Source organism: Rhododendron vialii, chromosome 2a, assembly GCF_030253575.1.
Source record: "Rhododendron vialii isolate Sample 1 chromosome 2a, ASM3025357v1".
NCBI classification, from domain to species: domain Eukaryota; kingdom Viridiplantae; phylum Streptophyta; class Magnoliopsida; order Ericales; family Ericaceae; genus Rhododendron; species Rhododendron vialii.
Window position 1 is genome coordinate 34999433 of NC_080558.1, and position 71150 is coordinate 35070582.

At 38.6% G+C, this 71150-nt stretch overlaps 4 protein-coding genes, 1 long non-coding RNA gene and 1 other non-coding gene across 10 annotated transcripts; 1 reads left to right on the plus strand and 5 right to left on the minus strand.

Moving 5' to 3' along the window:
* Positions 1-1578: 1578 nt before the first annotated feature.
* On the minus strand, positions 1579-16302 carry LOC131312354 (probable methionine--tRNA ligase). Its single transcript, XM_058340056.1, has 17 exons — positions 16002-16302; positions 15117-15261; positions 13003-13156; positions 12682-12837; positions 12083-12313; positions 11790-11933; positions 11495-11585; positions 11274-11380; positions 11061-11175; positions 7833-7969; positions 7645-7710; positions 7412-7540; positions 7181-7324; positions 6963-7083; positions 4426-4661; positions 4216-4317; positions 1579-2097 (listed from the first exon to the last, which is right to left on the minus strand). The coding sequence occupies exons 1-17, from the start codon at positions 16132-16134 to the stop codon at positions 1867-1869; spliced, it is 2442 nt and encodes an 813-aa protein (XP_058196039.1). The 5' UTR covers positions 16135-16302; the 3' UTR covers positions 1579-1866.
* Positions 9267-10905, minus strand: LOC131312363 (uncharacterized). Its single transcript, XR_009195851.1, has 2 exons — positions 9393-10905; positions 9267-9306 (listed from the first exon to the last, which is right to left on the minus strand). It is a non-coding gene; the product is annotated as an uncharacterized LOC131312363 (long non-coding RNA).
* Positions 16303-20485: 4183 nt separating the features above from the next.
* Positions 20486-44796, plus strand: LOC131315551 (uncharacterized). 4 transcript variants are annotated; one of them, XR_009196815.1, is made up of 13 exons: positions 20488-20697; positions 20843-20929; positions 25742-25875; positions 33061-33119; positions 33194-33248; positions 33331-33381; positions 34966-35026; positions 36027-36067; positions 36140-36241; positions 37011-37058; positions 37376-37495; positions 38649-38822; positions 44437-44796. XR_009196815.1 is itself a non-coding variant. In XM_058344662.1 (12 exons), the coding sequence occupies exons 1-12, from the start codon at positions 20649-20651 to the stop codon at positions 38715-38717; spliced, it is 867 nt and encodes a 288-aa protein (XP_058200645.1). In that variant the 5' UTR covers positions 20486-20648; the 3' UTR covers positions 38718-39524. The 4 variants fall into 4 exon arrangements, 3 of the variants coding, with proteins under 3 accessions (XP_058200645.1, XP_058200646.1, XP_058200643.1); XM_058344662.1 differs by lacking the exon at positions 44437-44796 and having other exon boundaries at positions 20486-20697; positions 25751-25875; positions 38649-39524; XM_058344660.1 differs by lacking the exon at positions 44437-44796 and having other exon boundaries at positions 38649-39524.
* On the minus strand, positions 35335-35442 carry LOC131318273 (small nucleolar RNA snoR100). The gene has a single exon (XR_009197600.1). It is a non-coding gene; the product is annotated as a small nucleolar RNA snoR100 (small nucleolar RNA).
* LOC131315550 (sucrose-phosphate synthase 4) lies at positions 39138-49635 on the minus strand. 2 transcript variants are annotated; one of them, XM_058344658.1, is made up of 14 exons: positions 49111-49635; positions 46497-46586; positions 44417-44640; positions 43679-43742; positions 43278-43477; positions 42258-42738; positions 42049-42180; positions 41783-41914; positions 41515-41691; positions 41191-41244; positions 41033-41095; positions 39954-40796; positions 39688-39815; positions 39138-39523 (listed from the first exon to the last, which is right to left on the minus strand). In XM_058344658.1, the coding sequence occupies exons 1-14, from the start codon at positions 49429-49431 to the stop codon at positions 39250-39252; spliced, it is 3183 nt and encodes a 1060-aa protein (XP_058200641.1). In that variant the 5' UTR covers positions 49432-49635; the 3' UTR covers positions 39138-39249. The 2 variants fall into 2 exon arrangements, with proteins under 2 accessions (XP_058200641.1, XP_058200642.1); XM_058344659.1 differs by lacking the exons at positions 43278-43477; positions 43679-43742 and having other exon boundaries at positions 49111-49569.
* A 12916-nt stretch (positions 49636-62551) lies between these two features.
* LOC131315888 (mannan endo-1,4-beta-mannosidase 5-like) lies at positions 62552-65866 on the minus strand. The gene is made up of 5 exons (XM_058345112.1): positions 65439-65866; positions 64974-65168; positions 64225-64347; positions 63412-63614; positions 62552-62960 (listed from the first exon to the last, which is right to left on the minus strand). The coding sequence occupies exons 1-5, from the start codon at positions 65796-65798 to the stop codon at positions 62576-62578; spliced, it is 1266 nt and encodes a 421-aa protein (XP_058201095.1). The 5' UTR covers positions 65799-65866; the 3' UTR covers positions 62552-62575.
* Positions 65867-71150: the final 5284 nt, after the last annotated feature.

Sequence of the window (71150 nt, forward strand, 5' to 3'; positions counted from 1 at the left end):
GTCTCACTTCAATTTTGTGCGTAACAGAGCTTGTTTGCTATGGACACTGCATTTTCCGAAACAGACAACATTTTGATCACGGACATGGACTTCGAGATCAATATTTATAGATCGGAACCGTACGGATTTCCATACTTAAGATTATGAAAGTCAGTAAAATTTCAGGTCAATCGTACTTCATTTGATAATCCGATCATACTTATCGCTAGAAATCATCCGATTGCAACCACTATTTTTCGTTACCTGTATTCGGAATTTTACGTACATTTGTTTACTAGATCTTTTCTTAAATGTGAAATCGTACGATCATTTCCCCGATGATTTGGAGATACTTTTAAAAAACAGATGCTGCCACGACGTCGGAAACGCCTCAAAACCTTAGGAGGATCACCCTGAATGAATTTACATTAAGCTTCCCGACATGCGCACGAAAACCCTAATGTGGTTTGCATCGCTTGGTATGCAAGTATAGCTGCTCCTCACTTGAGACTCAGCTATGCTTGAAGCCCAAGTGGCCAATCCAGGCATATCGCGTGTCCCGAGGTCTATAAGTAGAAGTGTACCCCTCTCATTTCAAAACAACTTTCAACCACCCCTCTTCTATTCCGACTTCCTACACGACCCGAGCCAAAATCCTGGAGCTTACATGTGTGCCTCCAACGAAAACCGAACAGGACCCAACAGCAATAACTCGTCAACGCCTTACCTTTTCAAAATTGAACCCACTGTTAGACTGAATCTATGTTTGCATGCAAGCTGAGAAACGAAGCTCCGGCCGGCAAGTTTTGAGCCAAGCTTGTGTTAGAGGAGGGATCTTGGCAGAAACACAGCCAGAAAATATCCAGCAAGTCAAAGAACCGTAGACTCCCTCCAAAGCCGCCAATGAAAACTCACTTATCGAAGTGGTTAGAATTATCTGACTACATACTTGACCTGTTGCTATTGAAAAGTTCACTGTTTAGCTGAGGACTCGAGGTGGAGAATCTGTTTCTCGGTCTTTCCTTCGGTCAGGACATTGTTGCAGATTACAAGGTTCAACTCATGTATTTGTGCAGGTAACAAGGTGGACGAGGGTTCATTACGCTTACTTCCAAACCGAGAACTGAAAATTCCTGTTAGCCACTATAAAGACGAAAGCTTCTCTGACTTAAAGGAGCATTAACTTATATCCTAGAAAATTTTCTGGGAAAAAGGAACAGAACAGTCGAAACAAACTTGGTAATCTCAAGGTGGAGATGGTTAAATGCGTAGTACAAATTTAACCATTACACTCATGTAGTAACCTAACGCATATCCAGCCTAAGTGGGTTACATCGTCTGTTACTTCAGTAGGAAAGCAACCAAAAAACTATGTAGAATTGATTCCCATATTCCACATACTCAAATCACTGGTTATCAGCCTCTTCTGACCTCCAACAGAGAAATGGATAAACATTAAGTGAAGTGCCATTTAAGCGCCAAGAAAAAATAAACAGAATTATCAACCAAGTAACCCCAGATGGTGTAAATTGGCCAAAAGGGGGTACAAAGAATGCCAACCACGTAGAGATGACCATACAATTCCCACTTAAGAGCAAATGATCATAGAAAATTCTATATTTCAAGAAAAAATGAATGGTTCTGAGACAGTCGTACAAAATTTGCAATCCCAAATTCAAGCAATCGCGATTGCAAGTAACATTCAAGAGCTGGAAAAACTCTCAAACGGTCCTTATATTCACTCAATATTAAGGGGGCTTCTATTAAGTATTTCAGAGACATAACTACTGGGACACACGGAGAGGAGCAAAAGGTTAAAAACTCCTTGATAATTTCTTCTTTCCTTCCTGGAATCAGCTGAAATATGCAGATAGATCGGTCTGCCCCCTACCTTATTGTGCCGCCACAAATGGATGAAACCTTGCACACCCCTGCCGATGTACTGAATGGTACATCTTTGTAGCAAGCAACGAGCTCCTTGTCAGTGTGAAGATCCAATTGAACTGTTTCCCATACCTTCTTCTTTGGGTTTAAAACGTCATCAGGACTACCTTCAAACCCAGGAAATGTTACTCTCTCTCCAACATGTGCAGATTGGGGTGGCTCAACCAATTCAACCTGAAATTGCACCAGGCATCAAATGTGATTGAGACTTCCAAGCAATATCTTGAATTCCAAACCCTCATAATAATGATGATAAAGGCACACGAATTTTTTTCGAATGGCGGGAAAACATACAAATTAACAGCCACGTATCAGTACTAGGACACGAAGCCACAATGTTAGCCCAAAGCATTTTACAAGAAACCAAACAGAATCGTTATGTTGCAATTTGAATTAACATCGTAACCCTTGAAGAAAAAGATGCAAAAAAATTGTAACAAGCATGTTCTACTATGAAAACTGCAACATCAAAAGGAGTATTTATTTCCATGGTCATCTCTTTACTACTGTTCAAAAGTAGACGACACCATGCGAAGCAGCTTGACACATGCATAAACTCGTTTACAAGTTAGATGCAATCCATGTTGTTTACCATTTGGACATGCAATTACTGAGGATAGGTGCAGCTTTTTAGAACTAAACAAGCACCCAAAAGAGGTTCAGATCCAGGCATTGGTTGCAAGGATTCCCCGGCCAGGGTCTCCTGAGATACTTGCATCAGTCATCAAAACAGAGATTTTTACCAATGCCACGTACATGTTACAAATACTGCATCTGTTCTCAACACGGGGAAATGAAGACACCCTAGCTTCAAGGAAAGCATTCAAATTACACTAGTTTTACAACAGACAGATGAAACTACCTATTGGACTTTAATCGGGTCAGAAGAGTGGAAAGCACAGGCATGTCTAAGCCTATGAGCGCCACAGCCCATCTGTCCATTGTGGTTGTCATTGAGCTCACAAAGCTGTGGCTGCATTAAAGACGTGCACTTGTCTTCGAGTAAGCAGTGAACTTATTCATTTTAGTTAAATCAAAATCTATCGACCAGGCAGTGAAGGGAGACTTAGCCAAAAATCCCTAATATTTACATTTTTTGAGCTCAAGGACAAGCACCACACCTTTTGCAATCAAACACAAGGACAAGTGTGCTGCGTGATTACTAAAATACACTTTCTGCAAAACTAGTGAAAGTTCATAATAATTGAAAGTTAGTGAAAGTGCCTAAAACCCTAGGGTACCCTATGAAAATGCCTAAAATCCTAGGGTACCCAATGAAAGTGCCTAAAATCCTAGTGTACCCAATGAAAGTGCCTAAAACCCTAAATCCTATGAAAGTGCCTAAACCACTAAAACCCTATAAAAGGAAAATGCACTCTAAAATCCTATAAAAATGCCTAAACCTTAGGGTACCCTACCCTACCCTAGGGTAGTTTTTCCGTGAAAATATGTTTTTGTCCTTATGGCTCGACAACTCAAAAAGTTGAAGGACCTCTACTGAAAACTATTTTGATGGCATCCTTCCCCTAAATGAAAACTATTTTATCGTACTTATGGCTAATTTTCCCGGCAGTGAATAAGCCCTGCCCCATCATGGTTGGGTTTTAGGCTTTCAGCAATGGACATGGAAGGATCCCCAGATTTCAGCTCCTGGGGGGCCAACATAATGTATTGAATGGAACTTGATTTAGAACTAGATTAGCTATCTTTTCCTAATCACTGTTTTAAATTGATTGAGATTTGAGATACAATTTTGAAATAGGAGAGAAACTTCGCAACTGTACAAATCACTCTTTTTACTCATTATGCAAATTTGAAAGTAACATTTTTCATTTTCATATCATAAGTGTATAAAACATGAAAGGGTTGTCTTGTAAATTAAAACAATAATGGAACAAGGCATTTTTTTTTGTTAAAAATGTTAAAAAATGGAGCGTGGAATCTATTCTCCTCAAAATAACCTAATTTGGGATTTGATATTTAACGCTCTACTTTTAACATTTCATACTTTCATTGAGAAAGAAAAGTGCTAGTGGTGTCAATAACATGAAAGCCTTTATGGTATCAATATTGAATGTGGGAAATGCAACTTTGCAGGGGTGAAAAGTAAGTTACGTTTCAGATATTGATGTTGGTAGGGGGCATATGCATCAAACGGTAGTTAAGTTGCTTGCTTCCATCACTTAAAAACTTGACATAATATTCCTCCTTTTCTTTCCATTTCCGGTCTCTCTTCTTTTATCCCATGCATTTGAAGGCTAGGCAAGATAATAGTAGAACTGTATTACTTACTTTAGAGTGATCACTGCTGGTCGCAGCAAGGACCATTGCTTGCGATTTTATACCCCGCATGGTTGCTGGCTTCAAGTTGCAAAGAACACATACCTTCCGATTCTGACAGAAAGGCATCATTGTTAGCTAACTATCAAAACAACAGGCATCAAGTAACTAGATAAAAGAAACTTATAGAACAGGGATTTAGAAAATCAGATAATGCAAAACCTGCATGTCTTCGAGTGGAATATACTTCACAAGTCCGCTAACCACAGTTCGAGGTTGTCCTTCACCCACATCAATCTCTTCAACATATAGAGAGTCGGCATCAGGATGTTTCTGAGCTTTCGTTATAAGACCAACCCGAATATCAAGTCTACAAATGGAAATTTCTGCTTCAGCACTGGCCTTAGGTTTGGCTTCAGCAGCAGATTTAGTTGGCCGTTGCTTCTTAACCCGTCCATCTGAAAACAATGAGACACATGAAGTAAAGAGCAATTTGGATCATTCTATTTTTCTCACCAGTTAAATCAGTATATTTGCAGCACACAGGAACAAAGGCAAAATATACATAACGAAATAAAAAATTAAATTTACTTGTTTACTCACATGCATCAATTATCGCGAGAAAAATAAAACATTATATTCAAAACTAAAAAGAAATGGAGCCAATTATCAATTTATCATTAAATAAGTCAAGGACAACATAATGTCCAAGAAAAAAATACTCTGTATGAATCATTTGCCTTAAAATACAGATCTTAATCAGCCAGATCCAGATGCAGATCGAATTGGACCCTTTCCAGCCAAAAAAGGTGTGCGCCTGGTAACCAAGGTTAAGCACCATCATTGCAATCTTTCCAAAAAAGATATCCGCATGTGGGTCTGACACACCCCACTCCTGATACAGCTGATGGGACAACTGACAATCATTTCGGAGGCGCATGTACTTAATCTCCTGCAGACACCCCTTTTGGTACTGCCGACTTCACGTTGAACACATATAACCCCGTTCCAAGATTATAGATCTGCTCGCCAATGTCCGGAGCCCAAGATCCTTGACATGTACGTTTTGGCATAAATGATCTTCTGAGAGCTTAATCTCTCTTGGATGTTAAACCACGTCTGAGGTGGCTGTTGACCGAGTTAGTGGTCGGAATTGGAAACTATAGACTAAATTGAGATGAATAGTCAATTGACCTTGGCCACTCACCGTATCTGATCCGAGGTAAATGCTGACTTTCCTTGGATTTTGACTTCTCTTGATGAATTTGTCTTCATCTCAAATTCTCAATTGCGTTTACTTAATGCTTGTTAAATACTCATTACTTTCATCTCCCACACCTTAAATTCATATTCATAGTTTGGTTCAATTTTGATTCGGTATAAATTGCTTAACCAATCAGGGACAGTTTTGTTATTTTGAAGTTGCTGGAATTAGGGTCCGTGAATGGGTCGTGCTGCTTACCCATGGGCCTGATTATGCTTATGGATCTGATTTGGTAACATATATAGGTTTTGAAGGTAAACCATTTAATAGTTTGGTTAGCTACTTGTTTATCCTAGTCTTATAGACTCTTAGCTGGTTTAGGAAGTCTCCTAAGTGTATAGACAATTTTAGATTAAAAACAAGAAAATGTATATACAAATCAAAAGCTTTGAAGCTTTCTTGCAAGTTGTGCGATGCAATTCTAACCCTTGAACCAAGGTGTGGTGCCCAGTTTCTAGGCATGATTCCTAATGCTTTTCATCTTCCTTCTTTTCTATTCGAGTATATCCAGTAAATTTACTAGTCCAAATTACAGTTAAAAGCACAAAAACTGCCAGGAAATAGCCCCCAACTTCTGGGTTTTCACTCCTAAGTCCCTAAATCAGTTATCCTCAATTCCTCACAACCCCTGGATTGGTACCAGAGAAAGAAGTTCCAGGTTTGACGTTCTCATATTGCCAAGACTCAATTGAGGAGTTCTTAGCATGCGATGATAGGACAGATGAACGGAAAACAATATTTACTAGGATGAAACTAGTAGGTTTGGGAAAAAAATTGGTGGTATGGTGTTGAAGACAACATTAGAAGATTGGAATAGTGCCAACATGGCTATGGAAAGAGATGAAAAAGCTTGAAGATCAAGGCAGAGAAATTATATCAAACACACCACTGGAGCCTCGCTTCTTGGTTTTTCTTTTTCTAGTTATAGACATTGGTTGGTGGAGGGGCTGCATCTTGGTATTGTGGCACATAGGCTGATCAATCATAATGATTCTTTGAGGGCTAGATTGCAACTTCAATTCTACGGAGGAATATATTTAACATAGGTAGCTCTAACCATCATGAGGCGGTCCAAGCCTAAGGGGATTAGCCGCATATCATTCTCTTACAGTATGTAGAGAGAGTAGAGAAAGAGGAGGATCCCACCATCCTCCCTGGCAATGATCCCAACCCCCAATGGATATTGGATTGAAGTCATCATGGCATCGAAATTTTGAAAGGTGTCTCATTGTTGGCTCGCTACAAAGCCAGGAAAGAATGTATTCGTTATACCTAACTACCTCTATGGCTGGTTTTATTTGTGTTTTGATCATAAACATGATCAGGGATAATCTGACGGGTTGTCAAAAAGTTAATTCCATTGCACCTTTGGGCACACAATTCCCATAAGTTCTAGAAACTACCCCCAAAAGGAAAAGATTCAGACAAGAAGACAAAGCTGTTGGATTTGGCCTTTACCAGAACAAACTACTGACAAATAAAGAAAGCTTCTAACCTGAAACTTCTGTTTTTTGTAATTTCTCAACGAGCTCTTTGGCTTCAGCTTCGGCCTTAAGAATCCTATCAGCTTGACTTCCAGCAAACTTCTGTCTAAACAACTCTACTTCTTCGTCTGTCTAATCCCCCTCAATTAACACCAAATAAGTAAGTGCTCAACAAAATCTACAAAACAACAGCTAATGAAGGGTGAGTGCAAAATAATAACAAAATTACCAGTTCCTTGAACAATGGTTCTGGCGTTCCAATTTTATGACCAGCAGGTAAGAACTCCCAGGGTCTCCTTGCCCTCTCAATATCTCCTTTTTCGTCAGAAAGCAAAACTTGTGTTTCAGGAGGCAAATTCAGCTGCTTAAGTACCTGAAATAATAGTGGAGGCAACAGCATTTATGGAAGTTCCTTATTAATTCTGGAAATGCTATGGGGAAGGACAGCCTGTGAATTTACCTCAAGGGAAAAAGATGGCATAAAAGGTTCTAAGAGACATGCAAGGAGATATACTAGCCCCGCTGCAGTCTTCATAACTACCGAACAGGAATGATAGTCCTCCTTGTAAAGCTTCCAAAATTTGCTCTCCTGTGGAGATTATTGCGAATAATTTTCATCTTAAGAGGGAAGGAAGAATGATAGAACTAAAATAAAATTTCCAAGGAAATCAGGATACAGATAAACCGGCTTACTTGCAGATAACCATTTCCCTCACCCGAGATAGCCATTGCAATCTTCAATCCTAGCTTCAGTTTTACCTAAAACAAACAGAAGCAAAATTATCATGCAAACAAATAGTGAATAATATTCGAGGAATCAAAGGCAAATTAAAGCAACAACAAAATATATAGGTAGGTAGAGACCGTAGAGTATCAGTCACCTTCTCCATGGCTTCTAAATATTGTTGTACATAATCACCAACTGTTTCTCCAAATGTCTTCGTTAATGGATGTGATTCGGCTCCTGGGGCTTCAGGAATAACAGAACAATATCCAACACCTTTACCGTCTTCAAGAGCTGCCAATTCACATTGTTGTGGAAGTAAGGTTGAACAACACAATTAGAAGAGGAAACTAAAAGTAGTTATCATTCTACCAATAAAAAAGCCCTCTGAACACCATTATAATATACCAACTAAAAAAATCTTCCTGGAAGGAAATAAAAAACAATTAACAACAAATGCAACCTGCATTTAAAGAGAACCAAAAATGGAGTAAATTGAGTATCAGACAGATCCCAAGGAGGAATTTTCCGAATTTTCACCAAAGTGTGAAATATACTAGTACGATCCCAACTATCTGATATAGGAGTGGTAACTTGTGATACTACGGCATGTGTCATCATACCTGAATCTAAAGGGTCTTCTGAGGGATCAACTACCTAAGCAACATCCTCTTAAACAAACTCCTCCAACTCATGCTCAATGGTCAAAGTGCGTTATCGACACCCGGAGGTGTAGTAACCCTACAGTTACAATGGGAAAGCAGGATGGATGAGGTAGCGGAATGAGAACTAGAGAAGAGACTCTTCACCATCCATGTTGGGGAATCTAGGGCTAGGACTGTTGTTACTCCTAGATGTGAATCAGGCAATTGAGATAACCGACCCTGATTGTGTAAACCCACTCAAACTCCCATGAGTGACGAACTTGGAAGATTTTGGTTCTCCCAATGAGAAGCGAATCATCCCAGTGCAGCAAGCTTATGGTATTTTTCTATCTCAAATGCCTTTACAAAAGCATCCTCCAGGGTTTAGGGAGGGTTAATATTGACATCTCTTTTAATCACAGGTTTTAGTTCATTAATGAACTTCGCAAACATTACACATGGTGCCTCTCTAATTTCACATCACTGTAGAAGTCAAACTTCCTAAGGTAAACAGTCACACTCAAGGAGAATTGTCGCAAATTAAGTCAATGGTCAAGTAGTTGCCTTCTATGGTAGGTGGGGAGATGTTTTCTTGTAACTTCTGTCTCATCGTCAACCCATACAGTTATGGTTTGCTCTAGATTGGTTTTACACTCCTTGCCAATATCCCTCAATGAGTTAAATCTCAGCCAATTAACAAACATCACGATTATTACGCATGACGCATTGACGCCTCTCTAATTTCACATTGTTGGACAAGTTTCTCAAATTTACTTAGGTAATGAGTCCCACTTTTGGAGAACTGTAGCAAATAAATCAACTGGTCAAGTAGTTGCTCCTACGGTAGGTAGGGAGAGAGTTTCCTTTAAAGTTCTCCTTTATCTCAACCCATAACGTAATGGGTCCCTACCTCAAATGCTCCAGTTATTTTTTATTATTGCCAATGGCTTGGCGGAGCCAAACAAGTTTTATTTTGGAAAATCGAACCTGTTGGTTGTTAGAAATGCCATACCAGTCACACTAGCAGTCCATGTCACCAAGCCTATCTGAGAAAGTGTCCAGATCCAACCTACCATCAAAGCTAGGGGCTTCGACCACGAGCTTTTATGTCATGTACTATGAAGCACGGATACTCCGAAACTAGTTGCGTAGGGGTATCGGATAGTTCTCCAATACCGATATGCGCCCGATACACCTCAATACAGCAAATAAGTATCTTGTATTTGAATTAAAATGTTTTTAATGTCAGATACACGAGAGATACAGGATACGTCTGGATATTTTTCAGGATACGGCGGGGTCTAAAATGAAATTTTTGAAAGAATTAAGTAAAAACTTTAAGGGGGAAACTGTAATAATACTATAAATGTAGAATAGAAACCCTAGAAAATTAGATAAGATCATACAACTGAGATTGAAATCAACACCTGAGGGTCGAGGGCTGAACCAGTCGATACTTCCAAACCCAGAAACCCTAGTCTCTCTGTGTGTCGATTTACCTTATATACACTGATGTATACGATATATACACATAGTATTCGAAAGTGGAGGATATGTAAATATAGCCTAGAGGATATACCCCTTAGTAAATACACACTAATTGACACCTTTAGTTTTTTTAATATGTACAAGTTGTAATATTATGTACTAGTAATAGTATGTATATATATAGGATAATACAGTAGCATGCACAGTGTCACTGATGTGTTGGGGGCATAGGACTACATACTGATGAGTGATATGTTAATTTTTTTATCCAAAATTCTAATTTTTAGACTGACAGTTACAAGAATGTATTATTTACACAACCGTATCCCCAACGTATCTGTATCCTATTTTTCTAGGCTTTGCCATATCGCCATATCCGTATCCCGTAACTGTGCCTCATAGGTCATGTCTTTTTTTATCCACTAGGAGATACTAGGGCTGAGCATGAGGGTGTCTAGGTTTAGAGTGTAAATGGCGTCCTCTTGGTACATACCATATGGTCTAGTTGGTCTATAGAACTCGTTAAAGTCATCCCCTCCTTTGCCTCAAAGACGTCCACTAACCCTAACGGCTCATTTGGCGGACAGATTAACTAAGAAGGGTGAATTAATTAAGGAGGGATTAACTAAGAAGGGGTTTTGATTGGTAGTTGAAATGGATGGACAAGAGTGGATGAATGAAGTGATAAGGTGAGAGTTTACATAGTTTCCCCCTTGTTGGGAGAGCTGTGAGAGGCACGTCCTAATTATGCCCACCTGGATAAGCTAATGATGCAGGTGGGGTTGGTTTTGTTAAGACCCCTGCAGAGGTCTCAAGCTCTCAGCTTACCTGCCGGATAAGCAATCCGGGTGCAAAGGGGGAACCAAACACCAAATATGAGTGAACCTGAATTAGCTTATCCCCCTCCTGCCCCACCAAACGGGCCGTAAGGGATTCCTATAGTCGCCCTTTTGTATCAATTGGTCAGCTAGAACAACCCTACTTCCCACATTCCGGACTCGAGTTTCTCTATTAGGGGTTGAAAGCCAAGTGGCTCTTCTTTGTACTTTCATACGTTGGAAGAATTCCAAGATTTGGGCTATTGGAAGACTATCAGTTTGACGACTATCAGTTTGACGAACACGGAGTTTCTTACACTAAATTTTCAGATAAAGCAGGTAATTGGTAGGACCAGAACATTATAAAGGCAAAATCAGAAATATATAACATAGAAACCACTATAGTAATGAAGGTTCATTTCCAAAAGCAGTTACCTGGATCCTTGGCAATAAAGCTCAAGACTCTATTGATGAAATTGCCTAAATTATTAAGCAACTCGCTGTTTAGTTTTGCTTGCAAGTCCGCCCACGTAAACAATGTGTCTGACACCTAATTATTGCATACCCAAAAGAATTAGCAATGGCAAGGTTGATGGGGGGAGAGAGAGAGAGAGAGAGAGAGAACTGTGTCAACTAAAAGAGCACAACCTCTGGCCTATTAGTTAACAAGTAATATCTCCATACTTCCACAGGAATGTTGGTATCTTTTGCATCGTTTCCAAATACACCTATGCCCTTACTCTTTGAGAACTTTCCTGCAAAGAAAACCCCAAAAAACATTGCAACAATGAGCAAGCACAAATGGAGTCATCGAAGGTCTTATTCATTACTCAACCACCCAATCAAAAGCAGAGTTCCATTTTAATGACCAGCTTCATAGTTCAAATATTCAGTAACACTTATTGTCTTCAACATAGTCCAATTTTCACCAGTCCCAAGAAGCGTCGACGGAAACATCACCTGGAAACCAATAACAAGTTACCTCAGTAGAATTTTAGCAAGTCAAATAAATGCAAGAAAGCAATCATGCCAAGTCATTGTCAATGATCACAACTATGACAACTCAAACCATCATCGCTTCTTCCTTGGAAGGTTTCCTACTTGTGTATGGACATGTGTAAATCCCAAATAATTTGAAATGGAACAGTTGAACAATGTGCTTACAGTGTGGAACGGCACATTATCCTTGCCCATGAACTGATAGAGCTCAACATTTTCAGGATTCTTCCACCATTTCTCCCACTCAGATGTGTAGCATGATGTGATTGAGACATATCCAATAGGTGCATCAAACCAGACATAAAATACCTAACCATTAATATTCGGACAAAATTTAATCACTTGGGAAAACCTGAAAACAGCTAATAATAGTTCAAACACTTCCTGTATGACCAAAGGAGAAACACCAATCTACAGATGGGAAATATTTCAATCAAACAGCATCTTTCATAATTAACCTTATCCTTGAAGTTATCATGTGGAACTGGAACTCCCCACTTCAAATCTCGAGTAATACATCGAGGTCTCAACCCTTCTTTTAGCCATGCATTTGTTGATTGGATAGCATTCTGACTCCATGACCCAGCCACTGACACGTGGTTTATATACTCTTCCAGTTTGTCCTTTAACAAAGGCAGCTCAAGAAACAAGTGGTTTGTATCCCGGATGCGTGGTGTGTTTCGACAGACCTGTGTAAAAGGCAAGCTCAAATATTTAGTTAGAGGAAAACTGAACCTCTAAATGGGATTTTTTTTTTTTTAATCTGACAAGTATATAATATCAACCATCCTCCTGAATCCTGATAGACAGCCACACATGTCCTTAGCTTTCAAAAGAAGACAAGAAATCAAAATCAGGTTACACTTATTCAGTTCTTTCTTTTTACTGTAAAATTCCCACTTCATTAAGAATCATGCAGGAGGGTCTCAGTTTTGGGCTAGGCTATCAGAGCTTTCCAGGTAAGAAGTCTGGAATCTGGAATCTGGGCCCAAACAGATCTCTTTGTGAAAAATAAGTACAATTACAAAATCAAACAAAAATGAAGAGATAAAGGCACCTTGCATTTAGGATCTTGTAGTTCTGTCGGATTTAATAGCTTTCCACACTTTTCGCATTGATCTCCTCTTGCAGAATCATAATTACAACCTTGTGTTGGGCACACACCCTCGACAAGTCGGTCAGCTAGGAACCTTTGGCATGTATCACAGTATAACTGCATCATAAAGCTATTCCAGTCAAATTCATTAAACAGATGAGATGGTGAATATGATTTTAAGACAAATTAACATCCGCCAAATTACAACTGAAGGAAAAAATTAGGACGTCAAACGAGTCCACCGCCAGAATGACAAGCTAATGTCATCGTATGAGTTCGAACCTGCTGCATTGTGTTTTCAGATAGCCAGTTATTCTCCAACAGCTTCATAAAGATTGCTTGGCAGACTTCAGTCTGTTGCGGAGTTGATGTGCGTCCAAATTCATCGAAACTTATGTTGAACCAGTCGTAGACCTCCTTATGAATTGCATGGTACCTACAAAGGAAATAAAAACAAATGATGAGATACATATGTATAATACCACACATAGGGGCAGCAGTGTATCTTAGAAGAGAATGCCTAAGGGCCAGCAGTGTATCGTAAAAGAGGATGCTAAATCCCATTTAGCAGCCTTTTCCAAAAATTCCCTGGAAAGGTGTCCCAGGCATTGGAGGACCAGCGCCCCTAAACATGGGTCGTCTCAATCTTTACTTCAGAATTTTTTTATGTTGTACTATTACTAATCATTTTTCTCAAGCAAAGAGTAAAATATGGCACACCATTGAGAATAATAAGTGATTTCCTGCAACTGTGCCACGCACGTTGAGGTTTTTGCAAAAATTACTACCAAAAAAGGAAAAAAAAAATACAGATTCTAAGATGCTAGAATCATGAAAATAAGGGCCATCCAACTGATAGAAATGATACCTTGCTTTGCTGTACTTACATGTCAGAGAAAATAAACTGAACAGTAGCCCAGGGATGACTAGGCAACTATTGTTGTTATAGCAAGCCCTCGAGACAGTGCTCTAACTCTCAAGTCTGATACTGATTTTGGCGTAGACCGTAGAGATAAAAATATAATCAAGGTACAAAGGCCAAGCTGAAGGATTAGTACAAGGGCTAGTAAGTTCGACAAAATGAAGGTGGGTATTTGGGGCTCCCATTGTCGTACGCAGTGAATAAGAACTAAAAAAATAAGGTAGATGCCTGAACAGACTAAACCATTTCCCCATGACATTATTTAGACAGAACAAACGACGGAACATTCAGACTAAACCATTTCCCCATGACAGTATTTAGACAGAATGAACGACACTCTAATGTTCTGTCAGACAATTACTTCCTATGCGATACTTTTACTAACAAACACAATAAAGTGCTTCTAACAACAGAGAGAAATCATACAAACAACCCAGAGGGAATAAAATAAACGAATAAAATCTATTAATCCACATGGTCTCCCTTGCCCATGTGAGGAAACACTGGCTAGTATCCAGAAAATAACCCACATGGGGACACGTTATAGGAATTAGGGGGGAGGGGGGGAATAAAAAATGGGTCTTAGGTCCATTATGTGAATTTCATAAGCCCACAAGTCCACCTATTAGTTTTGTAAGGTGTCGAGTCCATTTTAAAAAGTTCATAGTAGGCCCAGTCCACTCCCTAGGGTAGGGTACCCTAGGGTTTAGGTTCTTTCCTAGAGTTTTAGATTGCACTTTCCTATTATAAAGTAGGGTACCCTATGGTTTAGGCACTTTCATAGGATTTTAGAGCACTTTCATAGGATTTTAGGGTGCACTTTCCTATTATAGGGTTTTAGTGGTTTAGGCATTTTCATCGGGTTTAGGATTTTAGGCACTTTCATAGGGTACCCTAAGGTTTAGGTTACGCGTGTGGACTTGTGGGCTTACAAAATGTTGGGCTGGACTTGTGGACTTATGAAATCTCTATAGTGGACTTATCACCAAATCTCCCGGAAAAAAAAGGCCCACCAATACATATTTCAAACTAGTTCTCCACACTGTTTTTCAGTTTTACCCACTTCCAAAAACAGAAAGAAAAAAATTAATAAGTACCAACAAGTGCTAAATTTGGAATAATTTATATCCTCCAAAGATAAATTTAAGCAGCTACGCTGGTTGCTTGTTATTTTCAGCAATCCAACCAAATGCTAGAAATAACTTAAGCCACAGAGCGCATGCGTGAGTGCGAGTGCAATTTAAAAAATCCCGAAGTACTAAAACTCGCGAGAGCGAGGATTGAAAGTGCCAGAACAGAATGAGGATTAAGATTGGTAGCAGAGGGTCTTGTTGAAGAATTATGGGGGTAAGGTAATACCTATAGTGTTAGAATCGGCCTAATCTTGTTGCAAAACATCGAAATTCACTTCCACGTATTTAGCAGAATTCACAGCAACAAAAGGAAGTAGTGAGAAGTTTAAATCAGTAATTACTTGTCACATATCTGTTGAGGCGTGCAATTCTCTTCCAAGGCCTTGGTCTCAGTGGCTGTCCCGTACTCGTCAGTCCCACACATGTATATTGTGTTGTAGCCACGAAGCCGACAGTACCGTGCATAAACATCAGCACTCAACACACCTATCGGATCATATCAAACAGGAATGAACAAAACAACCAAATTCCAACACATATATTACTATTACAAAAGGACACCCCTTTTGGATGCGAACCAAAATTTTGGGCATGCCACATAGAGACAGAGCTATGTTGGGGCCCGGGGGCCCCCGGCTCCGACCCCAAGTTGTGAAAATTTTATTTCTTATATACCTAATTTTGAATATTATCGATAATTATTCATGTATAGGTATTTATAATCTTAATAATTTTGGTTTGATTTGATAAAAAATCGGTTATTTTACATTCTCAATTTCTTTCATAAATAAAAAATAAACACGTGACTATTGAGTAGCCTAAAGAAAAAAGCAAATTGATTGGTATACTTTTACTGCATTAAGCTAAAATCATTTCAATGTACAAATTTAATGCATTGGAAAGCCAAAGGTTCTGATCTCAATTAAGCCGTCCCCCCTAAGATCAAAATCCTGACTTCCGCAACTGGTGGAACATACTTTTTTTCCCAGATTACCCCTTCAACAACCAGAAGAAACTGCCAACAAGGGAGAGATTCTCTCTCCCCTGTTTTCTAATTTTAGATCAATATGGCGCTACAGATTAATCAAAATTCGTGATTTTCCTCTTTCTATTCGATTTGCCGTCTAGTATGCTTACATGCATGGCTCCATGTGCAAACATGTATGGCTTTATACATGTGTGTGTGTGTGTGAGAGAGAGAGAGAGAGAGATGTCGGGGTACTTACAGCCGATGATGTTGCCGAGATGAGGGACGTTGTTGACGTAAGGCAAGGCGCTCGTTATGAGGATGTTTCGCTTTCCCGGTATCGGAAGTTTTGGCACTTTCCGATCGCCGCCGCCGCTTGAGAGGTCCCCCATGTCTCAAATTCTAGGGTTTTTTTGAACTTCAGAGGTAACCTTAGTTTATTAGATTGTCCTGGCTTGTTGGGTAATTCGAAGAGAGAGAGAGAGAGAGAGAGAGAGAGAGAGAGAGATGACAGTGAAAGGCCTCTTCAGTCTACAGTCAAACCTCTGGAAAATTCTCCCTTTTTTAATTCAACCATCCGTTTTCTAGAGCACCGTTATTCGCAGCCCTTTATTTTCTTTCATAGCCCACTACATTTCGGTAAATGGTTGTTGAAAATCATAAATAACATTTCGGTAAATTGTTGTTGAAAACAAGATTATATTTCGGTAACTACATGTCGAAAATATGTTCAACTTTCGGTAAACAACTGCCGAACATACATTTTCGGTAAATATCTGTTGAAAAAAATATTCTATTTCGGTAATTGGATGCTGAAAATATATCTTAATTTCGGTAACTAATTGTCGAGTATAATTGAAAATTTTTAACGGGCTATGGGAGAAAATAGAGGGCTGCGAATAGCGGCGCCCGCTTTCTGTTCGGACCAGCACTAGGTTTTGCATTTTTAGGACTCATTATTTGCGTTTTGGTCCCTAATATACGGGGTGAATGCCATTTTAGTTCTTGATGTACGAATTGTAGACATATTATTCCCGACATTTGCATTTTGTATTGAACAGGTCCCGACTTGGACGGCGTTGGCCTTGTCCGTCAGTTGCACGGCCAATTACGATATGGGTTATTTCCAAGGACACCCCTTCAACTATCACGTTTTGTCAACATGATTCTCTCATGTTTAAAACTCATCAACCTCACCCCTCATCTATTAAAACTCATCAACTCTACCCCTTCCGTCCAATTATGTGAAGAAATGTTAACATCTTGAACGGAAAAGAGGTAACTTGGACAGAAGAAAAAAAAAATAGACCCAAAAATACCCTTAGCCATCTCCCATCTCCTCTCCTGTACCAATCATCTGAAATCGCTCACCCACCACCTACGCCACCACCTGCCACCATAAACCAACCACCATCTTCCCAACCTCAACCAACCACCACCACCACTACCATAACCAGCCGTCACTACCAATCATCTGTCGCCACCTATCGCCACCACTTGCCACCGTTGTCCACCCTTATCGTCTGAAACCCTAGCCTCAGAAACCCTAACCTAAACCCTTAATCGCTACCCCCTATAGTCTGAAACCCAAATCGACACCCCACTCACATTCGAAACCCTAAATCGCACTTCCAAACCCTTTCAATCCAATTTGAAAACCATGTTCGAAGTCCAATAACCTTGATCGCAGTTCGATTACCCGTTTCGTTGTCACTGTTCGAAAACCTAGTTCAAAGTTTGAAAAACCATAATTCAGAGTTCGAAACCCCATTTTATGGCTTAGAAATGCCAAAAATCAACAACCCAGTGCTCGATCGTACCTATATAGTGTGCGAAAACACTTGTATCACTTTCGAAGATGTTGGGTTCTCTTCTGCAATCTCTATTACAGTTTGATTTTATTTTTTTTGGTCAAACATAAATAATTTTTACAGCCTGATTTGATCTTGAGCCCGATTAGCCCTTTTTGTTCGTTGCTGGGAGTGAGTACAATGAGCTCTCATCCACAGGACAACAATGGCGACGCAACAACGAAGCTGCCCGACCTTCTCTTGTCTGATCTACCGTCGCCACTGTCATCCCGAGGCAGCGACATGGCAACATGTTATCGTGTGCCATGGAGGAGATTGCCTAAAAAATTTCGAAGTCCAAAACCTAATTCTAACAAGACAAAGGGTAACTTAGTCTTTTTCTTTGTTTCTGCCCAAATTTTTTACGAAAGTGAGCGAAGGGGGTGGAGTTGATGGAAAATGAAAGTTGAGGGGGTGAGAATGATAAGTTTTAAACATAAGGGGATCATGTTGATAAAACGTGATAATTGAAGGGGTGTCCTTAAAAATAACCCTTCCGATAGGGTTCCAGGAGTCCATGGGATTTGTATGTGCCCCTTAACCAAAGAGCATCTCCAACATCATATGCCAAATTTGAGGTGGAAAAGTTAATAGTCACCTTTGTCATCAACTCACAATCTAACCATCTGCCTTCACTCAAACCTAAGTTGATGTGGCTTTGACAGTTACCTCTTTTCTGCCAATTTTGACAACTACCTCTCGACCTGCCAATTTTCAAAAACTTACTGTTGGAATTTCAAAAACTTACCGTTGAAGTTCAAAAAGGGAGTATGTTGAGTTTTTTTTTTTCTCCTTTAGTTTGAGCTCTATTTTTTTGTCTATAAATATATACTTGAATGGATACGTCTAACATGGATGACGAGCAAATGCTATATTATTCCTGTAAAATAATGAAAATCTTGAGAGGAAGACTAGGTAGTAGTGATATTTGAATTGTATTTTTTTTCACTTTTTAACTGCTCAATTGCATTAGGTGGTAGTAGTAATCTTTGAGAGGAGCAAAAGCTAGCATCCATCTAATGATTTTGATTCCGTTTAATGTTGTTGGGAGCAGTGGTAATTATGTTTTGTTTCTTGGTTAATGGTATTATTGATGTTTGCCGTTATGAACCTATAATTGGTGTGTTAGCAGACGTGGTGTAAAAAGTTAGTAGATGTGGACTCTAGTAGATGTAAGAATAATTATTGCCTTTTACTGTTATTGGCATTTGGCATGTAGTAAAGTCTACGTTGTGGCAGGGGTGATGTGTGTCACCAATTATATATGTAATACTATTTGAGTAATATAATCAGTGATGTAAACTATAGTGTTTTTACTCTCTCCTTAGATCGATCCAAAGCTGTGTATTCATGATCTCTAGCAATGAATGGAGAAAATCAAGCCAACTTTATTCATATGCACATAGAAATCTGTTTGGCATGAGTTCAACTAAAAAACAAGACTAGCCATTACAAAAACTAGCCGTTATAGAAAATTGTTTAGGCTTCGGCTTTTTCTGGTTTCTTACCAATTGTATGTTTGGGTCTCGAATTGAGTAGAAGATTGTTCCCTCGTAGCAACAGCGTCACTCGACTTCTTAGTGCCAGGTGCAATAAGTATGCTTGCCTTCATTCCTCTCAAGACCTCTTTCTTTGAACATGATGTATTGTTGTTTGTCGCACAAATTAATTACAAGTTGGGAGGTTGGCTACGTCACTCGACCATGCTTTGTGATGGTAGTGATCAGGAATGATGATCAACGGTCATAATTCATTTCAAGTGCGAATGGAAAGGAATGACATCCACAAACTGATAGAGGACAATACTCTAGCAGACAAAAAGAAACTGCTACAATAAAGTCAAAGGTAACGATGAAATTATAATTAATTGAGGAAGAAGGCAAATGACATAGAAATAAATAAAGTCAAATAAATGAATAATTCTATTAAACAAAAAATGAGTCAACAATATAGATGCGATCGCCAAAATCAATTAGAAGCGATAATGGAATTTATGAAATTAAGATGCGATAAATGACAATCAATGACAGAACTCAACATGTGAGGATAGATGCAGACAAAACTAATAAATGGCATTTAGTTGAAATTGGCAAATGTTCTAGAATTTCTTATGAAATCATAAGGAAGGATGAATGAGAACAATATCAATATGGTAATAAATAATATAGGATAGAAAAAAAAAATTATGATAAAGGTGCTAAAAAAAATACTTGTTCATAATGAACCTTATCAAATAAAAAAGATGCATGTGAGAAAAAATAAGTAAGTAGTTAGAGCATTCACACTGTGTTTGTTATTTCACCATTGGTATTTTTGTTTTTGGCCAATAAATAATATCATTTTGCCAAAAAATATGGCAAGGGCGATCCATGTCTGCCATTTTGCCGTACTCATTTTTCTTCCTCTTTCAATAGAAAATGACGACTTTGCCATATATTTTCTCAATATTGGCAAATAAAATGGGATTTGTCAAATTTGAGAAATTTTTGTGTTTGTGGGTGTGGGTTGGTAGATGCTATTTATGTGTCATTTTTTAAGATAGAACAATAAATTTTTAAAAATAGCAACCGGTGTGATTGCTTTTTTGAATAGCTACGCAAGTGTAACCAGGAAAAATTTTTAATTACGAATGTTCCGTAAATAAAGTTTACGAAATCCAATCTCAGTTGTCCAAAAGTGTTTTAAATGATTCAAATTAAAGACAAACTATTAACTATTATAAAAATTTATTACCGGTCAAAGATTAAAAACATATCTCAACCGCAATTATCGAAAGGATGAATGAGTTTACACATTTTTTGTGAACGACATATTCATTCATCGAAGTAGAATAGCTGCACACGTGCCCCCGTTAACTAACTAAAAATAAATAAAATACGCCGCACCCTACAATTTTCCCGCTTACTCTCGCTCTTATACTTTTCGCTCCATCGTCTTCCTAAACAGCAGGTGCCCTTCATATATTTGTTTCAGCCAGCATCATCAAAACACACACTCTCTCTCTCTCTCTCTCTTATATTCGTCAGAATTGGAAGACGGCGGTTTAGGAACTCAAGATGGAAGAGTACTTGCTTTGCATGAAGACTCTACGCTCTCAAATGAACGGTACGTAAACCTAGGTTTTCGATATCCCATCACAGTGACGGAAATTCAATTGTAGATGTTCAGTTTAGTCGTCTCCAGCGACTGATCATCACTGCAACTATTTACGTATTTCTATCTAATTGATTTTGAAATGTTGGTATTGAAGATGTGGAGGATCAAGCGGCGAAGATCTCAGTCGAAGAGCAAACTCAATTCACTACCATTCAAACTCTGGAGAAAGATCTCCAATTAGGTTTCCTTCTCCTCTTTCAATTCGATGTTTATCTCTATGGTGTAACAGTACACACAAATTATTTCCTGTTGTATGTTTACATCCATTCGTACCGTACACATGGTTTTGATATGTGCTTAATATGTTTGTTTATTTGAAAAATGTGTGTGCGCACGCACGTGTGAATATTTATTATATTCGTCGATATGAGCCTCCCTATCGGTTATTTTGTTGGTGAGTTTACTTCCCAACAATTTGCCATTTACTTCCAAAAAAAAGGGGAAATTATGTGCTAAGCCCCATAGTTTGACCCATTTCTCAAATTAAACCCTAGATATTTAGTTGGAAAATGGTAATATGCTTATATGTTTATTTATTTGATTATATGTGTGTATATAATATATTGGTCAATATGAGCCTCCCTCTCCCATTCAATTTACCGTAAACCCCATGCCTATAGGTAATTTTGTTGGTGCATTTACGTCGTAACAATTTGTAATTTACTTCAAAAAAAGGGGGAAATTATGTGCTAAACCCCATGTTTTGACCTGTTTCTGAAATTAAGCCCTAGATATTCAGTTGGAAAATGCTAACCACCGTCGATAACGTGTAGGCAATGCCAATTTTATTGGCAATTCTTCATACTTCTGGACAATGCCGAAGCTTCAACCCACAAAATCATGTTTAAAATTGACCCAAATATAGCCCCAGGTCAACTTGAATTGTCCCCCACAAATAACAACTCCAGGTGACAATGTGCCCTAGTAAGAACTGATCTAGAATATGAAGGCACTTACAGTTCACATGTGCCAACGTGGTAATCTATTTTGTAAGCAAGGAACTGTGGAAATCAAGGAGCACTTTACCATTATCTGGTTCTCCATACCATTAGCGTTTATATAAGGGGCATTGCACCTGGTCAACTTGAATTGTCTCCACAAATACCTACTCTACTCTAGGTGACAATGTGCCCTAGTAAGAACTGGTTATTCATTCTATTAGCGTTTGTACTTTGTATAAGGTGCATTCAGTAGATATCATGTACTTAAAGTATCTAGATACTAAGGATTGTATGGCGCATGGAGATAGCTTAGTGCTATGAAGCACGGATACTCTATTTTGGCCTCCATATCATGTATCGTATCCGTATTGGATACCGATACTCTCGGATACGCTCCGGAGACGTATCCGATATGTTTTTTTAAAGTATCCCGCTTTTAGATTTATGTTTTGGTATCCCGATACCTATTCAGATACGCGCGGATCTGTGTTGGATACACTCGGATATGTTTTGGACATGCACGAGAGTAAATATGTTACTGCTTAAAAAAATGGGTTAAAATTGCAATTAGGACTATATTTTTCTTTTACCCCCACCAATCAACACTAGAAACACACCGACAATATCCTCTCTCTCGTCCCTCTCAACAACCTAGTAAGTCTCTCGTCTCGTCTCTCTCTCTCTCTCTGTATGTATATGTGTGTGTGTGTGTGTGTATATATATATAACCATATGTAAATATATCTCTCAGCATGTGAAATGGTGAACGTGTGTAATGGAAAATTTTAATCATTAATGGAATTTTAGGAATTAAAAATTCTATATATAATATATTTTTTATTCATTTTTATATTCAGCGTTTCCCCCAACGTATCGTATCCTTCTTTTTGGAAAAATCATGTATCCTCATATCCGTATCGTATTGTATCTGTATCCGTGCATCTTAGCTCATCACTGATGAGAGACTAACAAATACAGTAATTTTTATTTGTGACAAATATAAATTGTGAAGCTATGATACCGAGAAATTTCCATTTCTATGCGCCATCTATCTCACTCCATCAGATGATGGATTAAAAATTTAAAAGTTCATATTTCTAATTTGAAGCTAAAACTAGCTACCACCAACTTCTGGAAACGCGATATTCTTTTGCATCCACTCGGAGTCACTCATCCTCCTTTTTTTCCCCAGCTCCCAAAGCCAACTAGGAGCTCCCACCCACTCAAAAGGATACACAGTATTAACATCAGTTTTGTTGCGTTTCTTTTGGAACACAATGCTGATAGTTTCACTAGTACTATGCACGGAGAAAGGGGGTCTAGTTTTCCTTTGTCCTTTTTTTTTTGTCAATCTTTCCTTTGTCCAAATGGGGGTCAATTTTGGAATTAACTGAAAAACCTTAGGCAGCTTACAAATGCAAAAGGGGGACTCCAGACTGGATTACTAATACCTGGTCCCCCAGGTACTCCTAACCCCCCAGTTGGGTCAGATTGCTAGACCACTGGGCTTGCTATTCTGGGCTTCAATGGGATTCAGGGGTTCCGCGGGACTATTAATCCCATCCCATGCCTAAGAATCAACCATCCTCGTGTATCCATTGCTGCATCTCTGCATACATTTGGACACAATCTGGACCCACCCTATTGCATGGCTGGTTTACTTTCAATTATATTTGTTTTTAGTTGGGCATGTTACACACTACGACACGCTAGAGGCACTTAGGACACAGTAGAGACACATTAAGTGCTCTGTGCTCATAATGGAATTTTAAAAAGTGAAGGTGAGGCCAAAATTGCCATGAATGCTTAGTTCTTGAATACTTATTTAGTAACTGATGATTTTGTACCTTCATATCGTTGATGTTACTAGAAATAGTGTTTCGGTTTTCCATATGTACCCAGAATTGCCTGCAGTATATATAGCTTTTTATATTCTATGCCTCACCAACGTCTATGTGGCCTAATTTTTAAAAATGGGGCTGTCCATGTATGTGTGTGTTGTGTTGTTCATGGCCCATATCCATGCGTCCTATAGCATGAGCCAGTGGATGTAGGAGGAATCTTTTCCATAATAGAAAATTCTTAGTTTCTTCTTCTTATAAAAAATTCTTCAAGCCGTTCTTCTTTTCCTTTTATGCTAAATTTGAGCAATTGTTGAAGAAAGCATCTCTTCCCTTTGACGCCTCCCTAAAGAAAATGTTCTTATTATCAGCTGCCAAGTGTTTGTTCTGGAGTAATGGACTATAGTATCTACGCTAGGTGGAAACCCATTGATTGATGCAGGCCCTGCTTGTCAGTTTTTTGGTAGTCAAATTTATTAACAAAAGAGCAAGGCTACAAAGCAACAAGACAGGCATACCCCTCAGGCAATGGCATCATTAGCAAGCAACCAATACAAAAAACAAAACAGAGTCAAAACAAGCTTAACACCCTTGCTTTCTGCAGAATGTTTGTGGATACTTCCCATTCTCTGCAAATTTCTCAATTTCCTGGATTCACCTTCCCACCTCTCCAAGAACTCACCCTAGCCTCATAGCTGCAACAATGTTACTCTTCAAAGTTATAGAATCTTTTTACTTGTGGTTGAACTTGTCTCTTTTTCTCCCTCCAAATGTGATAGACTGAGGAAGTCACTGATTGCTTGAGCACAGAATTCTGCATAGGGGAATTTGCCACATAGGGAGGTCCAGTTCCACATTCCAAGGCTAAGACCATAGTTATCAACCTTGTACTAGATGGTGTACCAATTTTAAAATTTGTCTGGTATGTACAGGTACTTGTATTTGTTCACATACTGTATCGGACATATCGTCGCATCGTATCTTTATTTTTCAACTAAAGATATTATATAAAATTTAGCTACCTTTTGGCAAACTTATTAATGTTTTTACTCATCAAATTTGGCAGCAACCCAAAATTTACAAATAGAGTTGAAAAAGCTAATCAATACAAGATAAAATAGAAAAAAGGAAAAAAAAGAAGCTAATCAATACCTTCAGTCTTTTAGTTAAGAACTATAAAAATCTCTCTTTCTTACACAATAATAGATCTCTTCCTTTACTTTGTTTTTGATAAACTCAAACCCCATCTTTCCACTCTTTGACTCTCTGTAAAAAAGCATTACAGCTATGAGCTACCCACAATGTCCTGAAAGACAAGTAAAGCGACACTCCAATGCTCCATGGCAACAAAACTCAGGGAGGATGCAACAGAATCCGGCAATCTTTCATCTTTTCTCTCTCTTCTTCTCCCTAAAGCTTCAGAGCAATATGTCATTGATTCACACTTGAGAGGAGTACGACCCAACCCATGTGTCTTTTGTACCGGACAAAATCTGCAAAATGGCTGTAACAGCCAAAACAAAATGGTATTTAGCTGGAACAGAACACAGTGCCAAGTATTCCGTTTTCTTGCAGTATCGTTCAAGATCGATAACTTAGCTCCGGACTTCTTAGAATAAGATGGTTCTTTGAATAGAGGACCAAACATTGGCTGTATGAGCATAATCAAAGAACAGACGACCATGGCTTTCGTCTTCTAGATTGCAAAACATGCACCTGGTGGGGAGCTTCTTCCAACAACATAACCAGAGATGAAGGCCCATTTAGACAATTCTTCTTAAACGAACCAACTTTGTTCTGCTGTTAGCCAGCTTGTTTCTTTGTTGCTTTTCATATCCAACTAAGCAGATTTGGCAGATTTGTTTATTGTACACCATCTTTCCAATGCCTCGCTAAAGAAAATGTTTTGATCCTTAGCTGCCAAGTCATTGATGGGGACCAAACTTGTCAGTTTGTTTGTTGTTTTTGATATCCAAATAGCAGATTTGTTTATTGTACACCTTTTTTCTGTGACAGAGGCTGGTATTTGCTTCATAAAGCTCTGGTTTATGAAGTGAATTTCGAGTAATTTTGGAATAATTAAGCTAAGGATAATTTCAGTACTAATGTTTAGGAAAGAAGTTGTATCTTCTACTGAAGTTGTATGCATTGTAGTTCCACATCCTCCCACCCACTTTCCTTATTCCCTCTGACTGCTTCTTTTTATTGTAGCTCATTCAGATATCAAGAAACTTGAAGCGGAGACTGATCAGATGGTGAAGGCCAAGGGGCAGATTTGTTCCCAGATCTTGGAGAAAAAGAGAAAATTTTCCTCTTTGGAATCAGATTCGACCACGCTTTCTCAGGTAGTTTTTTTTCCCTTGAAAACAATCCTATCCTAAACGGTAGATGATAAATTGTTGGATCATGTTTCTATGAGTACAACTCCATGAGGAGATTGATTGATGTGGGATAGCTTTTCAAACTTGGAATCAAGGTTCCTACATGGGCTAGGGTTTTAAAAAGCAAGCATGTTAAGGTTAAATGTGACTAAAAAAGGCCTCTTTCTCAATTTGAAGGATGAAGAAAATGAAGCCCTCTTTATTGAGTGGAGCCCCAAAATTAGATATGAGAAACTAGGGTTACGATAATTTGATTAAAGTTGGTTGGATAATATAAAGAACAAAGAATAAAGTAAAGGTCTTTGGTGGAGTTTGTTCCACATCGGTTAATTATCTCCTCCAACAATTAGTATATGAGCCTAGGCGGCCTCTCCACTCATTGGCAATTGGTTCTTGGTTGGATGCTTTAAGATATCAAGGCTAGGGTTTTGGAGAATTTGTTCCCCTTGTTTGTGCCTTAAGTGCACCGTTGTTTGTTGGGATCCATTTGTTATGGACAATGTTCTAAAAGTTGCTAGGTGCTAGTCGGGCGGTTGGCCACCTTCAAGCTTCGAGGCCTAGTAATCAGTGATTAATCGGCGCATAGCAATTAGTAATCGGCGATTAATCGAGCATAGCAATTTGTCGGATCTAGTTGGATAGGCCCCGCCAATGATTAATCGCCGATTAATTTTGTTTTTTTAGAAAACTGGTTATGGATTGTTTGGTTCTGTAAAGTTGAGAGACGACAGTATCGATTTGTGGAAAACCCAAAATTAGGGTAACTTTCATTAAACTGGGTATATATACAACGCAAGATGCAACAATTACAATGAGGTCCTAACTAATTAACTATTTACATACTAAGGATAAATAATGAAACTCCGTACAACGAACTAATTCAATAATCTAACACTCCCCCTCAAGTTGGTGCGAAGATATCAATCAAGCCCAACTTGAATGCAATAGGGTGGAAACTCTTGCTGCCAAGTCCCTTTGTGAATATATCAGCCAACTGATCTCCAGATCTCACAAAAGGCTTACATATCGAACCCTCGCTCAGTTTCTCCTTGATGAAGTGTCTGTCAATCTCAATATGCTTCGTTCTATTATGTTGAACAGGATTATGAGCAATGTTTATAGCAGCCTTATTATCACAGTAGAGTTTCATGGGACCACTGTCAATGAAACCCAAATCACGCAACAAGGTTTGGAGCCACAAGAGCTCGCAAACACCATGAGCCATGGCTCTATACTCTGCCTCTGCGCTAGATCTAGCAACCACTGATTGCTTTTTACTTCGCCAAGTAACCAAATTCCCTCCAATAAAGGTACAATAGCCAGAGGTAGAGCGTCTATCATCCACAGAACCAGCCCAGTCAGCATCAGTAAAAGCCTCCAACCGCAAATGACCATGATTAGAGAACAGAATTCCTCTTCCTGGAGCTGATTTAAGATACCTCAAAATACGATAAACTGCATCCAGGTGTGAAATACGAGGATCGTGCATAAACTGGCTAATTACACCCACTGCATAGGTAATGTCCGGCCGGGTGTGAGCTAAATATATCAGTCGCCCAACAAGTCGCTGATACCTCTCCTTATCAGTACGTTCGCCCATATCTCCACTCAAGTGATGATTTAGCTCAATAGGAGAATCTGCAGGTTTACAACCCAACATGCCTATTTCTTCCAAAAGATCAAGAATATATTTTCGTTGAGAGATAAAAATACCTCTATCAGATCTTGCCACTTCCATTCCAAGGAAGTATCTCATCGCTCCCAAGTCCTTAATCTCAAATTCTTGGGCAAGTCGAGACTTCAAATTATGAATTTCATTCATAGCATCACCTGTCATTATTATATCATCAACATAAACAATAAGGACATCAATCTTACCATCACTCCTCTTAATGAATAGAGTATGGTCAGCATGGCTTTGTTTGTAGCCGAAACTCAGCATGGCCTTTGAGAATCTGCCAAACCAAGCCCTAGGTGACTGCTTCAAACCATACAATGCCTTCTTCAATTTGCACACCTTTCCCTCACTTGCAGGGGAAGAAAAACCTGGTGGAATATCCATATAACCTTCCTCATTCAGATCACCGTGGAGGAATGCATTTTTTACATCAAACTGTTGAAGGGGCCAATTCAGGTTAGCTGCACAGGAAAGTAGAGTTCGCACAGAATTCATCTTTGCTACTGGAGCAAATGTCTCCTCATAGTCAATACCGTAGGTTTGAGTGAACCCTCTGGCAACCAATCTAGCTTTGTATCTATCAACTGTACCATCCACATTCTGTTTAACAGTAAATATCCACTTACATCCTACTGATTTCTTTCCTCTAGGAAGTGGTACTAGCTCCCAAGTGCCATTCTTTTTCAAGGCTGTCATCTCCTCTACCATAGCTCTTTTCCATTCGGGTATGACAAACGCATCCTTCCAATTCTGTGGAATAGATATAGAGGAAAGCGACGAAACAAAGGCATAATATGAAGGAGATAAACGATCATAAGACACAAATTGGGAGATAGGATGTAGAGTACATAATCTTTTCTCTTTTCGAATAGCAATAGGAAGATCATCAATAACAGGAGGTTCAATAAGAGAAGAATCACTACTAGATAAGTCAGCTGAGAGAGGAGAATCATTACCAGATGAGTCAGCTGAGGAGTCTGGAACTGGAGTAGGCAACGGTGATTGACAGAGCGGTATCACATGGGAGGACTTCCTATCTTTCTGTCTAGCATAGGTCTTCAAGTTACCGTGCAACTGTACTGGAAGTCCATTAGTGTCATCGCCCATGCCATGTGTTGCCTCTTCGGCAGATACTGTTTCTTTCTCTCCCTTAACATGATTATAAAATAGGTGCTCCCCCTCACCATGATTATACATAGTAACCATCTCTTCCTCCTGATTAGACTTCCCCTGAAGAGATGACTTGGAGAGGGAATAAAAAGACTCTTTTTTCCCAAAAAGTGACATCCATGGAGACTAAAGCCTTTCTAGAATGTGAATCATAACACTTGTAGCCCTTCTGGGTAGGAGAGTATCCATCAAAAATACATTTATGGGCTTTATGACCCAACTTACCCCCAGAGGGGTGGGGTGTATGGACAAAGCACACACAACCAAAAACTCTAGGGGGAATAGTGATAGCATGATAACTGCTAGGAAGACACTCTATGGGAGTCCTGAAGTTGAGAACACTGGATGGCATACGATTGATAAGATAAGCGGCAGTTAAAATGGCTTCTCCCCATAAGAATTTTGGAACATTCATGGTAAACAAAAGAGATCGAGCAACCTCAGCCAAATGACGATTCTTGCGTTCAGCAACTCCATTTTGTTGTGGAGTGTCAACACAAGTCGTCTGAAACAGAATGCCACGCTCATCAAGAAAAGCCCTAAAACCTTTATCAATATACTCAGTGCCATTATCACTACGGAGAATTTTAATTTTTGCATCAAACTGAGTACTCACCATCGCATGAAAAGATCGAAAACAAGAAAAAACTTCACTCTTTGATTTAAGTAAAAACACCCAAGTAGCACGAGAATAACAGTCGATAAAAGTGACAAACCAACGATACCCCTTAAGAGAAGTAACAGGAGAGGGCCCCCAGACATCAGTGTGAATAATCATAAACGGGGACTCACTTCTTTTGTTAATAGGTGCATAAAAAGAACGCTAATGTTTTCCAAGCTCACAGGCTTCACAAAAAAACTAACTCCGATGACAATGTTTAGTTAGATTAGGAAAAAGTTTTTCTAAAATCCCATAAGATGGATGACCCAATCTACGGTGCCACTGATGTAACATCGAGAGACTTGGACTCGTATCTACCTGCAGAGCCAGACCACTTGGCATGGGTGAAGGAGACGGACGAGGAGCAGACTCCAGATAATAAAGGCCATCACATGATCTACCACTGCCAATCACCTTTCCTGTATCCAGTTCCTGAAAGACACAATGTGTAGGAAAAAAGGTTACTGAGCAATTTAAGGATTGTGTAAGACTACTAACGGAGAGAAGATTAGTAGGAAAATTTGGCACATGAAGAACAGAAGAAAGAGGAAGGGTTGGAGAGCAGCGAATGGAACCTTTCCCTGAAATAACACCAGATAGGGATCCATCTGCCACTCGAACCTTATCCTTACCGGAATATGTAGAGTAGGAGTCGAAAAATGAAGAACGACCTGTCATATGATCTATGGCACCAGAATCTATGATCCACGAAAAAGAAGATGCATTAGTTGGAATACTTGTAGAGAAAGCTGCAGTGGAGGTAGGAGCTATAGTGGATGGAGTATCAAGCCTAGCCAGTAGGCGCCTGAGAGCTTGTATCTCCTCCCAAGAAAGAGGGCCAATTGGAACATGGTTGGGATTACCCGCCATATCAACAGAAGGTAGTGAACAAATACCAGACAATAACAATTCTCAAAAACAACTTCAATCAAGGGAATCAACTCAAAATAAGCAATACCCAATCAATTGGGGCCCCAAACTTCAACAATCCACGAACAATAAACCACCAATAACCAGAGATAGTAGTAACAATCGACTAAAAAATGCCAAAACGCTACAACCAGCAGCAAACAAGAGAAGACTAACCTAGAAATTGCAGAAAAGGTGCCCAAACTCATTGGGTCAACTCAAACTGACTCGGTCGAACTCAAATAGCAGCAGCGGAAGCCTGAAAGTACCTGATCTGAACGTGAAATGACTTGGAAAACTCCGGCGAGCTCTGGTGAGGGAAGGCGACGCCGGAAAACAGTGGTCGGAGGTCCGAACAGGGCCAGAAGACTGTCAGTGAACCCTAGGTTTCAAATCTGAGTGGCAAATAGGGCTAAAACTGGTTGATATAGCAGAATGCTATTGTTCATCGGTACTGTTCACGAGACACTGTTCATCGGCACTGCTCACGCGGCATTGTTCACCGGTACTGTTCATCGTACTGTTCACGCGGCACTGTCCATCCATTATAGCTGCAGTGGAGGTAGGAGCTATAGTGGATGGAGTATCAAGCCTAGCCAGTAGGCGCCTGAGAGCTTGTATCTCCTCCCAAGAAAGAGGGCCAGTTGGAACATGGTTGGGATTACCCGCCATATCAACAGAAGGTAGTGAACAAATACCAGATAATAACAATTCCCAAAAACAACTTCAATCAAGGGAATCAACTCAAAATAAGCAATACCCAATCAATTGGGGCCCTAAACTTCAACAATCCACGAACAATAAACCACCAATAACCAGAGATAGTAGTAACAATCGACTAAAAAATGCCAAAACGCTACAACCAGCAGCAAACAAGAGAAGACTAACCTAGAAATTGCAGAAAAGGTGCCCAAACTCACTGGGTCAACTCAAACTGACTCGGTCGAACTCAAATAGCAGCAGCGGAAGCCTGAAAGTACCTGATCTGAATGTGAAACGACTTGGAAAACTCCGGCGAGCTCTGGTGAGGGAAGGCGACGCCGGAAAACAGTGGTCGGAGGTCCGAACAGGGCCAGAAGACTGTCGGTGAACCCTAGGTTTCAAATCTGAGTGGCAAATAGGGCTAAAACTGGTTGATATAGCAGAATGCTATTGTTCATCGGTACTGTTCACGAGACACTATTCAACGGCACTGTTCACCGTACTGTTCACGCAGCATTGTTCATCGGTTGGTGCAAGGGAAATCCCGCGTTAGGGTTAGGATCTCTGCTCTGATACCATGTAAAGTTGAGAGATGACAGTATCGATTTGTGGAAAACCCAAAATTAGGGTAACTTTCATTAAACTGGGTATATATACAACGCAAGATGCAACAATTACAATGAGGTCCTAACTAATTAACTATTTACATACTAAGGATAAATAATGAAACTCCGTACAACGAACTAATTCAATAATCTAACAGGTTCACTCTCCACGCAAGGGTAGAACCATGAATTTATTTTGCCCTGGGCTAACCCAAAAATTATATATATGGACCAAAAAGAGGCAAACTCGCATATAAATATATAAATGTTCAAAAATAAACAAATGAAAGTACAAAAAATGTAAACTATTCAAGTTGTACCTCTACGATGTTTTAGAGAGTAAAATCATCTATTATCAAATCTGATTTGATATCCTCAACGAGTTATCTTTCAAGAACGACAAAAGAGTTTTTCCTCCTTTTTTATTTTGTTGTTCCATTATAATTTAACTCTAAAAGAGTAAAATTGTAAGCACCAACATTTTAAACCAATTTTAAGCACACCAGCCAGTGCTTTGCATCAACTAAATTAGTGTAAATCTAAACACACCAACCAGTGCTCTGCACATAAAAACATAAGAGCCCAGTGCTCTGCATTTAACAACGTAAGTACAAATCTAAGCACATGAGCCTGTGCTTTGTATAATAAGGGAATACTTATGGATTTGAAGCCTCGCAATTTGACCGAAATTAGGAGTATTTGGATGGTGGGTAACGGGTTGGCTCAGCTGAATGGGAGGATGGTGGGTTGGGCTAAACTCATTTGGTTTGGAAATTTACATATAATTTATATATATATATTTCATTTTTTGGGAGAGCACCTGGGCTATATGTAGTTCTGCCTTTGTCTCCACGTGCGAGTCGGGGGTTGCACGTGTCCAAAACTTATATATCAACCTGAGTGGCCTCTCCACTCATTGCCAAATGGTTTTGAGGTGGATGCTTTAACAGTCTCCATGATGATGTCAACCCTTCTATGGTAATAGTGTTAAAATGTTTCAGCTCTTTAATCTTTATATATCACAGTTCTTCCCCTGAGTAATGGTCATGTCAACCTTGGTGGGTACTCATGGCAATAATTTGCGTGCATTTCCATTTTTGGGTTCTTATCCGATTTCTAGACGAGTTGAGGCAACTAATTGATAGAGAAAAGAGAGTAAGAGAGAAAACAAGAGAAGAAATAAAGCGAGCAATCTTTTACTTCTCTGATCTGGTTCCTCTTTTGTTGTGTTGCTGTCCTATATATTTCCGAGCCCAAAAAAAAAGAAAAGAATAGTAAGCATTTATCCCAAGCCCGGTGATTTATCTTGGAGGTAGAGGGTTGACCTCTATACTACCACAAAAGAACAACTTGCTTGCTTGAGTGACCAGGAAACAAACATTTGCTACTTTCTTAATACTGTCCTTGTCTTCAATGGCTTACAGACACTAGAGCTTATTCAACAAGAACGAGTGAGCTTGTCAGCCAAATTTGTGGTGAAAAGGTTAGTTAATGTAAACATAAGATAGAGCTTAACTTATTTTTAATGTTAGTCACACGTCTCTTTTACTGCAACAGCACTTACTATACAAATATTATGGAGAATATCAATGCCAAATTGCAGCAACAACAGGTTTTATACCCTTTATTCACTTTTGTTCATTGCAATATAGAAAATATTTCAGTTGATAATAAGGGCTTTTGCTTTTGGGTAGGATTGGATCAAATATTACAAACTTAACTCAATCATTGGACAACAGGGATTGGTAATTTTCGATGATATTTCTTCTCTCTCTCTCTCTCTCAGAACTTTTGAGTTGTGATGATACATGTTCATATATACATGCATGAGGCTTTCATTTGGTTTCTATGAACAAAATGCATTCCATTACTAGTCTCACATGCTGCGTTGTATATTTTAACTTCTCTCTAGAATGCCCAAATATTTGAATCAAAGAGTGGTTGGGTACTAAAAAGTTTTTTTTAACAGTGATAAGCTGTGGAACACGTGTCGCCGTGTCAGATGTGGACATGACCTGACATGCTCTGTACACGGCTTGGACGCACCTAAATGCATGCTTCATTGTTCTTCTTGTTACTATTATTTTTGTTGACACGTTGGAGATGCTCAGGGACACGGTGGGGACACACTAAGGCTATGCTAGGGACACATTAGTAGGTCAGAAAACAATGTTGAAAAGTTGGGCATGGTCAAATTAGCCATGGCTGCTTAGTTCATGAATGTTGCTGAGTGATGGTGGTATTTTCAATATTTAGTATGTCAATATTGTTTGTGCTTTTTATCAAATTTGAATCATTTGATTGAAATGATATTCCTGATTCTGTATGAATCTGCGGTAATATATAAACTTTTAGTTTTACCGCGTTCTCAACGTGTATGTGTTCCTAATTTTTGACAAAGTAATGTTTCCATGTCGTGTCTGTGTCCGTATGCGTGCTTCTGGGTGATAGCTTGTTGATTGATGCCTTATTTCTTCTTGTGTAATATGCAATCTACATCTCCGAAGTAGTACCAAACTCATAAATTTTGTTTTTCCTTGTAGATTAGACCATCAATATAAATGTCCTGAGAAGTTTGTTTTTCTTCCAGTCATCCCCTGTATTATTTTTGAAAAGTGGAGTGTCATAATATGGATGTTTCAAGATTCTTGGTCTTGTAACTTTTCCATGCGTATAGCACTACTTGTTACATATGAAAAAAATCTAAGAAGCAGTTACACTTAGATGAATGTGTCTGGTTTTTCATGTACATACACACACAACACTCATCGGAAACTTCTAGACCCATGTTTCCAAACACGTTTTACTATTTGCCTAAATTTTCTAAAATCAAATATGCTCGTACATTCGTAGAACACTTATATAGTTCTGATGCTGTTACAAGTAAAATAGAATGCGATGATACAAGAAAAACAAGGTAAATTTGTCCAGTTTTGCTCCTTTAAACTTTAGAAAGAAGTTTGCATCACATTTAGTTATCGTGTTCTAAATTAAACTTCTTATGTACACAACATTTAATTGTGTATCATTCTCTGTGAAATAGAAATACACATATAAAACTACGTATTTTCTATGTGTATCTTGTCTTATTTTGTGAGAAATCACGTCAGTTAAGTGTGCATATTTCTAAGCCAGAAATTTGGTTTATTTCTACTATGTTTACTTTTTACAGTGAAATTGACTCTCTGTTGAGCTAGACAAAATCTTTTAGGGTGTTGTATTGAGTAATTTTGTTGCTATGACTTTCTCACCAGTCACAACATATTTAACTCTTTACCTCCATGCAGAAAATATTGTAATGCTACTGATTTTAGTTCATACATTTCAAGGATGCCAGTGGGGAAGAAACAAGAGAAGCTGAAAAGGGGGAACATATAAGAAAAGATGAAGGTATGACTTGTACACTGATGTGACATTTCTGGTAAAGTTGTTCTACTTTTTGTTTGGATTCTTACTAAAGAAACCTGCGTTTGATTTGTTACCACTGCATTATGTTCGAATGGAAATTTTGTTGCAATGGGGAAACATGACGACTGTACAACAACATAAACCATTTAGTCCCCAATCATTGCGGGTATGGGCGGGGGACGATTGGAGACAGGCCTAACCTTTGGTAATATATGCACAAATTGACTCCTTTAGAATACCATTGAAACCGTGGCCCCCCTATACCTCCAAGAACCGTGGAGCTAAAGGGATGTTTTGCTAAGGAACAATGCCCCCAAAACAAAGCTGAAAGGCATCAGAGAGGGCAGGCCTAGAGACCCAAATCAATTTCTGTGCTCATTAGCATTCTTCCTTCATTCATAGTCCAGAGCATTGGAAAGCACACAATGGGAAACATGACGACTGTATATCTGAAAAATTTGATAGCTGACCAGGACTATTTAAGAGAAACTTTCTTAAAGCTAAATGGAACTTCTCTGCTAGAAGCTAATAAATTTCCATAATCATATTTCCCTCAGACCCCCTGCGCTGGGTCCAACACCGAAATGAAATGAGCAAAATGTGAAACGTTTTTGAGATGTTCAAAACAAAGAGTTTTAAACCATCCTATACTTTGACAGTTAGTGATAGGTTAGATGGATTAAGTTACATGAATGCCTGCAAGGAATTTCGCCCATGCTATGAAACTCCTCCATAGCATGCTATATTGGTTGCTATAACAATATCTTAACACAAAGTGCCTGTTTTTCTTTTCCAATGGTGAGGTAAAACACATGCTATATTCACATATACTTGTGCCAAATTTGGAGGTCCTTGTAGAATAGAGGTACATTATTACGAATAAAGGTACTCTTTAAATAATCTGGAAACTAATGTACTTGTTTTGTCTGTATAGCTGTAATGTGTATATCTGATTTCTTCATCTACTGAACTTCACTTGCAGGGAAGTGTAGAGTAGAGAGTCATCCCATTGCAGAAAATGTGGTATGGGCATGTCATTTCATATTATAATGGGCTTATGGAGTTGTAGGCTTTTAATTGTCCACCTAATCTCAGGATGATGCAGTGAAGAAGCTAGTGACTATGTTAGAATTTGGCAAAGCTAAGCTTGATCTGGCGACACAAACAAAAGCCAATCTTCTTGCGGAGACTAGCAAGGTTTTAACATGAGTGGATTTACATACTTGTGCAGTGGAAGAAAACAAATATTTATGTTATTGAATTGGTTGTGAAGCAAACAGTAATTATCAGGGTTCTAGGTTTAGTCTGTCTAAATCATGAGTGCACGTGACATAAGTATAAGTTGCGCTAGAGTATAGTCTGTTATTCTCTGTCTTCCTTTCTCCCTAGTCTCTGGTGTTTCTGCTAGAAGTTATTCTATCGCTTTCTCCCTAGTGTCTGGTACTTCCCAACGAAGAGGAGGACAATTTGAAATATTCTTTATGCATTTATCATAGATCAGTTTTGTTTCTTCTTCTACTTTCTGATTGACAGAAGGCAGTGATGTTCACCAAAAATTTGTGTTCTTTTAGTATAAGAAATCATATATGTATAGGTAATTCTCTTTAGAGTGGGTCCCCTTTTACCATAGTTACTAAATGGATATGTTTTTTGCTTATATTTTGTTTCATATTCTGTTGTGCTAGATTTTCCCGGTAGACACAAAGTGTATCTAGGTTGCTCTGCCGTTGTATCTTGTGTATAGTCAGGCTTAAGCATTGAACCATCACCTTAAACCCAACCTACCCCTTGAATTATAAGCGCATAGTTACAGAAATTAGGTGGAATCAGATGAAAAAAGATAATATTTAATAACCGTCTCGTTTTGTGTTTGGATCCTGTATATTTTTGAGTTTAATGGGTACCTACCATTCCAAATACCATGAGATTCAAAGGATTCCCTCATTCAAATTTTCTACTATATCAGGTAAAGCAATCTGTTGAGCAAGTGAAGTGCAGGATTAGTGGTTTCAAGGTAACTCATATGTTAGACTGCCCATTTCTTGTTAACTGTTATTCTCTCTCCCATCCCCAAAATTTTGTATCCATTTATTAAGTTGTTAGCTATTAAGTGTATTTAATTTCCTTGATCCCAATATCCTGTGTCAAAATTTAACAGAATCAATATGTGCCACTTCCTGGTTTCTTTGAGCAACAGGATGCAAGATAATGGAGTTCTGAGAAAAAAAGTTTTGGACTGATTGCCGTTTCTATTGGAACTAATATTTTCATTTCTTTGATGTACTCACTATATCTACAAGGTGTTCTACTTTAGTTTTTTGGTGGTTATAGCCAGAGCTTGGATCAATGAATATCAAGACCCTAGAAGAAGAACATCAAGCTCTTTTAGCTGACCGAGCTGGAGAAACTGAGTATTTGCATTCTCTGCAGCAGCAATTTGAGAAACTGAAGGTTGATTTATTTGTCAGCATCTTCCATTTTTAGTTTTTTGGGCGATAAACTGTATTCATTTGTGTATGTACACTTTGGCGACTATGCCCACGCTCGATTCTCAAGATTCATGGGCCATCATGACACGGCACAGGCCGTCAAAAAGGAAAGCATGGGCCGTCCAAAACAACATAATGATTAGACGATTAAAGTCGGGGTTAACAATCTTGGCCTGAGATTTTTGTTTGCAGTGACATAACTAATGGAAGTTGCATGACATAGCTGAGTTAGATTACTTAGTTCCTGTGAAGTATGGATACAGATATGGATGTGAAACTCTACCAGTTCTGCAATACAGAAGAACCTTAAAATATAGGATAGTGGTACGGCTTTGATACATTCGGCAAAAATATAGTTCCCTAACATTTAATTCTGTATTACTCAAAAAAAAGATTGGTGAGAAATCAATGTTTGAGAACTTGTTATTAGTTGGGAAATTTGCTGTATAATTTTCAGTAGGTCGTATACAATTCTCCTTCCACTATCAAGTCTCATTTCACTATCATGCCTGAACCGTTTGTACTGACTGATAGATGACATATATCAACTTTAACTGTCATTACATGAACGTACAAACTCTCCAGGTAAACTGCTTAAATTGCCATTTGAAGCATGGATACGGGTACAGTTAAAAAGACAGTATGGATAGGAATATGGAGCACATCTGTGACTCAATAAGGTATGCGGGTATTTGGAGGAAAGTATGATACTAAATTGGTCCACAGTTAATGTCTTCTCCAAGGACAAGGTGGTGGAAAACTATTGTTGTGTTTACTTCTAATGTTATGTAAGATGATCTCAATTGCATAGCTGTTCTGGGACGTGGCCTAGAGTATCCAAAAAGTATGCTATATTAGCCATAATGAGGTTAAATTTCAAATCACCATAAGATACGTAGTATTTGATACATATCCTGACGTGTGTGCTCAGTACCAGTCGTTCATGTGGACACGGCAACCTTGTGGTAGTATCCATGCTTTGTTGCTTTGTTCATTTTGTCACTGCATTTTTCGTTCATTTTGTCACGGCAACCTTGTGGTAGTATACCTGCTGCTATTTTTATTTTCCGAATCTCCTAAGGAATTCAGGATGGCCTCCATTTTTATTTTTGCAGGGAATTTCTCAGGTCGTTAAATGTTGTTGTGGAGGGGAATACAAGGTAGAAGTTGCTCTCTGTATATAGGCATCACAGGGCATGCAGTCAACTCTTTGTGACTAAAGAGGCTGCTAAAAGTACTCAACATCCTATGGACAATAAAATTGATGCTTCAACATAGTCACTGATCAGGTAAATGTGTACACAAGGCCTGCTTCTTTAAACCTAACTGCAAAATGAGTACAATTGAACTCCTGAGAAAAGAAAAATGTAGCAAGTTGGTTGTTTTCCTTGGAATTGTCATGCAATGCAATTTTCAAATGCTGTATTGCTTTTCTGGTTCGTGAAATGTTTCACGTCCTTACATATGGTTTCATGATATGGTATGTCAAATTATCGGTTAGAACCCATTGGGGATGCCCATTGATTTTGTTGTTGCAGAACTTAACCTTGTGACTTGTGAGTATGCCTAATATACCGTTCATGTCATTATACAAAAGTTGTCTGTACTATTAAGCAAAATTAAGATTTCATTTCTGTTGTATTTTTAATAGTTCAGTTGCTTCTGCGTTATCCACGAAACCTCCTCCCAAAAGAAGTAATAAAGTGCAAGTAAAAATCACATAATCTGTAGAGCCTTTAAAGCTGCAGAGATATTGTGGAATTGATGATCCTCGACAAAGGCAATTCTGGGGCTATCTTGGGGGACTACATCGTCCCTTTTATAACTTTCTTCGCTGCGCAGAAGCATCTCACTACCGTATTCAACAGAATTTCTTAGAACAACAGTCTTGTGAAGACCAACCAATAGGCCTTCATAATCTGTATCCCCTTTCTCCCCGACAAACACTACCATTTTGGAAAGATCAAGACCCCACCTAACAGATAGGTACCTGGATAAATGAACATAAGTGAGATCTTATCTCACACAGAGATGGATGGATGTATTTTTACTAGTTTCCACTGTTGTGCGACTGAGTCATGCGCTTGTTGACTACACAACACAAACAACAAGTGCATTCCACACAGGCTTAAGTAAATTAGGAATAGTTCTTACCTTAGTGCTTGGCCTCTTGATGCTAATAATGGTACTACATTCAATCGTGTTGTGGCATGAGTGTAGACAAGACTGCATCGGAAGCCTCTCATCCGTAGCCTCTGGCGCAGTTCATCAATTTTTCGAGTCTGTCCAACCCCACATAATAGCAAGGATAAGTAGATGATACCATGTTTCTAAGATACTCCACGCTTTATGATCTCTCTAGCCTTTAATTAGATTTTCTTAAATTTTCAGCATGATGGGCAATTATTTGAAAATCTCACCATGGCTCCTGGTTTAATGCTGTAGGAATAGCATCGAGAGCTAAATGCATCTGAATACTCTGCTATATCATCCCCATTTCCATCTCCTTCTCCTACCCTACCAAGCCTCATTATCATCGATCCAACATTCTCACCTGGCCACTTGTACCCAATATGGGCCTCATAGTCCATATCAGCTGAGGAATCTCGCCAGGGATAATACATTTCACTTCCACTGTTACAGACCAATGCATCAAAAGTTTCCAAACCCACATGGCAATTTCTAAATATTTCCTTTGTCTCATGTAAGGTTAAACCTGTTAGCAGTACAAATCCTACCTTGCCTGAACTTGAGACTGCAGCTTGCATCACGTTTTTGGTGACTAATGGCAGGGTCTCAGTGCACAATCCATCCTTAGCGAAACAGTCGGTGGCTATTATGAATAGCTCCTTCCTTCTTCCTGGACCGTAACTAATGCTGGAATTGCCATGGGGGGAACCTAAGTGGGTCAGGGCCTCAATGAGTTTCCTTTGTCGGTTTGCTGCATCGATTTCTCCATGGGGCTTGAAGTCTGTATCAACTGAGAATTTCAAAGAAATGTCTTCCACATCCCTTAGGGAGTCGCTCATGGGTTCTTCAGGAGTAGGTATGATCTCAAGACGGGTTGTAGGATGTCGGTTCCTGCAATGCTTGACATGAGAAAGGTAGGTTCTACAGTGTTCTGGCCAAGAGTAACGGTGGATATACTTTAGCCCATTTTTGCGGCACTCGAGCCAGAGGTTTTTATCAGCTACGAGCTTTAGGAGGGCATCTGCTATGGCTTTGTGGTCATGTGGGTCGATGAGAAGCCCATTGTTGAGTGCCTGATTTAACAAGGAATTCCCAATTAGATTCTTTGGAAAACTTATTTTTGTGAGAAGCTTATTAATGTGCGACACCTTTTCCAAGTTAATGGGTAATCATGAGGGTAGAACCTCAGCCTATGGGTTCATGTACCCATTAAACTTCAAATTATTAGGTTGTGGCCCAGGAATTAGCCAGATTTGGTAGACTTGGCATTCATAGCGACTGAACAAATGTAAATTCTCTCCAATTTTACCTTGATAATATCCACAGGCCCACCATTTCTTGTGGCAACAACAGGCAAACCATAAGCAGCAGCCTGCAAGAAATAGAGGTATATAAAACTGTGGTAGTTCAAAGGAACTTCAAGCTCTAAATGCATTCTGCAGGTGAGTGAGTCAGGTAGTGACTAACCTCTATGAGTGTGAGACCAAATGGTTCAACAAGAGCTGGGTTGATGAAAACTCCCTTGAAGAGATAAATCCACCAGAGAAGTGTTACTGTTAGCAGTATTATGGTGCAGTTGAAAGGGAAACTTGAATAGTTAGTGACTTGTTAAATGTTGGTCTAGGCTAATGAATTGCAGACCTGACATTATCATGGATCATCCCATCTGGGATATCTATGTCAAGGCTTGTATGAGTACCAACAGTCCACCTTTCATTAGAACCTAACTTGGTGATGCCTTCTAAGGCTTGGTATAATATGTATAGAGGCAGATTAGTGAGCATATTTTACCTTCGTTTTAGCAGCTAGCTGATATATCTCAGGAACTTCAGACTGCTTGTGATGCTTGGGATATGCTACCATACCATACAAGTTGTACTTGTCAATTAGCTTCAGTACTGTTGTGAGAACAACTGAACTGCTATTAGACATCTCTTCAATGTCATCTCTGTTACCGAGTATTAGGGTCTGCAATAGTGATTTAGAATCATCCATGAATGTTGCTTAGACATATTATCTGTAGATAAAAGATGAATATTGTAGTGGGATGTAATTTTACCAAGTTGGCAAGTTCTTTGAGTGGTTGGCATTCGCCAAAAGCCTTGAGCAATGTGGTCACATTTTTCTTGGGGTCTGGACGAGACAATGCGAGGATCATAGGCTTGTGAGGGTTTGTGAAGAATTTTGTTATCTGAAAGAGTATAGCAGAAAGGTTAGAAGTAGTCATTCATAAATTTAGAAATGAAGATGTCATCTTTCACGTTATCAGAATCATTCCCAATGACTGATACTATATGCAAGTATGGAAAGAAAAGGGTGCCTGACCTCGGACCATATCAGAGGCATGTGCCTTTTATTTTGAGTCTTATTGGAGTCAATCAACAACGTTAGATCTCCATCACCTTCCAGTGAATCTTGTGGTGTGACATAGCTGAAGTCCATGCCTGGTGGTATAACCTGGTTTCGTGAATGATCAGGATAAAGAACTCATGCTTAGGTTATGAGAATAAGAAAGAAAACGAGATTGTGCATACCACCATCCTTGGCATGTACCGCCCATGGCAACTCACACCACGCCTTCTCCTAACCCTAAGCTTCCTCTCCAATTTGATATCAAATCCATCGTACAAACCCCATTGCTCATCGATCTCTTGCCTAGTGCTAGTTACCACCATTTCAGCAGCATCCAACCCCATCTCTTCGGCTTCTATCCTCCTCATTATCTTGTACATTGAGTTTATGTCCTCCCTCGACAACCTCCCTTGTTTAAGTAATTGTTCAAACTTGTTCCGCCCCAAGGAGTGTCCTGTTAGCACCATTGGCACATTCAAGGCCCCGGACAAATGTGCTGCAACCTCTCCTGCATCAGCATAGTGACCATGAATCACATAAGGCCATGTCGTCTTTCCCCCATCAACTTGTTCCCCTAGAACGCTTGACATGTTGACGATGTGACTGAGAGCCCCGTCAACAAATTCAGGTATGTAAGGCCATAGTGACTCTTTTTGAATGTACCTGTTGCCAGGGTGTTTTCAAAGTTAGATACACGTTTTGGGTATATTGGAGAGCTCTAGGAGTGGGACGAACTTGATGAGAAGGTTTTGTATTAGTTACATAAACTCCATAATAGTGATAAAAGTTACGTGTGGATTAAACTTAGGCCATGTTTGGAACTTGTGGAATGGGAAGAGAAAGTAAGTGGGAGATGAATTTTTGGATAACTATTAAATTCTCACTTTAGGTCTTTCAAAAGAACAAGACATCAAAAGAGAACAGAATGGCTCCCTTTCCTTATTCTAAGAAAGACGAAAATTAAAATGAAAAGGTAACTTGCCAAAAAAAAAAAAGAAAAGCGAAAGAGAAAGAGAAGGCAGGAAAACTTCAGAGGTAAATAACGCTCTACTTATTTCAGGATTTTTCTTTGCACTAACAAACAAGGAACCAAACAAGGGAATGGTGGAAAATTATTAGTTTTATTTCCTCTCTATTTCTTTCCTTAGTTTCTGAAGACACCCTAATAGATTAGAGAAATGAGCGCAAGTATATGTGATTACTTATCGCAAGGTCCACATGGGATCCGAATGATGTAGGCACCACAACTACCAGTGCCGTCGGGTGGGCACGACAGCATTTCAATGGGCTCACCATAGCTACAGTCGACCTCTGATGAGGTGATTTGTCTTGTCAGAAGGTCTACACGATAGACACCTTTCATATTCGCTAGTGCTCGAGCAAGCTCTACGACATACTTCACCTGGGACATACATACAAATTGTAAGCAATGTGTAGAAAGAAATGCAAAAGTGGGACAGTTATGGGTATGGTAATTATTAAGTGTAGCTCATTGGTGGGAATCAATGGAATAATTTTAAGGGCTTGGTCTTCGATAGCGATAGCGATAGCGATAGCAATAGCGATAGCGTTTGAATGTTGCATACTGTTACCGTGTTACTACCTGACCACCAGTATCTGAATCTCTCCCGAGTTCCATATTTTCTCCACGCACCAACCCATGCAAACTACATAAAAGGATAAGCATGATATCAAACTCGGAGCCACTCTATTGCAATCACCATCTCTGCATATACTTCTTTTGTGACTCATGCTTTGTTTCCTTTTATTTGGTCAATTACAGAAATATTCGTTTTTTGTTTGGAGAATATAATTTCATTCTTCACTAACCTTAACAGAACAAAGAATCGAAAATAGCAGAAGGAAATTCGCGTCATTGACTCATGGATGAAATTAGAAACTTCATAACTGTAGCGTACAATTGCATGTACACATTTATTGTTGTGAATAGTTCCACAGCGTAATGAACATTTCTTCAATTATAGACCATTCATCATCCTAAGTAATTTGTTTACAGATTATAGGCCACTTAGAAATAAGTGAATTATTTTGATACTTTGAACCGCAGAGGAGGTACGTAGTGATAGAACTGCAGAAAAACTGTTGTAAGACAACTAGGAAAATGCTGGTGCCATGACTCAAACAGTCAAACTTGCTATGCACTTAATTTCCACATCTTTTGCGTGTTTCTTTGTCTCCTATATTTTGACCATTCATTCTAGTTCCATGTTCTGTACAACCGATTTGTTTATTATATGACACGATTGTATTAATTCTTATTTCTTATGTTAGCTTGTATTTGGATTGTAAATAAACCTACATAACATGATACGCGCAGTACCTGATCAGGACAATATATAGGTGTCTAGGTTTGTCGTCATCAGACCATATTTGCATGTCCGAGTTGATTCTTGAAATTTTGTCCGGTGGAGACTCAGCCTGATTAGCATCGCTCTTCTCCTTCTCACCTTCAGAAAGCTCAGAAAGGTCTTCTGCGGCATCATTACGACCTCTTTCAATCTCAATTCTTCGTTTCATAAGTTTTTGTGCATCATCCCAAGCTATCTGCAAAGACGGTATATAAGTTTTCTTGTCATGTTTCATGCCTTAAAAACCTACTACCTTAATTGCTTGTGCTTTTTTTTGTTTTTGTTTGTGTTATTATAGCTAGTTTGCTGGTTTATCACATTAGTGAAACCCAATTTTGGCATTTTTTGTTTATTTTGGTGGCTAAGCTACCTATTGATAGTGATCATCAAGCAAGGATGGAGCCAGAGGGTGGTGACAACATTTAAAAAAAACCCTACTTTTACATGGGGAAAAAAATTTATAACAAAAAAAAATTTAGATTGTGTATATTCGCTCTCCCTAAGCAAAAATTTGGCTTTGTCTCTGTCATCAGGTATTGAAACTTCCACTACCACTTTACTCTTTCATTTTGTAACTAGAGTAGCTTTTCTTGTGATTCTGTGGTCAACTCCCTGGAAAAGGTTTAGGGATCTCAGAAAGCAAAGGAAAGAAAATGTAGGCCCTTTTGTCTAGGGTTTAGGCACTTTCAGGGGATTTCAGTGTTTCATTAATTAGAGGAAACCTTGTGGGAATTGCTTTTTATTTTCTAGACCTAGAGGTAAAAAGCCCTTTTGTTTTTGGAGGAAAAATGTTTTAGGCAGAAGCATCTTTTACGTTTCAAAATCTACAATTCTATTTAATAAACTAAAATGACAACATTAAAGAAACAATACATACATAAACCTACTAAAAAGAATTTCATTTGTCATCAATCAAATAATAATTTAGTCCCTCCCTTTCGGGTTCTAATGGAGCGGTCGGCGTTGGCTCCCACCATGGCCGTCATTGGGCAGCCCGGTTCTCACTTAACAGCTTGGTGCAGCTTTCACGACAGTTTGGATTTGCTGGTTTCGGTCTTCTTCACCGTGGGTGGCTGTGGTGGCTTGGTGGATGTCGGTGGTGAATTTTGGCAGTGGTGGTTGCGCTGTCTGTGGCAGGTGGAGGCGGTTCTTGGGTTAGGTTTAAGGTTTTCTTTTGGGTTGGGCTTTCATTGTTGTATTTAGGCTTTTAGGCCTTTTGGGTTTTCTGTGCTGTTTATTGTGTATTTGGGTTTATTTGGCCCTTAGGTGTTGCATTGGGCTCGTCCCTTTGCTTTAGTTCCAACTTTGGGAAAATGATGGCCCATGACGTATTTTGATAATTAATAAAATGTTATTTTGCCGTTAAAAAAAAAAGAATAAAAAAGTTCAATTTTTTTTCCCCGTTCTCCGATTAAACTAGAACAACTCAGCCTAGAAATTGTTCGACATAAATTACGAGTGAAAAATACACAAGTATTAGACATGGAATCGAACATATGCAAAACTGCTTTATAAAAAGTAACATTATCGCTATCAATGATATCCCTCATGTTTTTGTGTGGACGGTTTATTTGATGGGCTACACAAATTTAAATTAAGGCTATGTTTGGATGCCGGTAATCTTCAGTAGGAATACTAATTTGATTTCCTCAATATCAGAGTAATTTTATTCCGATGTTTGGATTAATTCAGTATTCTTATTCGAGAATCAGTTGTTTTAGAAATTTACTAAGTTCAAACGTCTCCCTTTTATGGATTGAGCCATGAATTTAGGATTACTCAAGGGATGGGAGAAATCGACTTTTTAGTTTGAGAATGTGATTCCTAGCTAAATGTGTTATCAGGAGTCATATTCTTATTTTAGTCCGTTCCAAACGTAGGAATAAACGAAATATAGCATCGCATTTCTAATCCTTCTCAAGATTAATGACATCCAAAATGAGCTAGTAATGAATATGGAATCGACCTGTAAAGCCGTCCGGTCCACGTGATTCTATTCCAATATATCCTTATAAACACAAACACACAGGGGGGAGAGAGATAGATAGAGACCTGCTTCTTTTTACGGGCGAGATGCCAAATACGCCAGCACATATTCTCAAGTCTGTTGTTGCGTTCACGAGAATTCCTTGTTGCTATTACCTGTCACATTCAATTGTGTACACCATCAACTCACGTTACTTACCCAAAAAAACCAAAAACAAAATTAAACACCGTCACATGTTTTTTTCCCCCCCATTTATGACTGAGGAACTGTCCTACAGTTAGGCTAGTATATGAACCCGACTATGTAACGCAAACCTCTTGGGTGTGTTACACTGTCGCATGTTATTTCCCACTTTCATTTCTTTTTGCATAGTAATCGAAGCTTGTATGTACTAGTAATAGATTTACTGTTTTGGATTGAAAAGTCCCTTTTTCTATGGTGACAACAGAGAGTGTTCGGACCAGTTAGCGCGGCTCCAACCGTAATTGAAAATTTAAAAGTTGATCTGGTTGCGCATATATATACGTTTATAAGTGTGCAGATACTTACAATACATATAAATATATTTTTTTTTGAAAGACGACCAAGAACATGGGCTGTTAACTATGGGCGGGCCGATGGTATATATAAAAAGTTCAGAGTTTTTTTCGAAAACATCTCGTCTTAAGTTAATTTTTTTTCTTTTGATCATGTTTTTTTTTATACTTTTTAAATTTATCTCATTAAGACAAATGATAATCCAAAATCGTAAATTTAATAAAAATTGAGAAAAAAACGACAAAAAAGAAAACATTCGTTTAATTTATGGGAAACACCCCTTAAACGTTTTTCCTTTTCGTTTTTTAAGTACAAATTTGGTGTATATCATTGAATTCTTTCTTTTACTTGTTCTTCTCACTATCTCACTACGAATTAGTTTCCCACAGGAATTAGTCTTTCTTTCTTTCTTTCTTTCTTTTTTTTCAGTAGAGTGATAAAGGAATTCAACTCAAAAGAGTTCGCAAAAATTCAACTCAACTGGATTGGCAACAACTCAATCAAAAAGTTAGATTTTGTTCTATCCACTTCTAATTAAACCCAAGAATTAGAATTTTTATCAAATGCTTTCCGCTACTTGATAACTCGAATGAGCTAAATTTTTGCATGGTCTTCTAACAAATGATTTTATACAAAGTAATAGCGGTACTTCTGATTACCGAATCGGAAACCTGCAACATGACATATACCTCACCGGATGTGGGTAAAGTTATTCTCATCGAAGGCGAGGGACGTGAACGAAATTGTTCTCCCTTAAGCATCAATTTTGGCATATTAATATCCACATTAATGGTGCCTCTCTTTTCCAGTAGGTCAAGTAACATTATGAAATTCTCAGCTTATATATTCGAGGATCCACTTTGAGGTGGATGGAACTTTTTTCTATTTGACTATGGTTAAAGTGTTACCTCCAAGGCTCCAACGGATCGCTTTTACTTAGAAATTGCCTACCTTGGGTTTATGTTAATTGTAAATTAACTTTATGATGTATTTGTATGCCAAAACAATTTTTGTTAATATCAAAACTCTAGTGTATATAAGAGTCTTTTACCTTATATACGGTACACGTTTTTATTTTATTTTATGCATACAGACTTCGACATTAACGAAAATAGTTTTGGCATTAACAAAACTCTCTGTATCAAACTCTTTGTATGAAGTTCTTCATGAGAAGCAAAAAACAAAACAAAATCAGAGGGTTGATTGAGAAGGAGATTTTACAAGCATGTTAACCATGGAATCTCTTTGGTATAATTAACTTGGTTTTAACACCCCCAAGCCAACTGATCAGGTAGCCTGAAGCTCTTTTTTCTGTGTCTTTTGTATTTTAAATTTTTCTAAGTATAGAGGAGAGGACGACCAACGTGTGATAATCCTCTTTTTTTTCTTCTACCTATTGCGGAGCCGGACAGGAGGGGAGATTTTCTTAGTGTGATGTGTCCCAAGAGTTGTTCACAAGAAGAATTGAACCTAAGACCTTAGGAGGAACCAAACCCCTAAGTCCCATGCCAAAATTACTTGGCCAACCCTTTGTTGACAAGATCGAGGAAAGATTACAAAAATGTGACCACTTTTCTACCATTTTTCCCAAAACCAATTGGTGTTAGGGAGAGTTTCAATTAAGGTTTTTATGACATTCGATATCGCACCCACAAGTTTGTTTTTAGAGCGGTCACAGAGAGTGACATTGTGTAACCAATCTATGGGTACACTTCCAACAACCTCTCGCTCACGATGACGCTCCTGCAACTCAAACCCATGATTGCTTGGCTTTGGTACTACTTATCGGACCGCTTTTTCACCATCTCTCCTAATTAAACCAATTGGTATTAGGGAGGGCTTCAATTTGAATCTTTTATAACATTCGACACCGCATTCGAAAGTTTGGTTTAAGAGCGATCGCAGAGAGTGACATTGTGTAACCAAATCTATGGGGGCACTCCGGGCCCAACAGCTCTTGACTGTAATACCTCTTTGCTAACCTGGGTAATTAACACCCCCAAAGCCAACGTACTGATCAAATAGCACAAAGCTCTTTATTTATTTATTTTTATTTCTAAATTTTGTGTGAATGGAAAATATACAATTCAATATCAATAATATTGACTGCAACTAAACCTAGGGAAGTATGTACGTACGTACCTTAATCCATGTCCTGTGGAGGTCAGACTCATCAAAGGAATTAACAACTTCTTCAACAAAGTACTTAATGGGACTGATGAGCTTCTGAGGATCATTCACTTCCTTATCTTTGTGATCTTCATCACCAATACTAGTACTATCGAATCCTTGATCAATTTTCAGTTTTGTCTCTTCAATCCCTTTTGTTATATTACTACCACTAATTATATTCTTCACCCCAAAAATATTGTTGCTGCTGCTGCTGCTGCTTTTGCTACTATTATTTCCGACGTCCAAAATCGCCTCCAAATACCCATTTATCCACTCGTTCCCTGCAGCCATCTCTCTCCCTTCCCGCCCCGTTCTTTTCAACAGCTAATTTTGATATTCAGTTATATGAAGTGTACTCAAAGATAATAATATCATGCCAACACAAACACACAGAGAGAGAGAGAGAGAGAGAGAGAGAGAGAGAGAGAGAGAGAGAGAGAGAGAGAGAGAGAGAGAGAGAGAGAGTATGGTTTCGGGGATTTGCAGTTCGAAACCGAGTTGAAAAAAGGCTAAGTTGGCCACCTTTTAAAGGCCAAGATTTACAGTTTTAGAAATTGGAATAAAAATGAAAAATATTCGAAACTAATTTGTAACTAGAATTGTGGATGGGGGGTACCGGGTACTGGTGGCTTTTGGTTGGTTGTCTTTTCTTTTCTTCGTGGGGGTCTATCAGCCAGGCATATGCTTATTCTTCTACTAGTATTGTTCTCTCCACATGCAGTCCACACACAATAGTTAACTCTTAACACTTTTTCCATTTTTCTTCCGTGGAAGGATGCTAAAATTCGTGTTGCTTGAGGCAAAAAGACTACAATGGCGGTCGCTTTATGCCTCTAAAATTTTGCCAGGAACAAGGGCTCCCACAGTTGGGTACAAATTATATAGATCATTATAGTACTGTCAAATGTGGCCTTTTAGTTTGTTAAATTAATCTATCATAGGTTTACTGCTGAAAGCAGCTGACTCATAGGAAGAATTTGAAGAAGCAACTGGTGGAGTTGTTTGTGGATGCCTTTCAGTCTTAACCTTTTTCCTTGTATTCAGTATTTTCACTGGATGTAAGCTTATCTTTGCCTTATATTTGCTTCATGTAAGTCATGCATGTAACTTATATGTGGCATGGACCTCTATCTCGATGTACCCTTTGTCGAGTTTTAATAAAATTTTGTTGTCGATAAAAAAAAAAACTGGTGAGTGGTTTGAATTTTGACGGAACAATTTTTTCTATGCACCTATAGTCTTTTACGTAACAGAATTGTTTTTTTTTTTTTTTGAACGGCGTAATAGAATTGTTTTTGCCATGTACCTCAAGTCTTTTGCTTAGATAAGTTTAATTTTTATTGCCGTTCAAAAAAAAAAAAAGTTCACTTTTTATTGGTATAGATTACACGAAGTCACAACAACATTTTTCGTTTCTTTTTTAAATTGGCCTATTTTGTTTTCGTTTTTTTGTCAAAACCATTTACTTTTTCTATGCATCTATGATAGAATTAAAAAAAAAAAATACTAGAGAAGGTATATATATGTTTAACCTGTAGTAGGCTTTTGGACAAATACGACTTAATTTATTTATTTTGTAGTTTTTCCATTCCTCTCTTGATATTTGATTTGTTAAGTTTTTCGATCAGATCACCTTTTCAACAATTTAGATGATAACAAATAGTGTGATTAACCATGCGTATATTGTTGGGTGGAGGAGTATTGATCACACACTTATAATGTATGAAACTCACAAGAGAATTGCACAAACACACTCACATATATTGAACTCATTCAATCTGAAAATAACATACAAAGAGGAGGAATTTCTCTCTCTGTAACTCTCTTATTCTCTTACTCCACTCACACTTTCTCTCTCAATACAACCTGTATTTTATAGAGGAACTCATACAATTGTTCATAGCCATGCGAGGCTTCCAAGTCTTCAAGCGTGGGCTGCCAATTCCACGAATTCGGCTGAGCCTCATCCATTCCACAAAGTCCACAAAGGCTGCCAATAATTAAGATTAAATCCACAAACCCAATCAAGCTTACTGTTTATTTCAACATCCCCCCTTAAGCTTGATTCTCAGAGATTCTTCATTCCAAGCATTGTCTTCATTTTGACGAACGCTTCATGTTTGAGGGGCTTCGTAAAGATATCTGCTGTTTGATCATATGTCCTGCAAGAAACTAACTCCACTTCCTTTGCTTTTACATGCTCTCTGATGAAGTGGTAGCGGGTATCGATGTGCTTGCTTCTTTCATGATGAGTCGGGTTCTTTGCAAGCGCAACTGCAGAGCGGTTGTCGACATAGATCTCTGTGGGCAATTTTTGCAGAAAGCCCAAGTGCTTCAGCACATTCCTTAACCATATAGCATGACAGACAGCTGAGTTAGCGGCAACATACTCAGCTTCACAAGATGACAATGTCACAATCGCTTGCTTCTTGGATGTCCAAGTGAAGGCAGTATCTCCAATGAAGAAAACGAACCCTGTTGTGCTCTTCCTTTCATCCAAGTCTCTTCCCCAATCGCTATCTGAATAGCCGGAAAGATTCAGGTCACCGCCTGACTGATAGAATAGTCCGTCATTATGAGTTCCTTTGATGTAGCGGAGAATCCGCTTTGCTGCGAACAAGTGTAACTGATCTGGCGTCTCCATGTATCGACTGACTAGCCCAACACCATAGAGTATGTCTGGCCTAGTACAGGTTAGATATCGCAGACTTCCAACCAAGCTTTTGAAATAGGTTGGATCAACATTCCCAGTATCACTTTTCTTCAGTTCCAGTCCACTGTTGACTGGAGTCGTCACAGGATTGCATGTCTCCATCCCGTACTTCTTCAGTATCTCCATGGCATACCTGCTTTGGGAGATAAAAATTCCTTCGTCACTTTGCGTCACTTCAATGCCTAGGAAGTGAGCCATAAGTCCGATGTCCGTCATTTCGAACTCTTGAAACATTGTCTTCTTGAATGCTTCAAACATGGCTGGATTGTTGCCTGTAAAAATCAAGTCATCAACGTAGAGGCATACATACAGCTGGCTTCCATCAGTCTCCTTCTTCATATAGAGTGCATGTTCATAGGGGCACTTCTCGAATCCATTCTCCTGGAAGTACTTATCAATTCTGGTATTCCATGCACGAGGCGCTTGCTTCAGCCCGTATAGCGCCTTCGTCAATTTGTACACTTTGTCTTCATGACCTTTCTTCACATATCCAAGTGGCTGCTCAATATAGATTTCTTCTTTTAGAAATCCATTCAGGAATGCTGTCTTGACATCCAACTGGTAGATCTTCCATCTCTTCTGAGCAGCTAATGCGATCATTAGCCTGATTGTCTCCATCCTGGCAACAGGGGCGAATACTTCGCCATAGTCGATGCCTTCTCTTTGCTTGTATCCTTTTGCTACAAGCCTTGCCTTGTATCTCTGAACCTCTCCTTGAGCGTTCTTCTTAGCTTTGTAGATCCACTTTACTCCAATTGCCTTGTGACCATTTGGGAGGTTAGTCAGCTCCCAAGTCTTGTTCTTCTCTATGGACTGAATCTCTTCATCCATAGCCTTCCTCCATTTTCCTTCTTGGGTAGCTTCCTCGAAACTAACTGGATCACAACTGATTTGCAGACAGAACATGGTAAAATCTGCATCCATCTGATCTGTATTCTGATACAGATCATTCAAGTTCCGAATTCCTCTGGGCCTCATGTCTGAAATTTCTCGTTCAACTGGTGAGGATGGTTCACCTTGTTGTGGTGAAGAGAAACCACGGGAAGATGCTGGTTGATCTTCTGGTCTACCAGGTACATCTTTGGTTTGTACCTGTTCTTCATCTTCAAGTGTTAGCTCCATATTCTTGGTAGCTTCTATTTGACCCCAGCTCCAGGATTCATTTTCCTCGAAAATGACATCTCTGCTGAAAATCACTTTCTGAGTGATGGGATTATACAACCTGTATCCCATCGTTCTGTCACCATATCCAACAAGGATACACTTAACTCCTTTGTCTTCGAGTTTGGTTCTGTTAGCCTCCGGAACTTTAGCATAGGCAATACAACCAAACACTCTGAGATGACCCACACCTGGCTTGTGAGTGGACCATGCTTCTTGTGGTGTCTTCGACTGCACATTCTTCGTAGGACACCTGTTCAGTAGATAAACTGCACACTGAACTGCTTCGGCCCAAAATCTCTTGGGCATGTCTTTATCTTTCAACATGCTTCTAGCCATGTTGAGAATGGTGCGATTCTTCCTCTCAGCTACACCGTTTAGTTGAGGAGTATAGGCAGGTGTGCACTGGTGTCTGATTCCTTGTTGCCTAAGGAATCCCTCAAATTGATCTCCAGTGTACTCTCCTCCTTGGTCTGACCGCAATGTCTTAATGTGGTAGCCGCTTCCTTTCTCAACAAGAGCTTTGAACTCTTTAAACTTTTCAAATACTTCTGACTTCAATTTCAGAAAGTATACCCACGTCTTTCTGCTATAGTCGTCGATAAACGTGAGGAAGTATCTGTTCTGACCGTTTGAGATTGGCTTTAATGGACCACAAACATCTGTGTGTACTAGCTCGAGAGGCATAGATGCTTTCCAATCAACTTGCTTTCCAAAGTTATTGCGGTGTTGTTTGCCAAGAATGCAGCTTTCGCATACCTCATTTGGACGTTGAATATGAGGTAAGCCCTTAACCATCTTCCTATTCGCCAACAGCTTCAAGCTTTCAAAGTTGAGGTGCCCATATCTGAGATGCCATATCCAATCTTTGTCATTGATAATGGCATTGAGGCACTTTGGCGTGTCATGAAGAACAGTTAGCGGAAACATCCTGTTCTTCGCCATCATTACTCGAGTTATCAGCTTCCCTCGAGCATCCGCAACCGTCAGCTGCATATCCTTCAGGCTAATTTGATAGCCTTTCTCAAGGAATTGTCCAAGACTAAGAATATTAGTCTTCATGTCTGGAACATAGTAGACGTTAGAGATGAATGCATGATCTCCATTTTTCCTTTTGATTATAATATCACCTCTCCCTCGAACTGGTACTTTAGAGAGGTCACCAAAAGAAATATCTCCCTGAACCTTTTCATCAAGTTCAGTAAAAAGCTGCCTTGAGCCAGTCATATGATTACTGGCTCCAGAATCAAGAAACCATGTACCTTGATCCTGCTCGATTGGGTTGTGTGCCATGAGACTCATTGAATCTCCTCCTGATGGCTCCTTGTCTGCATAGTTGGCTATTTCGCCAACTTGATCTGATGCTGATCTTCCCCGGCACTCGTTGCTATAGTGGCCATACTTTTCGCAATTGTAACACTGAACGTTACTTTTGTCAACGTTCGAACGATTGTTGTAACTGCCTCTTCTGCCTTGTCCTCCTCCTCGTGGATTATGACCTTGTTGTCCTCGTCCACCTCCTCTTGGAGCATAATTTTGTTGTCCTCGACCACCTCCTCTTGGAGCATGATTTTGATTCCCTCCTCTGGAGAATCCTCTGCCACCTCTGCCTCTGGAATTTGAATTTCTAGAGCCTCTTCCATGGGAACCATAGCCTCGTCCCCTCTGAGATGTCCCCCCTTGCTCGTACCTTCCTTCGTTGAGGGATAACTTCATTTGTAGAGCTTGTTCCGGGGCTCTATCATCGTCTCTGTGCAACTTCTGTTCGTGGGCTTGCAGCGAACCCACGAGCTCTTCAATAGACATGGTTGAAACGTCTTTAAGTTCTTCTAACGTAACAACGATGAAGTCGAATCTGCGATCCAAAGATCGCAAGATCTTTTCTATAACTCTCGTGTCGGTGAGAGTTTCGCCATTTCTCCTCATTTGATTTGAAACCACCATAATTCGAGCATAATACTCAGAAATAGATTCTGAGGATTTCATTCGTAAAGACTCGAATTCACCTCGTAGTGTTTGAAGGCGAATCCTCTTTACTTTGTCAGCACCTCTGTAGGTCTTCTGCAGCTTCTCCCAAATTTCTTTGGAAGTTTTGGCGGAAGCGATGATCTCGAATGTGGCTTCGTCAAGTCCTTGATAGATGATGGACTTGGCTTTGCAATCCTTCTTTCGCTCGGCACGAAGTGTGGTCTTCTGTTCCTCCTTTAAAGCTGTTTCAGCTTCTTTTGAGGCGGGTTCATCGTAACCTTCTTCTACCATCTCCATAACATCTTGAGCACCCAGCAGTGCTCTCATTTGGATGGACCAATTATCATAATTGTCCTTGGTGAGCTTTGGAATAACAGCTTGGGATGTTCCATTAGCCATCGAAACTAGAAATGATGGAATCTAGTTTACTGGGGTCAAAGTGAAATCTTTGCAACTTTTGAACTTTGACTAGATAACTTCAAAAGTACAGGAGTTAGACTGCAATTGAACCTTCGGTGGACCAGCTTTTATGGAAAGTAGCTCGGTAGGAGTAATGGGATCAGACAACCAACTACCTCTTTGGTTTGTAATAATTGAGATCCCAATCAACCACCTCTTTTTCCCTTTATAACTTTTCTGTTTCTTCCGTCTTCTTCTCAAGGAAAAAACAGAGACGCGTGTTTGCCGCAACTCCGTCGAACGGCAATTGCAACCTCTGTACACCTCCGTTCAAGATGGGTCTTGCACAAATCTCTTCGTATCGTCGAGATGCACGAGACTCAGGTATCAATTTGAGTCTTGGATAAGATTTTTGTTTCTGCAATTTTGGATAACAGCTCTTCGAGCAGCGCGTGAGGGCCACACCGGAATTTTTTCGGCGACGGAAAAATCCCTGGTGAACTTCTGAGTCCAAAGAACTCGTTTATGTGTCAAAACAAGTTTTCGATTAATTCGAAATTTTGGCCTTCAACCCAGTGGTTGTTTCGACTGGACAAGAGGCGGCTCGTTTTTGTTGCTGGATTTTATGGCGACCGACTGGTGTGGCTGAGACGATCTTGAACTCAAAAATATGATTTTGAGTGAATTGCTTTCTGGGCGGGCTACACAAGCAGTAGAATACCGAAGGTATTTTCTTTTGTGAGAGATTTTTTTTTTTTACGGATGAGCCTGGGGCTCTGATACCACTTTGTTGGGTGGAGGAGTATTGATCACACACTTATAATGTATGAAACTCACAAGAGAATTGCACAAACACACTCACATATATTGAACTCATTCAATCTGAAAATAACATACAAAGAGGAGGAATTTCTCTCTCTGTAACTCTCTTATTCTCTTACTCCACTCACACTTTCTCTCTCAATACAACCTGTATTTTATAGAGGAACTCATACAATTGTTCATAGCCATGCGAGGCTTCCAAGTCTTCAAGCGTGGGCTGCCAATTCCACGAATTCGGCTGAGCCTCATCCATTCCACAAAGTCCACAAAGGCTGCCAATAATTAAGATTAAATCCACAAACCCAATCAAGCTTACTGTTTATTTCAACATATATCACATGTAACAACTCAAGAGTATTATTCAGTTTTTCGTTGATCAATTAAATTCCCAAAAAGTATTGAGGCTCAATTTGTGGTATATCGGTTTATAAAATTATAATCAATTACAAATAAATCACCAGAAATAAATTATATATTTTATAATCAACGGAGTAATATTATTTTGTAGTTAATTTTATCACTAAAAGTTTTATTTTTTTTCCAAAATATATAGGACCTCATCTTACGAGCTTGCTTTGAGCACCAAATAAACTATTCTTGCTAAAGAAAAACTGAAAAGATCCATATAGATGTAGCCTATTTCTGGGCTAGCTGATCACTACCGAATTACTAGTAGATGTGAACACTCTTTTGGGCGCCACTAAGTTTACTTCCAATTCCAGAAAAGTATATGAGATATAATTGGAGAGGTGGAATATTGTGCCACAAATATGCCACCAGAAAAAAAAAGATAAGGAAGTATTGTATCCATCTTCTAGTGAAGTTGCTTTCGAAGAAGACCGGCCTGATATTTGATTCCTTTTCATCAAATAATGCAATGCCCATGCAACACCATATTACCCCCAAAAAAAAAAAAAAAAAACTTGTAAATATGCATTATATATTCTTCTGGCATCAGATACCTTAGAAGGAATCAATTAAACAAAACCATCCACTTGAGTGACTGGGATTGGCACAAACAAACAATTTGTGCATTTTGGACAAAAGTGTTGTTTTGCAAAAGGAAGAAAAGAATATAAGGTAATTAGAGAAGAAGAAAAAAAAAATGAAAAAGGAGTTAGGCAGAGAGAAAGAGAGAGGAACCCAAAAAAGAAAAGGGGGCGATTATTAGCAGCCTCTTATTTTCTCCCTTAGCCCACTACATTTCGGTAAATAGTTGTTGAAAATCATACATAACATTTCGGTAAATAACTGTTGAAAACAAGATTATATTTCGGTAACTACATGTTGAAAATATGTTTAACATTCAATAAACAACTGCCGAACATACATTTTTGGTAAATAGTTGTTGAAAAAAATATTATATTTCGGTAATTGTATGCTGAAAATGTATTTCAATTTTGGTAACTAACTGTCGAGTATAATTGAAAATTTTTAACGGGCTATGAGAGAAAATACGAGGCTGCGAATAGTCGCCCCCAAAGAAAAAGAAAAAGAGAGACGCTAAATTATCAAAATCACCCCAAGGTTTCTGCAAATTACAAAATATTCCCTCACGTTTGGAAAATTACAAAATACCCTCATCTCATTATGAATACTACTTTGTCGTGATGTAGTCGCTAAGAAATTTGATGTAATTTGTCTCCCATCATCAAATTCTAATTGTAGTGGACTAGTTAACCTATTTTTCTTAGCATGTGAAAGGCTATTTTCATAACCTTTGTAGACTTTCACAAGCTACAAAAGAACAATGTGGTCTATTATAAGTAGGATTTGATGATGACAGACAGATTTTGTTGAATTCCCTAGCGGCTATATCACAAAAAAAGAGTAATTTGTTATGAGATGAGGGTATTTTGTAATTTTCCAAAATGAGAGGATATTCTATAACTCGGGGGTGATGTTGCTAATTTATTCAAAATAATTCAAACAAAGAGATAATTAGTGTATGGACAGGGAGGGAATATATATAAGCAGAACAAAGGGATCATATCTATTAAGTGGAGGTGGAGAGGCATATGTGGGATTGAGAGGAAGTCACAAAGGATATTTGAGACGGAATATCCCCAATTGGTTAATGCTATGTTTGGATATGTTTTTGAGAAATTTTTTGGGATTATGACTAGAGAGAAAAATAGAATAATTATTGAAAGTAGGGGTAATAAATGGAAAGAGAAATGAAAATAATAATCGGAGATAGTTGTAATGAGTGGAGAGTAATGATTAATTAGAAGTAGAAATATTAATGAGTATTTTTTGAGTAGGAATTTTTTTTCTAAAAACCAAATTGAACAAGGCTTACCAACATGTAGGGGTGTAAACGAGCCGAGTTGAACCGAGCTTCGGCGAGCCCTAATGAGCCGAGCTTAGTCATTTATTAAACGAGCTTCTTTAATCGAGTCGAGTATCCCTTAACGAGCCGAGTGGAAGCTGAGCTTTTGTCGAACGAGCCGAGCTCCACTCGGCTCGTTTTGTAAACGAGCCGAAAACTCGAGCTCAAGCTCGGCTCGCTTACTAAACGAACCGAGTCGAGTCGAGCCGAGCCTTAACGAGCCAAACCGAGCAGAGCTCGTGAGCTGCTCGGTTCGCTTACAGTGCTACACGTAAATGACCCTTGTGGGAATTCAACTCCGCCTAGGTGCCACTTGCACATTTTGAATGATTGTAGACGGGGTTTTTTATTCACACAAATTTAAATCCTACTTGCACTAAAAGAGAATTTACACCACTAACTATTCTCATGTATTTTGATGAAATTACAAGCTAAGGTTTTTTATTTTTATTTTTTATGATCGGATGCCTAGACCAGCTTGTGTGTGCATGCACTTTGACTAATTTTGAAATCCTGAAGTTAACGACGGGACAACCCCTCCAATTGGCCCAAAGTCTTATGTCAAAGTGTGATCTTATTATGTCTTGTATAACCATGCTTATTTGGTTTTATTATTATTACTTTGAACAGACTATTGATCACCGGAAAAAATCGTGATTGAATCTTTTGACTTTTAATAACGACCTGATCATAGAATCATGGTTAAAGCCCATGATCTTTTACGTTTTTTTAGTAGTACCACTCGTAGCTTTAAATCGATACCAGATTTAAATAGCAATCCTAGGGCCATTTGATCCGATGCTATTGGCCATTTTGAGAGAGAGAGAGAGAGAGAGAGAGAGAGAGAGAGAGAGAGAGAGAGAGAGTTCATTGCATTGCAGTGCTTTTTTCGTTCACTTGAACTCAAATTACCATGATTCCTCATGCGCTCCTTCCAACTCCGTTGAGCTTTCGAATGTCCAAATTTAGACTACCAGCTTACCATTAAAAACTTAGCTGGAGGGACTAGTAGTACTAATTTGCTTGGAGCCTTGTTTGAGGAGTACTAATATGCTTGGAGCCTTGATGGGATTGATATTAAGGCTTAATATATACGAGCAAGCTGGAGGGACTAGTAGTAGTCCTACCAATGGGAGGATTGGGAAACCTGGCCTGGTTTCAACCAGGTATTGTTAATCCCATCCCAAATTCATCTGTGCAAGAATATGTAATATCTCATCGCTAGCTAGATCATCCAACTTAATTAGTACTGGTCGGTAATTTGTTGGGGAACAATTAATTAATGCGGACTTTCTAGACCGGCCCGTAAAAACCCCTTATATAGAGTATACATTGTTATACGCCTGGATTGGAACCAAAAAGTAAGGGTTTGAAAGGGTACAGAGGAGATTTTAAGCAGTTTTATAGTGTTTGTGAGAGGTTGTAGCATTATATTTTCTTGGCTAGGCAAATGCATACGCGCGGTAATTTTTTTTGGAGAAAAGCAGATTTATTAAAGGGACCGAGTCCAAAACTCAAGGAAAGACCTCGAGAAAGAATACAACCAGACCATCTAAAATCAACCAAAACCTGACCAACCTAACCAAACTAGAATAAAGTTACAAGAAAACTGAATCAGTAATCCTCCAATCACAACAAACTCTGAAATTGTCAGGGGATTTGATCTCATGTCTCCAAGAGTTAGTACAACTCTTCACTTCCTCCAAAATCAACTTCTCCACAGCAGAATGATCATGACCCAACTGTTGAGAAATACGACCATTTCGTTCCTTCCAAAGGTGGTAGACAGAGACTGCTAAACAGAGCTTAAACAAAGTAGACCTCATAGAACCTCCCTTGCTATGAAGAAGACCCCACTAAATTTCAGAATTGAGATCCCATGCGTGGGTTGGAAGGCCACAAGCAGCCCTAACCCGGAGCCAAACAGAAGAGGAAAAAGGACAATCAAAAAACAAATGGGAATGACTCTCCACTCCCCCACGGCACAACACATAGATGCGGTCATTTATAATCCACCAATTACACAACCTATCCTCGGTAGAAAGCCTACCAAGAACAACCAACCACAAAATGAAGGACCACCTTGGGAAGTGCTTTTTGTACCAGACCATTGGCCACCAACCAACAACAGGTGCTTTGAAGCGCAAGGCATCCAAAGCTGACTTAGTAGAATAGCGACTAGAAATAGTCAAGGTCCAAATAACTTATCCACTCTCCCTTCATGGGGCAACAAGTCAGGAGCAGTGTTATCCATAATCTCTTTAACTATAACATTTCTGTTCCTAGGCCATCTCCATCCTCCATTATGGATTATAGTGCTAACTTTTGCATTAAGGGATCTCCCTAAATTAAAAGCCACTCTATCCCCAAACTTAAGGTACAAAGGACCAAGGGAATGCCAGTTATCTAACCATAGAAAAGTGTTGCAACCATTACCAATCCTGTGTTTAATAAACCTTTGACCATCTCTTCGCAAACCAAAGATCTTCCGCTAAGTCCAAGAAGAGTCTTGAGGGAGATCCATAGCCCAGATACTACGGTTCTTTATCACGTAAGAGTGAATCCATTTGACCCACAGAATGTCTTCCTTTCTGCAGAGAGCCCATAAATGCCTTAGCATAGAAGCCTTGTTCCATTCAGTGAGCCTCTTAAAACCCAGACCTCCTTCTTTCTTAGGAACACAAACTGCAGCCCAAGCAACCTTAGCTCCTGAGGATTTCAACTCCAATCCTTTCCAAAGAAAAGCACTGAGCAAACTTTCTATTTCCTTCAAAGTTTTCTTAGGAAGAATGAATATAGAAGCCCAATAAACCTGGATACTAAAAAGAATAGAATTAATCAACTGAGCTCTCCCCCCAAAAGACAAAAGCTTATTAGACCAGGATTGGATTCTCTTCAACAATTTTTCCTTAAGAATCACACAATTAGAATGCCTTAGTTTTGAAGAAATAAGAGGAACCCCTAAATATTTTATAGGGAGACTGTCCTCAGGAATGTCCAGGATAGACCTCAATTCTACTTTCAAATAAGCGCTGGCACCAGCAAAAAAACAAGCACTCTTACTAAAATTAGGCTGCAGCCCAGAATAGGAATGGAAGTCCTTCAACAACCCATCAATAGTAGCAAATGTTGGAGAATCAGCCCCACATAGTATGAACATATCATTGGCAAACACTAAATGAGATAGAGACGGAGCAACACATTTAGGATGGAAAGAGAAAATTCATTGGGAAATTCTGAATTGTAACAAAGCAGAGAAAGCTTCCATGATAAGCAAAAACAAGTAAGGGGAAATAGGGTCCCCTTGTCGCAATTCCCTTTTGCCAGGAAAAAACCCTTTCAACTCCCCGTTGATGAGAACACAGAACCGTGGGGTAGTGACACAAGCTTTAACCCAACTAGTGAATTGGACAGGAAACTCCATAATCTGCATAACACCAAATAGAAATTCCCAATCCACACTATCGTAAGCCTTCATGACATCCAGTTTAATTGCACATCTTGGAGCCCCTTGATCCCTATGATAGCCCCACACAAGTTCTTGCATGACTAAAATGTTATCCATAATAGATCTTCCTTTTATGAAAGCTGATTGAGAGGGCCCAATGACGATAGGTAGAACAACTCGCAATCTGTTGGCCAAAATCTTGGTTATGCATTTATAGACAATGTTGCAGCAGGCTATAGGCCTAAAATCCTTAATGGAGTTAGGGGCCGCAGGAACCTTGGGAATCAAAGCTACTGCAGTAGAATTCCAACGAACATCTTTTCATTAACGAAAGCGCGGTAATTACTATTTCATTAACGAACATCTTTTCTCCAAGCAAAGATCAACGAAAGTAAAGACTAGACTACCTTACCATTAAAAACTTAGCCAATACAACTTTTTGGATCTAATCATGCCTTAGATCTAAAACCATTGTAACGTTTTCCATAGTTCACACACTTACCTAACCAACAAAAAGAGAATTATTTGAAGCCACATAGTTCCTAAAACCCTTAATTTCAGAAAAAAAGCTCATCGCTATTGCAAAATTTAGCTAAACTCGATTGCTTCTCGTGTTCATAGTACGTTCAAGCGCTTTCATTTGAGTAGATTGTCGAGCGATGACAGCTTTTGTGGATGGATTTTGATTCAAAACAATCGAATACCCATCGTCGTACGATTCCATCCCTTCCCCCATGATCTGCCAAACCAAGCCGCCTCCGATGCCTCCTCCACTTCTCGCGAAGTTGTAGATATTCATGTATATTGCATTCAGGAATGAGTCTCTTGCGTTAATACTGTACCCTGCGTCTTTGCTTGATTTGCCAAATTCGCTGAAAACCATAGGCTTCTTCAGTATGGTCCTCGAATCTGTCCAGTGACTCGTCATCCATCTTTGCATAAACCCCATTTGCGAGTTATCGTCCTTTCCCGATAGCCTGTTGACAAAAAGCCGGCTTACCACAAAATGCTAGGTACGTACGTACTTTTCTTTCTATTTTCGCTTGCGAAAAAAATTAAAAATCGGGGGAAAATACTACGAAATAAAGAAAACGAAAGCATGTTTGGACAACAATTTTGGTTTCATAGGTCTTGTTAACTTCAACATGCATCTCAAAGCTTTTGAAAACACAAATAGTGGCGCTTTCCTTTCTTTTCAAACATTTCCATTCAATCAGGCTAGGCCAGGCCACCTCAGTTACCCCTAGCCTTTTTTTTTTTTGCTTCAAATTATCGAAAATTGACAACGTTCCATAGTGCTAGTTTGTTCACTCACTTTTACACACCTAATTATGAAGCCCACGCAGGGATCCCATTTTGATAGTCTGATCCGTTAATTGAAGTTTGTACGTACTGTTGTTAGTAACGATGGTGAATTTAATTAATTACCAAATATCAGGATAGGCGTGAATGGTTGCGAAATCGATCTCCTTAACGAGATTATTGGCTATAAAATCAGTGCCAACTTGGTAGCCAGGGTTGTACTGCTTCCTGTCTGGGTTTGAGTCTCCATAGAAACCTTCCATCCCAATTTCCAGTAAGTGGTTACTGTCGATAGATTTCACATATGATGCCATCTCTTCAACCCATCCCTGCCATATTAGTAGTGTACAGTACACAGGACCCATCAATACTTGTTGATTAAATTTTGGAAAATAGTGAAGATCGATTGACTTTGAAAATTAATTTTATTTTAAGAGTATATACTACCTCTGTCCCAAAATCAATTAATGTTTGTCCATCTCGCAAAACAAGAACTCAAAATAGGTACTGTTGTCAAATTAAGTAAATACTATAGATATTATCAATGAGATCTTTTAATTTGTGACAAATTTTTTTTAAATTTTTTTCAACTAAAATATTCATTTTTGAATTACATATCATTTTGTTTGATGGACAAACATTTTTGGAACGGAGGAAGTATATGTAATCTTTGTAGCACTACATTTTTATTTATTTATTTATGAATGGCTTACATTGTAATCAAGAAACTATTCCATTAATTTATTTATAGTGGTCCTACGGATATCGAAAAATTTACTCCATACTCACAATACATTGAGCCACAAAGACCCTCATCTATTGTGATTACAGAGTAGATTTTCTAATCTTTCTCGATCGGTACTCTTAAAATTTCTCATTTTTATATATTATTATCAAAAATGATTTTTTTTTTTTTTTTTACGAATATTTCAGGCTCACATTTAAGGTTTTTCCGGAGTAATCAATTTGGCAGCGAGGTTCATTCATAAGTTCCCATGCCATGATCGTTGGATCGTCTTTGTAAGCGACTCCATTTACTGTATTCATCCTTGTTAGCACCCTCTGTTAGCAAAAAAAGACAATCATTATAAGATTTTGGGGAAGTGCTGCATGCACCGTTGAATCACCTTAAATTCTAAATATTAAAAAAAGAGAGGGTACATTGTAACATTTGAATAGAAATTCATGCAATATTTACATAAAAATTCATAGCAACAAAAATTAATATTGTGAATTCTAGATTTATGTGAAAATGTTTTATTTAAATATACAAAAGTTATGATAACTAATGTAATATCGATGTTACAAATTCTAGTGCAAATGTGAGAATTTTTATAAAAACATTAGGAATTTTCGTGCAGGCGTTTATGAACTTCTTCTATACTCAATAGATGCATACCCTACACGTCATTACGCCAACGCGCGGAGTGTACGTATGCTGCATAATTAACAAACTATCGTTGAATTTGACGCAATGTTTGGCTACAATGCAGTCTTCGAAACGTAATTTGCTGAGAGTTATTTCAAAAGATGTTTCTTAATTGTCAAAAATTATTTTCTCCAAAGAATACTAATTAAGATAGCTAGGAATAATCAGAACAAATAGTACTTTGTAAAGTCAAAATTAATTAACTGAAAATAACAAGAAAATTAATTAACAGAGCCCTTGACAGGTATGCTATACAAACCTTGACATGATTCATGTAGTAGCCCTTGATAACTTGATTAGTGTAAAAATCATCGTCCCCATTTACCGGTACACCAGCTCCTCTCGCCCAATTCACGTACTGTGATCTTCCTCCGAAGTCTTTATAATTGTTGCTCAAACTCAATATTAATCGAATTCCGTATTTTTTCGCCTCCGAGATCACGAAATCCAGTGCCTGATCGATCGAGATTAATCAGTTAAATAATCATTGTTAGTATCAATAAAAGACAGCACAGTACTTAATTTTATTATTGCTTTAGCAATGGCATTAATTTCTGTAATCAAACCACCTCGATCTCACTAAATAAGCATTATTAATTGTTAATAAAAATATTGTAGATATTAGCAATGGCATTAATTTCTGTAAATTTATTTAAATAAAAACAATATAAAATGGATGATAATTATATATAGAGATTGCAAAAACCAATTCTCCATACAAAACCTGGAAAACTGGTTCGTTATAGGCTCCGGGAGATATCTGCAAAGCTCGGTCGCCTCCATCACTGAAAGCCCAAGTGCGGCAAACAGTGAGACCGGCAGCTGCAGCCTCGCGGAAGGTATCGGAAACCTTGTGTCTTTCGCTAGGCTCAGCTGCCACATGCATCATCCAGTAGGAGTTGAACCCGTTAAAGAGGAAAGGTGATGAACCATCTACCACAAATTGTGTATCTCTAGTCTTGACAAAACTACCACTAGTAGTACCAGCTACTACTAGAATTATTACTAGCACTAATGGTATATTGAATAGACCCCTAGCATAACCTTGTGTGGGTGACATTCTAGGTGAGGGTACTTTTGTCATTGTGCCCAAATGGGTTTGATAATTGGTTGATAGTGAGTAGTAAAACTCTTGAATGGATAGAATGGGAATCACTGTAAAGGGGTTTGGTGCCTATTTATAGAGGGAAGGGGGAGGGGGACTTGGGGCTGTTGTGCTCCTAATAAGAACATGCATCAGGTCTTGTTGTGCCTTGTAGATCCGAACTAAAGCTTGACAAGTTGTGCATCCTTGTAAAAAATCAGTTGGATTGGATACTGGTAACCAGAGGGTCGAAAAAAATCATTTTTAAGGAGTATTTTTATAATTATATTTGTCATATATTTTTTTTTGACAATGTTTTTCGATAACCGAGTTATTAGTGTTTGATCGCCTTGATTTTTTGGCAAATTAAAATGTTCCACTTGTAGAGTTTTACACCGTGATCGGATTGGATCAACTTTTGAACTCGGGACTAGAATTGCATTGAGCAAGGCCGGCCTTGGGCTAAAGTACGAGGTGCTGGCACTTTAGGCCTCTGAAATTTTAGAAAAACGAGGGCCTCATTTTTCATAAAAAAAAAATCAAATATAATTATATTTATATAAATGTTCCGTGTTTGAACATAATGTCAATTCTAGCACAAGTGGTCTGTGTGAGGTACGTGAAATTGGGATGAGAGATCCTTGTGGTTCAAATCCTCGGGAGGTTTTTTTTGACAAAGGTTTTTTCCCTCTTTTTTTTCTTTTGAATCTAGGAATAAATAATATACAACTCTTAAACCTTTTGCATTTTTTTGGTTAAAGTTAATAACATGATTAGTTTAAAAAATGCAACTTATGAGTGGTATTTCATTATGTTTGATTTTTTTTCTAATGGTATAAAATATTTCAAAATTTTATTTTAGTTAAATTACGAAACTAAAATACCATGTTCAATATTTTTACCTTATATTAACCACCCATATTGATTTTTATTTTATTTTATAGAAAACCTAAGTCCTCAATTTTAAAAGTCGCTTTAAGCCGCCAAATTCTCAGGACCGGCCCTGACAGTCAAGGCACAACAGAAAAGAGTGGAGCTGTAGTGGAGCCAGAGGGGGCCGACTACACCCATCTTTTTAAAATGTAATATGAGGTATAATTCTATATTTTAATAAGTTTTCGTAGAGTATCTTTAAAGTTATGGTTTATCGAGGTTAAATTTTAACAATTTTACATCACCTCATGAAATTTTGCGAAGTACGCACATGTGTGCTTTAGTTCCGAAATAAGTATAATAAATCCACGTATTTATTGATGCATTGGACCAAAATTATCAAACTATATAGTGTATAATACTAGAAAAAAAAAAGCATATTAATTTTCCGTATGACAAATTTTATCCTCGTCCGGTCTATCTCCCGCTTCTGATAAAAAAAAAAAAAAAATCTATCTCCCGCTTTCCAGAGCGAGAGGGAGAAAGAGATTTGAGTGCTGTTAGGAGTCTGATCTGCCTGAGGTCTACCTATGTGCGTGTACGCCCAATCTGTTGGGGAGTATCCACAGAGTCCACGTCACATGAACCTAATGTACATTGAATGACCCAATAAGCCTTGTAAGTAGTAAGTCATCCAATTGTATATTAAGGTCCAACCTGTTTTCTATTTATTCAATGTGTGACTCAACCTTTCACGTACACATGTTCCCAACAAGTGCAGTACCATTAATTAATTTCCATGAATTGTGGGAAGGGTGATGAAATAGGCGGTGGTCGAACATGGGGTTGGTTGGTTGGTTGAAACTTGAAACCGTGGGGAAAGGTTAGTTAGTTAGTTAGTTGTAGATAGACTAGACTAGACGAGAACATGGAATTTGTGAAGATTTAACAGATCGAAAGTATTGCCGAATATGTGCCTTAAAATAGGGCAGCTTAGCTGTGAACATGGCAAGCAAGGAGCAGCTGATGGTTGCAATCCATGTGGGTAGTTTTGAATTGATGACATTGCATGCAACAACGACCCACGCCATTTGTAAATATATATATATACCAGAATTCTACCCACACACCTCTCAAACACACATGCACACCGTCTAATAGTGTGAGTTCCATAACTTATTTTGATGATTTGAGCAGTTCATATTGTAGGACTTAACATGAAAATTCATGCAAAAAATTGGGTTTAGAACATTGACAACAATCTGCAAAAAGACAACAATCTGCAAAAAACAAAGTAAATTTGTAATCTTGAGAAAAATGGACCATCTTCGTTCATCAATTGATTTGAATCAAACTCTTATCGATATACGATCAATCTTAGTTTTTGCACAAATGGACTACATATTGAGACCTACAAAATAAACGATTAGGATCATTGAAACAGATTGGGGGATCACCCTTAAGGTGTGTTTTTGAAAGGTGTGTTCAAAATGATGTGAATGAAGCAGGACTCGCATAATTATGGGAAAAAGTTCAAAAAAGCAACTGAACTTTCAGCTACTTTGAAAAAAAGAACCCTGGACATTGAATGATAACAAAAATACATCTGAACTTGATAAACCCCTACGTCCCATTCCGTCAATTTTGTGACGCATGCAGCTAAACAGAAGGAGTTAAACTGGAAAATTTTCAAAAAAAACACCTTAATTACTCCTAACTTTAAGCCAGTTCTGAACAAAATACCTAGACTTTAAATAATGTCCAAAAAAACACTAAATGGTTCTTTTTAAATGAATGATGAAATAGATGTAGTGAGACCGATGAAATAGATGTAGTGAGACCCATTTCGTGAATTGGGAGATCCTATAGTGCGGGCCGCACTACAGGGGTTGTAGAGCACCAAAACGGCGTCGTTTTGATAAGACATCAAAACTATATATGTTGTTTTGCCTAAGGAGAAGAGCCACACTACAAGGGCAATAGGGCACCAAAACAACGTTTTGGTGCCAAATGGGGACACCACTTAAGCCCTCCAAATTATGTCGTTTAATCACCAAAAGAATTGGACAAAAACTCCTGTCTTATACGTAGTACATTATAAAAACTCTTGTTATACTTTAAATAGATTATGGAGACGATATCTCACTTCTAAGCAAACTATGGTTCAAAACTGAACCAAACCGTGTTTTAATGGTTTAGATTGGTTTGGTTCTATGAATTCTATGGATTGATTTGATTCTCCAAATTCATAATCCGTAGATGGTGATTTGATTATTTGTTTACTATAAAACTGGATCAATCCGGTACTTGCTCATCTCCACTTCTAGCTATTGGTTGGTTGGTCTCAGGCAAGAGCATATAATTGGATATGTTAGGATCGACACACATGCACACACGATATACGAGTATAAACAATAAAGAAATTAACACAGAGATATACGTGGTTCTCCAAAATCGGGTACGTTCACGGGAGCGAGAGCGACTGCTGTTCTTTATTATCACAGTATGGAATAGGGTTTATAACATGGAGTATTTATACTTACTCTATTCTAACCCTAACCGAGTTTGGCCTTTATCCCAAAAATACCGTTGTACGATACCATACTATAACATAGAGTATTTATACTTACTCTATTCCAACCCTAACCGAGTTTGGTCTGTATCCCAAAAATACCTTTGTACGATACCGTACTATAACATAGAGTATTTATACTTGCTCTATTCTAACCCTAACCGAGTTTGGCCTGTATCCCAAAAATACCCTTGTACGATACCATACTATAACATAGAGTATTTATACTTACTCTATTCTAACCCGAACCGAGTTTGGCCTGTATCCTAAAAATACCCTTGTACGATACCGTACTATAACATAGAGTATTTATACTTACCTTATTCTAACCCTAAGTATGTTATAGTACGGTATCCCGAAAATACCGCTACGCTCCACTCGTTGTGCTTCGCTTCGATCCGCTCTGCTCCGACATCTAGCATTCTTTCTAGAACTCTTTAGTATCTCTTCATATGAACCGCAGTTCTAACAAGAAACCTATTTATTGTTATTGAGTATTCATTTTCAATTTTTTTAGTGGTTATTTTTGGATGTGCATTTGTATAGTAAGAGGTTGTTTGATCACCCTAATTCAACACTTAAAATTGAATTAATGGATTAAGTAACAAGTGATTAAATATGTTTGATAACCATTTATTATGTTACTTAAAAGATTAAGTGCCTCTTCAAATTTAGGCTAAAATGTAGATAACAAATTATGACTGAATTCATGAGTGTTTGCATTCAATTGTTTCCTCCTCCACCACTACCCTCCACACCACCGCCACAATTGAGCGTCATCATCGGGCTGGCCCAGCCCGCGAATTCACTGCCCACAGGAATAGTCTTTGTTTTCTAAGCAGAGTGATAAAGGAATTCAGCTCAAAAGAGTGCATGTGCAAAAATTCAACTCAACTGGATTGGTAACAACTCAATCAACAAATTATTTTGTTCTATATATATCCACCTCTAATTAAACCCAAAAATTAGAATTTTCCATCAAATACATTCTGCTAGCAACTCGAATGAGCTAAATTTTTGTATGATCTTCTAACAAATGGTTTTATACAAAGTAAGCGGTTCTGATTACCGACTTGAAAACTGCAACGTAACATATACTCACCAGATGTGGGTAAAGTTATTCTCATTGAAGGCAAGGGACGTGAACAAAACTGTTCGATCTCCCTTAAGCATCAATTTTGTCATATTAATATCCATATATTAATGGTGCCACTCTTTTTTTTTTATGATAGGCAACAAAAATTTATTGATGGTGCCTCTCTTTTCCAGTAGGTCAAGTAACTTTATGAAATTCTCAGCTTATTCGAGGATCCACTTGGAGGTGGATGCAACTTTTCTATTTTTTTTTTCAATCGATAGAAGATATCATTTTTACATTAGATATGAAGTACAAAGTACAAAGTCGGGACACTACATCAATTGTGAGAGTATACAAGACAACCAAATCCAACAACTCAACCAATACAAGAAATAAGCTCATTATAAGATAGAAACAATGGGGAACAAAGAAAGAAAGGAAAAGCCCTCTAACTTGAACTCCTGACATCGTAGTAAGATGTAAAAATTCTGGCCAACTGATCAGCTATCCCCAGTTAACAACTTTTCTATTTGACTATGGTTAAAGTGTTACCTCCAAGGCTCCAACGGATCACTTTTACTTAGAAATTGCCTGCCTTGCTGCTTGTTTTTATGTTCATTGTAAACTTTATGACGTAATTTGTATGTCAAAACAATTTTTGTTAATACCAAAAGTTTAGTTCATAAGAGTCTTGTACCTTACACATGTAAAAGTTTTCTTATGCTTACAGATTTTGACCTAGGAATTGATTTTCACAACTCGTTTTTTTATATCCACTTCTTTTCTTTTTTGTCTTTTAACAAACAAAATATATACACTTTTACTACTA

What these genes read in the sequence shown, in the direction of transcription:
- LOC131315550 (XM_058344658.1), bottom strand. Translation starts at nt 49,431, where the DNA reads ATGGCTGCAGGGAACGAGTGGATAAATGGGTATTTGGAGGCGATTTTG. An exon ending in ATTCAGATACTGGTGGTCAG is followed by an intron (nt 43,478 to 43,678) that starts GTAGTAACACGG and finishes TGTATGTCCCAG; the next exon opens with GTGAAGTATGTCGTAGAGCT. An exon ending in CCATGTGGACCTTGCGATAA is followed by an intron (nt 42,739 to 43,277) that starts GTAATCACATAT and finishes CCCTGGCAACAG; the next exon opens with GTACATTCAAAAAGAGTCAC.
- LOC131315551 (XM_058344660.1), top strand. Translation starts at nt 20,649, where the DNA reads ATGGAAGAGTACTTGCTTTGCATGAAGACTCTACGCTCTCAAATGAAC. An exon ending in TCTACGCTCTCAAATGAACG is followed by an intron (nt 20,698 to 20,842) that starts GTACGTAAACCT and finishes TTGGTATTGAAG; the next exon opens with ATGTGGAGGATCAAGCGGCG. An exon ending in GCAGGATTAGTGGTTTCAAG is followed by an intron (nt 37,059 to 37,375) that starts GTAACTCATATG and finishes TGGTGGTTATAG; the next exon opens with CCAGAGCTTGGATCAATGAA.
- LOC131312354 (XM_058340056.1), bottom strand. Translation starts at nt 16,134, where the DNA reads ATGGGGGACCTCTCAAGCGGCGGCGGCGATCGGAAAGTGCCAAAACTT. An exon ending in TTCCACTCGAAGACATGCAG is followed by an intron (nt 4,318 to 4,425) that starts GTTTTGCATTAT and finishes CCTTTCTGTCAG; the next exon opens with AATCGGAAGGTATGTGTTCT. An exon ending in CCAGCAGTGATCACTCTAAA is followed by an intron (nt 2,098 to 4,215) that starts GTAAGTAATACA and finishes GTGCAATTTCAG; the next exon opens with GTTGAATTGGTTGAGCCACC.
- LOC131315888 (XM_058345112.1), bottom strand. Translation starts at nt 65,798, where the DNA reads ATGACAAAAGTACCCTCACCTAGAATGTCACCCACACAAGGTTATGCT. An exon ending in ATAACGAACCAGTTTTCCAG is followed by an intron (nt 65,169 to 65,438) that starts GTTTTGTATGGA and finishes TCGATCGATCAG; the next exon opens with GCACTGGATTTCGTGATCTC. An exon ending in ACTCCGGAAAAACCTTAAAT is followed by an intron (nt 63,615 to 64,224) that starts GTGAGCCTGAAA and finishes CTAATATGGCAG; the next exon opens with GGATGGGTTGAAGAGATGGC.